Source organism: Elaeis guineensis, chromosome 1 (genome assembly GCF_000442705.2).
Source record: "Elaeis guineensis isolate ETL-2024a chromosome 1, EG11, whole genome shotgun sequence".
Lineage (NCBI taxonomy): Eukaryota > Viridiplantae > Streptophyta > Magnoliopsida > Arecales > Arecaceae > Elaeis > Elaeis guineensis.
In genome coordinates this window covers 157,101,834-157,173,922 of record NC_025993.2, presented here as the reverse complement: position 1 = coordinate 157,173,922, position 72,089 = coordinate 157,101,834, and the positions used below count along the sequence as shown (strand labels likewise).

The window sequence follows — 72,089 nt, the reverse complement described above, 5'->3', positions numbered from 1 at the left end:
GAATCTATGCAGATTTCGAAGTCTCTCCTTGGGATCGATCTTTAACTTGATTGTCCTCAATTAGTGTGCACTCAACGGTAAAGTCGATGAGTATATGAGCCTTCATCGAAGATCGTGGGATATAAGAAAGGTCGAACTCGATGAGTTCAACCGCCCACTTGGTCATTCTCCTCGAGGTGTTTAGTCTTGGAGTAGAGCCCTTAGGAGGAGATCAGTCAGGATTTTAATGAATGGGCCTGAAAGTAGGGTCGTAGCCGTCGAATAGTCGTAATGATTATGAAAATAACTTTTTTGATCTGGGAATACCTTATTTCATTCTTGCACAGTACCCGACGTATGTAGTAGATGAGTTTCTACACCTTATCATCTTTCCGAACCAGTACCAAGCTGACGACTTCAGGAGTCACAGCCAAGTACAAGAGTAGCTCATCATCAATGTTTGGCTTCGTCGGAAGTGGAGGAGAGCTCAGGTATTGCTTCAAGTCGTTGAAAGCCTTCTGGTACTCTTCGTCCAAGTGAAATCTTTCATCCGTCTGAGAATCTTGAAAAAAAGGAGGTATTGTTCCGCAGACTTGAAGATAAATTGGTTTAAAGATGCCACGCGTCCCACCAATTTTTGAATATCCCGCTAAGAAGTTGGAGGCTTCATATCGAGACCCACTTTGATCTTCTTGGGATTGGGCCCTGCCTCGTCGCTATAAAATCGAGAAATTTTTTCAATGTGACGCCAAAGACGCACTTTATCGGATTCAATTTCATTTGGTGTCTTCTCAAAATGTCAAAAACTTCGATCAGATTGTCGATATGGAAAGTAGCTTTCTTGCTCTTCACAAGCATATCGTCGACGTAGATCTCTATGTTTCAATCGATCTGATTTTTGAAGACTTTGTTGACTAGTCTTTGATACGTAGCTTCGATATTTTTTAGACCGAAGGACATGACCTTATAGCAATACAAGCTTTTATTGGTAATAAACGCTGTCTTCTTCTTGTCTTCGAATCTTATCTGGATCTGATTATAGCCAAAGAAGACATCCATGAAGCTGAATAACTGATGATTTGATGTAGTATTAACTAGTTGATCAACCCATTGAAGTAGAAAGTGATAAGTGGTATATTTTTATATTTATTAAACATATTTTTGATAATTTATGGTGCTAACATCTTCTTAAAAACCTTAATTTCATAAATTTATTAAATTTTCTTAAAAATAAGTGATTTTAAAAAAAATATGAAATTAGATATATTTATAAAAAAATAGATGTTAATTTAATTGAGCAATTTAAGTATCAAAATGAAATTTTTTTTTTGAGAAATTTAATGCATATTTTTTTTTCAATTTTTCAGATGAAAATCAGAGCAAAAATGGAGCTAAAATATTCTGAAAAATAAAAAAAAAGGTCTTCAATGTACGGTGGACCGACCGCTCGGTCCACAGAGCCAGGGTGCGATCCACGAGAATAGTTACGCACCCCACGAGAATAGTTACGCGGTTCACAAGCGCGGTTCACAGTAAGAGAAAGATCCTGGACGTGATCCAACGACTGAGATTTAATCCGACTTAGATCCAATGGCAGCTGTTCATTATCGGTTTATAAGAAGATTCTTTTGTGTGATTCGACAGCCCAGAAGCAATCCATCACGCGATCCAACGACTGTTATCACTCTTGATTTTGAATAGAATTTTTTTGTGCGATCCGATGGCCTAAGACCAATCTCAAGCACGATCGGACAGCTGTGGTTCGATCCGACTTTGATAAAAATTAAAATGGCTAATTTTTTATCAAATCTGAGTTGTTCAAGCTCCATCCGATGGCCAGAAATATTTTTAAGAGGATTAATATGAATTCTAAGGGTTTTAGGACTCTTTTTCTTATCAAAAAATTATAAAAAATTCATTTGTAAATAGGAAGTCCAAAAATAAGTTTTGAGAGTAAAAAAATTGAGTAAAAAATATAAAAAAAAAATAAAAAAAAATTAAATAACTTTAGAGACCCAAGAAAAGAAGGAGAGAAGTCGGTTCGCTCTACGGAGTACGACGAAAGAGGAGAGATCATCAACCATCTTTTCGACGAGACTTGGCTGATCAACCTCAGATCTTTGTTATAGTTTTATTTTTATTTTATTTTATTATTTCTTTTAAAATTTTTGTACTTGAATTTTAATTTCAATTAATATAAAATTTATTTTTTTACACTTTAAATTCTTATCTTTTATTTTTTGCACGTAAATGCTATGATCTAATTAGTAGATCTTAGTACCTAAATTATTTTTATATTTTTTAAATTTTTATTATTTATTTTTATTGTAAGTAGATATTAGGATCTAGTTAGTAGATCTTAGTATCTAATTTATTTTTCATATTTTAAATTTTTATTTTTTGACTTAAATTGCTTTCTCCAATTTTTTTTTTTTTGTAAAATCAAAAATTTCAAGTCAAAATTCTACCTTCTCTGTGGATTCGATCCGACTCACTACTTTCCATATATTTTTAATTTTTATTGAAGTTGAAATTTAATTGATAATCACGGTGTCCTAATGACAGCATCGCGATCGTATCAATTTTTGACGTCGTTGTCGGAGAAGGTACCAATTTTAATGTTTGATTTCTTTAATTTTCTTGTGACTATTGCTTACTAACTTTTTTTTATCTTTTTACAGAAAAAATTCAAAAATTCAAAAAAAAAGAGAGATAGAAAGCTTTCAAGTTGGTGAGATCAATTCCAACCCTAGCCTTAACTATTTTTTTAATATTAATTATTTTTTTTAATTAACCTAAAATTCATCCACATAAATCTAATAAAAATTGCATGACAAGAGTAGAAACTTAATTTTTAGGAGCATTCATCATTGTAAATTTATTTTTGGTGATTGTTGGAGACAAGATAAGCTTTCAAGTTTTATTAGTTTCATGCATCTAATTTAGTTGCATAGAATCTCTTGTTTGAAATTGGTTGTGCATATTCATCTCAAATCAATTTAAAGACAACATCCATTATAAGATAAGGTGAGGATTTCATCACCCTCTCTTGGCCCAAAAATAACTAACTAGCATCCCACATTAACCCTAGCCTAACAAAAAATCAAGTAGACATTGACCCTTAGTATTAATCGAGTTTAATTCTGAGTATTATGGTCAAGTCAAGTGCAAAGTAAGTCCGGACTCACTCCTGAAACTGGTGTCTAAGGCTAGAGGTTATAAAAGCTCAGCCTAAGTAGATTTGTGGTTATTTAATTGGTTCCGTTAGTTTACTTGACCAATTCAATTGGTGTCTAAGGCAAGCAACGGAGGGACCCCCACGATCCCACCTCTTACCAACTAGTTGAAGGAAGTGAGAATAAATCCTTAGAATTTAAAAAAAAATTGATGTACAGATCAGAGAGTTTGTGAGATATTGAGGGATTAAGTATTAAGAAAACTCAATAAAGAGTTAAGTTTAGAACTTAAATAATTTTCTTTGAGTATTTTTAAATTTTTCTACCAGCATCAAAAAAGAGTTTACTTCTTATGGGCTTGTGTAAAGTAACTATACATTTCTTCATATATTAAAAAAAAAAATTTCAAGTACTTTATGCTGAGTAACCGGGCCTCTTTGCCTAAGCAAGCATTGAGTTTCACGTCAAAAAGTATGAAGGGCAAAGAAGCTCTGTTGTAAAGTTAGTTTTAACTCGTAGCCTGTTTGATTCAAGCAAGTAGGTTCGAGGGATATTTTATATCTAGTACCCTAAAGTTATCTGGTTTGGGAGTCATTGACTGAAAACTTACTATATGGGTCAAACAGAAAGCTTAAGGAGTTAAAATACTCAATAGCAGTACAATATTTAAAAAAAAAATTAATCAATAAATGAAGGACGGAAGTAACAATATACTTATCCATGTGAAGATGAATGATTTGGAGATAAAGGTAGCGATAATTTAAAAAAATTCAAAAAAAATTTAGTATTCTTAGTTTAACTCTCATATTGACTACTATTAATACCCCAATGACATACCTCATTTACACTCTACTGAACATTAGTGGCCCTTTTGAAAATTTATTTGGTGAAATTTGAGATTTTAAGTTAAACGATACTTGATTCTAAATTCTTTTTTTACTCGAGGACGAACAAAGTTCAAGTTGGGGAGTGTGATAAGTGATAAATTTTTACATTTATTGAAGGTATTTTTGATAATTTATGGTACTAATATCTTCTTAAAAATTCTAATTTCACGAATTTATTGAATTTTCTTAAAAAATAAGTGATTTTGAAAAAAATATGAAATTAGATATATTTATAAAAAAATAGATGTTAATTTAATTGAGCGATTTGAGCACCAAAATGAAGAAAAAATTTTAAAAAATTTAATGCATATATTTTTTTTAATTTTTTAGATGAAAAACAGAGCGAAAATGAAGCTAAAATATCCTAAAAAATAAAGAAAATAGCCTTCGATGTACGGTGGACCAGTCGCTCAATCCACAGAGCCAGGGCGCAGTCCATGGGAATAGTTATGCGGTCCACGGGCACGGTTTACAGTGAGAAAAAGATCCTGGATGCGATCCAACGACTGAGATTTAATCTAACTTAGATCCAACAATAGTTGTTCAATGCCGATTTATAAGAGGACTCTTTTGCACGATCTGACAGCCCAGAAGCAATCCATCACGTGATCCAACGGTTGTTATCACTCTCGATTTTGAATAGAACTCTTTTGCACGATCTGACGGTCCAGAACCAATCTCAAGCGCGATCGGATGGCTGTGGTTCAGTCCAACTTTGATAAGGATTAAAATGGCTGATTTTTTATCAAATCTGAGCTGTTCAAGCTCCATCCGATGGCCAAAAATATTTCTAAGGAGATTAATATGATTTTTAATGATTTTAGAATTTTTTTTCCTACCAAAAAATTATGAAAAATTTATCTATAAATAGGAGGTCTGGGAATAAGCTTTGAGAGTAGAAAAATTGAGTAGAAAATATAAAAAAAAATAAAAAAAAATTAAATAACTTTAGGGACCCAAGAAAAAGAAGGAGAGAAGTTGGTTTGTTTTACGGAGTACGATGAAAGATGGAGAGATCATCAACTATCTTCTCGACGAGGCTTGACTGATCAACTTCAGATCCTTATTACAGTTTTATTTTTATTTTATTTTATTATTTTTTTAAAATTTTTTGTACTTAAATTTTAATTTTAATTAATGTAAAATTTATTTTTTTACACTTCAAATTTCTGTCTTTTATTTTTTGTACGTAGATGCTAGGATCTAATTAGTAGATCTTAGTATCCGATTTATTTTTATATTTTTTAAATTTTTATTATTTATTTTTATTGTAAGTAAATGATAGGATCTAGTTAGTAGATCTTAGTATCTGATTTATTTTTTATATTTTTAATTTTTATTTTTCAACTTAAATTGCTTTCTCCAAATTTTTTTTTTGTAAAATCAAAGATTTCAAGTCAAAATTCTGTCTTCTCCATGGATTCGACCCGACTCACTACTTTCTATATATTTTTAATTTTTATTGAAATCGAAATTTGATTGATAATCACGGTGTCCTAACGACAGCATCGTGATCGTATCAGAAAGCTATCTTTGGGGTAGACTTTATTCAAGTCGGTGTAGTCGATGTATATCCGTCATTTATCATTAGCTTTTTTAACCATCACGATATTTGCAAGCCAATCTGGATATGTCACTTTGCAAATGAAGTCAGTTGTCAGCAATTTATCAACCTCTTTGTTGATGGCCTTCTATCACTCAGAGTGAAACTTCTTTTCCTTTATCTCACCGGCTTATGGTTGATGTCGACATTCAGTTGGTAGACAATCACCTCGGAAGGAATGCCTAACATGTCCGAGGCAGATCAGATGAAGACATTAGCATTCTTTCTCAGAAAGTCAATCAGTTTCTCCCACAGCTCGTCGCTTAATAAAGATCCGAGTTGAATAATTTTAGTTGGGTCTTCATCGTTGAGGGGCACTGAGACGAATTGCACTATGGGTTCTCCCTGATTTTTTTTCTCTCTGTTCCAATCCGTCATCGATGGGAAGAGCTTCAGTTGGCCTCTTTCATTTGATTATGGTTAAGTAATATTATCGGGTCAGCTGTTAATCTCTCCTCATCTCACCAGTTTCTTTTCTCATTGGAAAGCACACGAGCAAGTGATATGTTAAGACAATTGCTCGGAGCATGTTCAACCCTGATCGCCTCAAAATAATGTCGTAGGCGGAAGGGACTCAGACCATGAGGAAGTTGAGGCATACTGTCGATTGCCGAGGTGGTTGCTCGATAGTGATAGGGAGTTCTATCTTTCCTTTCACCTTGATTGGGTCATCGGTGAACCCGACTAGAGAAATGTTAACTGGTTTCAGTTGATCGATAGATAGTCGCATTCGACAAAAACAATCGTAGAAAATCATATCGATGGAACATTTATTATCGACAAGATATCATTTTATATCATAATTGGCTATTGTCATTGATACAACAACAACATCATTGTGAGGAGTCTAGACTCCTCGCAGATCTTTCTCGAAGAAAATGATGTCGTCGCTCGCCCGCTGTCGCTTGGAGGAGTCCTCTGAATCGTCCGCCCCCCGAAGTCTCGATCCCGTTGAAACCATATTGATCACGCCCACTGTTGGCTAGATGTGATCTTCTTCCTCAAGATGCGGTTGTGAAGGAGGATTAGAAGGTAGCTACATAGGTTGCTCCCTCACATATTTCCCGAGGTAGCCCCATCTTTATCAGGTCTTCTATCTCATTCTTCGTCTCGATGCACTATTTAGTATCATGATCGTGGTCACGATGGAACTGACAATAGTATTTTTGATTACGGAGCATGGGCTTGAACTTCATAGGTTGAGGTCGATGGAGGCATCTCTCCCTCTTTATTTTCATAAGAATCTGTGCACGAGGAGTAGTCATAGGGGTGTAAGAGTTGTACCTATTGCCAGAATTTTTGGGCTTAGAATTTGGTCGGGAAGGTGGAGCCTCCTTCTCAGTGCGGGTTTCGACTGGGTCCCATAGAGGTTCCTTCCTTCTTCATTTTTTTCTTATGATCTTTGCCCTCGGATTGGTGCTGGTCAGTCGCATCTTCCTCGATGTGGATGTACTTCTGTGCATGCTTGAGAAGTTCGACGTAGGTCTGAGGAAGCATCTTGTTCAGGGAGTTGGTGAACCTGAAGCTGCGCAGTCTTCATTTCATGGTGGTGATGGCTGTCGGCTCGTTGAGGTCCCGAATTTCAAGATGGCGGCGTTAAAACATGCCACGAAGTTTCACAAAGATTCTCTATCCTATTGTCTAACAGAGAAAAGACCATCAGAGGTCCGTGACACTCTTTGGTTGGTGCTAAAGTGCGCCACAAAAAATAACTCAAATTGCTGAACGAATGAATGCTCTCCGATTAAAGTCCAGAGTACCACATCCAGATAGTTTTTCGGAAGGTAACCAGAAAAGCGATGTAGAGGAGGACGTCGGATGCCCTTTGGAGAAGCATGAGAGCTCTGTAGCTCTCAAGATAGTCGAGTGGATCGGTGAAGCCATCGTATGGCTCCATCTGCGGCATCTTGAACTGACTGATAATCGACTTATCGAGGATCCATCGGGAGAAGGGCAGACACGTGCTGATGCCAAGCTCGTCGGTGGAATCTCGCTTATTCGTCTAGAGCTGGTCCAGGCAGTGATCGAGCTCTCTCAATTTTTGATCGTACTCATCCAACCATCGTTGGAATTCATCGAGGTACTTAGAACACCTTGGAGTAGAGCCTTCCCCAAAAGAAGAACTAGATAGAGACTGTGGTCTCTTCCTCTTGTGTGGAGCCCGTCAAGAGAGAGGAGACAGGTGATCGTTGGAGTTGGCATGCGGAGTGTGCTGGGAATTTGAAGGTGACGACCGTCGGATGGGTCGTGGCCTCATCTAGCGAGAACATCGAGTCGAGTGGTGGGTCAAAGAATGGGGCCAGCAGCTGTGTTGGGAAGGCATGTCTTGCGGTGTCAGCTCCTTTGATCGTCGTTGCTGCTGTTGCTGCTGGAGCTGGAGGCCATAGATGACCTCCGTCAAAGTTTTCACTTGCTGCACAAGGGCAGCAAGTTGCAGGTGGTCCGCTGTTACTGTCAGTCGTGAAGCGCTCGGCTCTCCGAGGGTCGTCGAAGGTATGCCTCACTATGATGAGCATCGAGCAGAGCTTGTGGAAGAATTTTGCACTTTCATCTTGGCCATTGCGATTGTTGGAGAAATATTCCTCTCCCTACTTGGTGCACCAAGCTATTGCGACCTGTCTCCGATGGGGTAGTTGGTCTGGAGTTGAGTCGCTGCACTTGATCATTGTACGGCAGAAAGTCGAGGAAGAGAGCTCACCCACTGGAGAGAGGGCACAGCAGAAATGATCAAGGGCAAGAGCGAGAACTTATGATGTGTATTGACAATGATCTCTGCCTGACGTCGAAGCGATCGGGGTTTAGTGAAGCACTGGGCCATCAAGGGTGTGAGACCTACAAGGGAAGTTCTGCTGGAGGTTGCTCTGGTGAGGACCCTCCGACGTTCAAGTCCGAGATGGAACTTAATAGAAGGAGAAATAGGTCTCAGCGTTGGAGCAAGCATCGCACGTACCTGGAGGGATCTCCGCTTACCTCTATTTATAGAGGGATTAAGGTCAATGGAGAGAGAGGAAGCCCATTCTCAGTTCCTTGCTCGTACAGCGTAGTATAGGCCACCCCATCGACTCTGGCAACGGGCATGCCTTTCGTTCGGCATGCAAGTGGCTGCGGCGGCGTCCCTTATCGTACGTCGGGCGTAATTAATGACCTCATGGGTGTGATTAATGACTTTGTAGTTTTTTATCATGGCACGCTGTTGGCGGCGTAGGATATGACTCCTGGATGATGGGATTTGATGTGATCTGATGAGATAGCGTGGCGATCATGCTTGATATTCAGTCATTCGGCTGACATCGTGCTCTTGGATTCAGTAGTAGGCCGAATGAGTCTGTTGAGTGGTGTTATCTAGTCGTCGATTATATCAATCGGTAGGTCACCGAATATATAGTCGATCATGTGCTGAATACCATTAGCTAACACGTAGGCTGTGCGTAGGCTGCATGTCGAACCAAATCAGTAGAGTACCGACTCGGCTGAGTCACTTCCCTCAATCAGCCAGATATCGTCGATCTTAACCGATAGAGAGCCGGTTAGGACAAGGCTGATTGATCGAAGTCGAGCTGAACTAGAGTAGCTTAGCCGGCGAAGTATACTTAGTCGGTGGGGAGATGAAAAAATAGACTAGTCGGGCAATTGACGAGGATCTACCCCAATATAAAGTTACGTCATTCTCATCCTTCTATGCTTTATAAAAGACTAATATATTGCATGCACTACAAATGTAATATGATAATTAAACTCTAGATCAAGCAAAGATTTAAATATTAAATTGAAAAATAACATCACAATTGAATATGTACAGGCGAATGTTTTTACATTAGACTTTTCTTAAGTCAACGTATAGAATTTCTTAGTATATGTATTCATTTTCTCTTGACAATTAAGCTTTCAAAAGAATTAAAAATGATGTATTTATATAACAAAGAGCCTGCTTACTGGTTCGTGAAAAATGATGTAGAACTTCACACCCGGGCTTAGACTCACAATATTAGAATAAAAGGATTTTAGATAAACTAATGGAGGGCCTTTGGTGGAATTCTATTGGCAAAAGATTGTTGAAATATAAAATTCATTTACCAATTTCAAGAGAAGCGGATAATTATACAAAAGATGTTGCCTAGCTTTGAGGATGATAAAAAAATAAATTATTTATTTTTTCATAAAACCATATTCCATCATTTTTATGTATCAAAAATAAATATTGTTAATCTTCAAATCATACTTCTAATTCACCATAAGTAAAATAAATAAATAAATAAAAAATAATAAATAATGAAAGATTAGAATGTCACCTACGCTTTACAGCGGATGAGATGTGGCCGGTGAAGCCGTAGGGGTGGGGGCGAGGTGCGGCCGACAGAGCCGCGAGGGGAGATGAGATGCGGCCAGCAGAGCCGTGAGAGGGGAGAGGCACGGCCGGCAGAGCCGTAGGGGCGCGAGCAGCGATCGATAGAGCTATGGGGGAGGAAGGAGGTGGGGGGCAAAGGGAGCCACGCCTGGTGGAGGGGGTGGGTTTTTTTTTTTTTGTGGACCGCATGGTCTCCACTGGCCGTGCCTCTCCTACCTCCCGTGTGGTCCATGAAAAAAAAAAATCCCACGGCTCGCGTCCCACCCCCACTCCCTTCACTCCCGTATCTCTGCGGGCTGCGCCTCATCTACTGTGCAAGGGATCTGGAAGGGTTTCAAGAAAAAAAAAATCACTTTATGGGAGATTGAAAGAGGAAATCTGATGTTGGTGAGGATTGGGAGGAGAGTGATGGTAAAGATTGAGGGAGAGAAGGAAGGATATTGATCTCTTTTTTTGGAGATACATGGGAAGAAAATCATTATATATTATGAAGAAGATTATGAAAAAAATTAAAAGGGATAATTAATATCGATGACGATGGAGAGAAAGATGACAGTGAAGAACGATGGTAGACTGCTGCGAGAGATCTGTGAAAAGAAAAATACCCGTAGGAGAGATCCAAAGTGCGTCGAATAAAAGAAAAATAATATTTAGCCCTTCATGTGTGACGTGTGTGCACAGCCAGTTTTGGCGTGTTACATACCAGATGGCACGAAGAAAGAGTAAAGGCATGTGCTCTAATGTATAGGATAGATTTTAGGTTGTACAATCCATGTTTAAAGTGGAGATGGAAAACCCTTTTATCACCAGCTCTTCTATATATAACAAGATCTGGTTGTTTATTTCAAAGGAGGGCGTTATATGAAATGTGTTTCTCGGCTCTCATTTGTTTTTTGCGTGTGAGCCATGTATAGTGACCTAAGTTGTTTTGGTAGACCCAGTATTCAACTCTGTTATTTCAAAAACATGCGACCATATGCTAACTATATGCCAGGCATCCAATAAGAATAACTAATTACAAATGATGGATACGAGGAAAAAACCAATAAAGGCAAAATCCATTGTGCTTAGATCATTTATTTTAACATATTTTTATAGGTTTAGATATTTTATATAACTAATAAGCGTTCATTTACTAAGAAAAATCGAACTTTCCAACTCAAATTCCAGTTGCTAGTTTTGAAACCTTATATATAACTTTTAATTTTACAAAAACTTGCATAAACACTTGGCTCAAACTTGTAATTTTGGCAAAGTTTTGGACCAAGCTATTTTGATAAGATTGGCTTTCTGCTTGCTTTTCTTGAAAGGGAATAAATTTTATATTCTGCTTTTTATTTTATTATTATCATTTTTTAAGGGCTTAGCAACCGTTTTATGGCAATTTATTTATATCACTCACAACCTTTTTTTATTGTCATTCAAGCAAAGAAAAATGCGGTCAGTTTAGCTTAAGATGTCCCGCGGAGCAGCTGACCGATCCCCGTCCACGCTTCGGGTATTAAATTACGAGAAAGTACGGGTATGGGAACTACCATCACGCTTGGCGTACAGGTAGCGAACCTAGACGCGAAAAGCCGAGAGGAGGTTCTCCTCACAGCTCTTGCGACAAGATATAGGGTTAGGGTTCCGTCGCCATGGCCGGCGCTGGCATGCACCCCTACCACCAGCAGTGGGTGCCACCGCCACAGCCGCCACCGCCGGCAGCCCCTTCTATCCCCGTCGAAAACCCTAATCGCACCACTGCCGACGAGGTACCTTTATTGCCCCTCTCCTTCTTGGCGCTAACTTAGGCTATAAATCACCGACGGTTTCTTGATTTTCTTTCCTCTCGAAGGTTCGGACGATCTTTATCTCGGGTCTTCCGGGAGACGTAAAGGAGAGGGAGCTTCATAACCTCTTGAGGTGGTTGCCGGGGTTTGAGGCGTCTCAGATCAACTTCAAAGCGGAGCAGCCCATGGGGTTCGCCCTCTTCTCCACCCCCCAGCACGCCATGGCGGCCAAGAACGCGCTTCAGGTGATCGCCCCTCTCTTTTTATCGCTTATGTTTCTCTTTTGTCTTGGATCTTTGGACGTTGATCGGTTTGACAGATCTAATGCTGGTTCTGGTCTTCAGGACTTGGTGTTCGATGCTGAGACAAAGTCTGTCTTGCACACAGAGATGGCAAAGAAGAATCTTTTTGTCAAGAGAGGTGCGTGGTCCTGTTTCCTAGGGTTTCTTATTCTGATTATGAGTTTTCTGAGAGATCAAGTAAACCAATTTGATTTAAATTTTTTTGATTATAACAGTGCCTATTCAGCGGCTAATTTATCTAGTATGTGTGCACCAATTCTTTACTTGATTATTAAGGAGCTGCTTATCGGAAACCCACTTCTGTGTTCGAAAATCAAATTGGTACTTTTAAACAAGCAAAAATGCTGTGGAATGGTGACCAAGATGCTATCCATGATGAGAAAAATTCAAAGGGCAATGTTGATATGTGGATAGTTGGTCAGTAGATACAAAATAGTGTGAAATTGTGCCATGCGACTGTGAAGGTAGATTGGTTGACATATTATGTAATTTTATGGATGCTCTTGTACAGCTGAGATGCAGTTGCACTTCTGGAAGAAAATTGGTCGTTGGAGTAACGATTCTATGGTAAAAAGGGATGAAATTCTGGTGGTTCAGAAACATTTTCCTGGTCAGCGAAGGAGTGATTTATAAGATGATTCTGACAGGCATCCTTCTGATGGTCTGTTGGCTGTTGTATCTTAGCATCATTAGATGTTTATAACTTTGATGGATTATACTCGTATTTCTTAATGAGGTTGCTGCTGGCTATTTTTCGTTCTCTTATGCCAATAATAGAAAAAGGTAGAGCAGACAATGGTTGACGAGTTTTTTTAATGGTAGCAACGACAAGTGATACAAATCAGAATTATGGTGTTCCTCATATTATGAGAAATTCATTGCATGCTTGGTTGATTACGCTACATCATTGTTCTTCATTAGATAGTCATTTAGTCTTGGTTTGTATGCTTCAATGCACATGAACATTATTGTGCATATGGTTCAATGACTGATTTGAAGGTGCGTACAATCACGTAAACTACGATGTTTTATTAAAGGATTTATATATGTCAAGCTGTAAATCTAACAAGAAATAGCTGGCACTCTGTCTCGTTATCCAACATTTTCTATTTTTAAATAAATTACAGTAGTTATGATGCTCAGTTTATTTTATTTTATTTTATTTTATTTTTGTTGGGGGTCATATTTATAATGATGCAAAAAAGTTAGATAGAACTAAAAAAAAGGAATGCACATTTAATGCACTTAGAACCGATAGAAGAAGCATAGGAATGGCACATTGTGGCAGGGAACTGAATAAAATGGTATGAGCATAGTTGATAAAGTTCTAAGAAGGTCACTATTTGGATGGTGGTTTGGACTTTTATGGGGGAGTAGGGAAGGAGTATGGAAGACCTGATGGAGATGGAGTTGTGTAAAAGGATTTGGTAGAGTTGGTAGTAGTAAAGGATGTTGTATTCATTTAGAGATTAATGATGAAGAATGATTTGTTAACCAGACCTTGAATAATTAAAACAATGCTTGTGGTCATGTCATGGTTATATTTGTAACTAGCATATAACTTGCACAATGTGCAGGATGGATTTATATTCTTCCTTTTTAACTACTTTGAAGCCAATGGTTGTTTATTATCCATGATTTATTTTTTTTTTAAAAAAGAAAAAGCAAAAAAGATCTTATGGATATTCTTATCACATATGGCAATATCATAGAATTTTTTGTCCATTGTGCCGTGATCAACATTCCCATCAAAGCAAAATAAATAGTGCTCCAACCAACATTCAAATGAAATTAAAATAAAAGGAGATATTCACATGACTTGGTAGGAGGTAATGAATGATGGCAACCAGATATGCCAAATGCCCTATCTAGTCATGCTATATTAGGATACCTAAAGAAAAAATTCCATGATAATCCTATAAATTAAATATAAGGCATGTTGATCTATTTTTAACCAATTAATGACTACAATTTATAAATTTCTTAATGATGACATCTTAAGTGAGAGAGAAAGATGGAAATTCTAGAGTATTATGGAATGGTTGTAATGCATCATCTTTTGATAAGAGGTTGCAACGCATCATTAGTGCATTGATTTTGCAAAAACTGGGTTGCAACAATGCCTTGGACTGCGTATATAATTAAATTTTTGAATAATTATTTGCCTTACTTTTAAATGGGTTCTAATTAAGCACATGATATTTTTAGGAATAATTATCTATATAGATGGCGAAAGTATAATCTGGACAGATGACAAAAGAAGAGCGCTGCTGGTAGATTCTTGCATGCTTCATCTGGTCATCTTATACTTCCATTTTTGATATCATAATTGAACAGATCAGTGTGCAGGAGCATAACACCAATGTGCTGCTGTCTGTGTGCGTGGATAAACTCATGAGCGTATTTGTCTACATACTTAATAAGCAGGCTCAATGCCAAAATCAAGATGATCATTTATGTCAAGCAGTCAATTATTTGTGCCTGTTTTTATTATCTAGCAATTTCATTTAGTATCATATGGTTTCTGGATGCAACTTCCAATTGGATGGCATCTTTTTGCTTGGTTATGATGGTGAAATTCTTACTTTTTGCACTTTAGTCTTTTTATTTGACAGATAGCAAGCTGTAACATCATCAGAAAATTTAAAGGCTATATATGCCTGCTTGTGAACATTTAAATTTAGTTATGCATGCCTTTTATCTGTTTTTTCGTCCTTTTTTTTGTTGAGTTATGTAACATGTATGTGCCCTAACATTTTCTAATTTTTAGGTGTCGTGGCTGACTCGAACTCTATTGACCAAAGTAAACGCCTGCGAACTGGTGGGGACTATACTCATGGAGGCTATCCTCCACCTTTTCACCCTCCACCACCACCTCCAGTGTGGGGGAACCCAGGGTAAATAATAAAACTTATGGATCATATTGCACCCATTTGTATCTTTCTTTTTATTTATTATTATTATTATTATTATTATTATTTTATTTTTTTTGGGGGTGGGGTGCTGGTTGCTTTGAAATTTAGATATATGGCTCCACCTGCTCCGTATGACCCATATGGAGGTTATCCAGTACCTCAAGTGTCCATGCCTACCCCTGCTCCTGTGCCGGCACCCAGTGGCTATGCTCCTGTTCAGGTAATTGCCACATGCAAACTTTTCTAATATTTAGTTGTTATTCCTAAAAGTTTGTCCTTCTCTTTTTCCAACTTGTTAATATATTGAATAGAAATGGTCTTAGATTAGTCATTATTGTTATGTCAAACATTTATTCTCAAAATTCCTTTATAGCGGTGAATCAACATTTGCATTTTTTGTGCTAATATATTGTTTGGCTACATGCAATTTTTAGTTCAGAACTTGGATTTCATTCCACAACATTCTTTTAGCTTGTCCAATATAATCTTTATTGTTGTCTTCTCTTATTCATGTAACCTGCTATTTAACTATCTTATGTGGACAGTGAACTGTTTGTTGCAAATGCTGAATGGCTTAAAGACCATGATTACCATCCCACAGAAAATAACCTGATGCTTCTTATCGTGAAAACATTTTGTTTTGTCATGGGATTGAAAATCGAAAACAAGATCAAGTCTCTAAACCTTAGGCACAACTTTGGTTTACTCCCTAGTTGTGTTGTCCATATCAGTTTACTCCCTAGTTGTAAGGTTAGACGTTGTTGTTGTTGTTGTTTCAAAGCTTGCTTCTGTTAAATCCATATCATTGAAAATGACAGAGAAACAACCCGAATCGTGGAACTTATTTTGTTTCGTCGCTGACAGGTAACCTCACATTGTCACAGTGATACTAGAATATAATTCAATGAATAAACTCCTTTGATGTTCAGACATATCTTATAGGGTTTCGTGACACTGCATTATATATATATATTCATCTTTAGTATGTTATGTAGACTCTTAGTGCTTCTTTGGTTAAAGAGTTATCGATTCTGCCCTTGATACGGAAAACATCTCAAGTTAAACTACACAATGTTTTTGTGAAAACAATATTCACACCCACCAAATTTAGAACAAATACTACATGAAGGGAACTTTGTGGTTTTTAACAAGCTAGATAACCACAATGAACTTAAATTGATGCAGGAAATAGTCTTCTTCTGTCGAAGTCTGCATATGAAAGACTGGAAAATAACATGAGAAAAATAGATAATCTAGCAATCCAATGTTAAATATGCGAATTGCATGGGTGGAAATATGGTATTATTGAAGAATAAAATCGAGACAAACTATGTTACTTAAACCGTATGAAAGACTCAAAAGTAGATGGACATACCATATAGTCATCGCAATTAATTGATCATCCAACCATTTGATTTAGGATCAACACAAACCTTTTTGTTTGCCAAAATAGGAGCCTGACCTCAAATATCAGAATGAATTATCTTAGATGGGGCAGTAGAGTTGCAGTGTCACTAGACTGAAACGGGAGGGCCAAGTGTTTTGCCAACTTGCAGCCCATACATGAAGACACATCAAAAATGAGTCAGAGGACTGAACTAAAATCACCTAAACACCCTAACTTTGCAAGATGACAAAAATGGGGGATACTAGATGCACCATATAGTCATCACAATCAACTGATGATCCAACCATCTGATTTAGGATTATGAAGTATTGGGTTGTTGATGGCCATCCTGGAAGGTTCTCAATTGCTGGATATAGGTGATTGAGTTATTTGTCATATGTATCTTTTGCTTCCATTGGAGTAGTCTTATATAACGTTTTGTCTAAGGGCCTGTTTGGTTGTACAAGTGGATTGGAGGTGACTTTTAGGCACTTTATGAAAGTGACATTTTTGGAAAGTGCTCTTCCTGAAAGTGAGTACTTTTGCTGTTTGGTTTGTTAGGAAAGTAAGGATTGTTAAATTGCACCTTTCATAGATGTAGGTGTTTTATTGTGTCGTATGGTAAGTTGCTTCAAATCACTTTGGATGTTTGGTTGGTTTGAAAGTGGGGAGATATGGTCACTGAAGGCATATTAGCATGGTGTACTCCTATTCGAATTGGAGTTTAAAACCAAACCCAGCCTCTAGAGGATAGATGGGGCAATTTAGGTGAGATCCAATATAGATCTAACCTTATATTCATTTGTGGGATCCGGACGGTTCCCGCCGGGGTTGGGGGGGGGGTGTGGGGGGGCTGCCCCCTTTTAGGGAATTGGTTTATAATGTGTAATATCTTCTTTTTTTGATAAAACGAATAAGATATATGTTGTAGAGCACTTATTGATAGATTAAAACATTATTATTATATTATCAATTATTTTTGTAATATTCAAGTGATATTATATGTTTCTTAATGTACCTAATATTATGGGCATGTGTCAAACAAATCAATTATTGTTGTCATATTATTTTTATTATGTCAATTTTAAAAAACATAGCATATATAATGTGAACCTTACCATGTTCTGTTTGTTAAAATAATAATATTTGAATATTTTGTAGAAATAATTATGTTTCTATTAAAAATAATTTTTTTATTATTAATTCAATTTTTACCTTTTAACTAATGGCGTATATTGGTTTTCAATATCCATAACACTAGTCATCCTCAATAACACCCAAAACTATTTTCTTTACCAAATTTAATATCAATTATTGAATAAGAATGACTTTGGTAGTAATTATGTTTATATATTTTCTACTTTTTCTAGTTTGGTGTCCATGGAGTCGTGAGCAAACTTTTTAATAGTCCATGTTACATAGGAAGGGGGGAGGGTGGGGGGGCCTCCAGACTATGCCTCCAAAATCCCATGTTCAATATATGGCCATTTCACAAATTTAGACACCAAAAGCCCATACATAATAGTAAAAGTGATTGGCAAAACATATTAGGTATATTGTTTATTGCTTCATAGCATAGCAACCATAATCCTTTGTCTCTCATCTCTCGTGCAAAGCTAAAATTGAACAAAAATAAAAGACAAGAAGTAAGTTATGTGAAATAAAAAACAAGTGGTAAGATATGGGGGATCATATGGATTGGATGGTCTCAAACTACGAGTGCTTCTCATCATTGATACTGATGACAAAAAATCTGACTTCCTCCCATCAATTATCTCCAAGCCACTCTATGCATCATAGTCCCATGGATGGTGATTGCAACGGTTGCCACGTGGCATCTAGGTTCCTCCTTTCAGTTATCTCCAAGCCATTCTGTGCACCATTACCCTATAGATGGTGATTGCAACGGTTGCCACACGTGGCCATCCAAGTGGCAACCATGCAAGGGTGGATGACAAAGAAGAAGGCATTGAACATCATATAAAATTGACATGTGAAATGGCAAAGGCGAACCATATCAAAACCATATGATGCATCAAAGGTAAAATCAACATAGCAACATTTTGAGGAACCTGTGAACAAGCATGATAAAGTCAAGACATGCACAAATCTCACAAGGAACCAGGGAACAAGTGTGATTAAATCAAGATATATAGAAAACTTGTAGGGATCTTGTGAAAAAAATGATGTCATCAAGGTACATGGTGCAATGGTTGCCGTATATGTGGTCCTCCAAGTTGCAACCACCTAGGGGTGATTGACAAACTTGTGAAGAAGGCATTGAAAATGATGCAACAATTGTCATAGTAACTTGTGAACAAACAGAAAACTGAACCATATCCAAACTATGTAATCCATCATTAAAAAAGATCATGATGCCAATCATACAGTGAACCTTGGAACAACTGTAATAGCTAAACAATGACCACCAAGACAAGATATAAAATCCACCATAGAGGGAAAAAATATAAGTTTTTGTAAAAAATACTAAATTATTGCTAGGGAAAAATTTTGCTATGCAATGTGGATATGTTCATCAAAGTCATTTCTTAGGTTTTCGTTTCTTAGTTTGCCATATCATGTTAAAGCTCATTAACATGATGCAAAAAGCCACTTTATGTTTTTCATAGTCAACTTCTAATAAACTATAGTTGATTATACTTAATTCTCATCATTGAAAAGTTACTTTTTTGCAAGAAAAGGTAGGACCTATGTGCTTCATTTTGATTTTCCCATTCACAATTTGCAAGAAAGCAGCTTATAGTGTCCTCTCTTAACATAATCCAAGCAAGTGGTAGACATGCATGGACAAAAGATAAAAGATTTTCTGACCTGTAAAATGTCAAGATAGTGATAATGCAATGACATGTTTCATGGAAAACTATTCCATGATGTTTGCAAGACTTTCCAAGACCTTCCCATTGCACTAACCATATTCTCCCCTTTCTTCAAACCTCTCCAAGAACCTTTGCTAGCCACTTCAAACCACTTCCATTCTCCCCTTTCTTCAAACCTCTCCAGATCCAACCAGATAGGCCTTAAAGTCATCTATAAAGCAAGTTCAAATGATAATGTTGGAAAAAATAAGAGGCAAAGTCCTAGAGCAATATGGATTTTTTAAAGTCACATTTGGCCTCATCCTAGGAAGGTTAACTAGGTAGCTACGTTTTCTTTTCAATTGCGGAAATATTTAGTGAGGAGGAAGAAAGTAGAAATAATTTTATTGATAGGGAAGACATTTATAATAGGCTATCATGAGTTTTCAAGATGTTGTTTACGATTCCAAGTGGCTGTAGTCTAGCTGATTGATATTCCTTTTTATAAAATCAGATGTCCATGGTTTAAACTCTGTTGGTGGTATCCCTGCTCTATTTTTTTTTTGAAAAAAGGACCATGCTTAGACAAAAATGCAAGAGTAAGAATGCGGACATATATTTTATAGAAATGTTGGGTTTTTTTGGTAGTTGCAGGCTTTGAAACAATTCAACAATTAGTGATCAGCTTTTAATGCTAGTTTGCTTACATCCATTGGGAGTCCTTATGCTTTGTGGCTTAGATACAATGTTTGTTGATGTTACTTTTGCCAAAGAAAATCTTGAACATATCATCAAAGAGCTATAAATTAGCAGATAAAGTGAAGAACATATCTAAACCCTTAAAATGTTCAAGATCCAATCAAGCCAAGTTGCATGATTTTGAGCTAAACAATTATTTCTAGCCAATCTATGAATAGTGGTCAAATTTTCCAATTGAAAACCAAAGTTGAAGCAATATGAACATATGCAAGAGATTCTTAAAAGTTAAGCATGTGGTTCTTCTTACCAAAAGCTTTCTTGCAATCACTAAGGTATCTATCTAATGCAATAGGATAAAGGGGCAAGTATTATCTCCATCAATCGGTTATGCAACATTATGTTTATCTTGAAAAATGAAATGTGATATGCAGCATATGCTGCCATTTAGACCTTAAGGGAAAATTTTACAATGCAAAAGTTTAACCATTTTTCTTGTAATGACCAAAATATAGGCCAGGAGGATGCCAAGGAGCATAAGGTTATGGCAACAAAGATGAAAACATATGTAAATTCTTAGTTGCCAAAATCAAGTGCGATTGTGGTCCAGGAAGTGGATATTTCAGAAACACTTTTAGCAAGGAAGCAGGTATGGATTGGATTCAAGACCCCGGAAGATTTTGAAGTAGGTGCATTACCTTGTAGAGAAGGTTCTGTCTACTATGGGCAAAACTAGAAGCATATACCCATATATGAGTTTACTAGATGAAGTTTTAGAGTATCAATGACAGAGGATGAAACAAGTGCAAACTTTTGAGATGACTTGGGTGTGCACTATGAGCAGAGGGCGGCCACTAAAAACAATAAGTTTTGCATATTTGTTGAAAGATTGAAAAAGAGGATGATGTGATTGGAAAAAATTGGACAGGGGCATTCATTAATTATTCATATAGACCATCTTTAGCAGTGATGTAGGATCTGTATAGCTGACCCTGCACATACATGATGCATCTTGTTTTTGTGTATTTTTATGTTAATATACATCAAGTCTATAATATATTTTCTTTACTTTCAGTTATTTTCCATCTGTTATCTTAATCATCCCTCTTGCTATGTTAAATTGGTATAAGTGCAGAAGTTTTAGAAGTATGTACTTGCTGGAAGGTAAGTACATATTGAGTCTTGAGATTGATGTCATGAAACTAGGAAAATTATGACTCTGGGGATGATTTACCAGGCCTAAATAGATGATGGAACTGATGATAGAAGTGCTGGAAATATTTCAAGACCCTTTTCCAACGAAAAATTTGCTAGCTATCTGTTTCCCTGACAGATCTGAAGCCCTGCTCAACAAAAGGAGCTATTTATTGCCAACTGATCATCACGGTACATGGAAAGTATGGAAGGACAATGGGAACCCCGATGAGTTCTTAAGCATTGATGTTGTCCTAAAGATACAAATACTTGCTATCTGTGTCTGTGTGATCATAGCATGGGTCCTTGTGGTTGGTGTAATAGTTATATACGAAGACATAGGGTAATGCTGGGGGAAACCATGGGATCTAAGTCTAGGGGTGATAGTTGACCCATCATGCTACTGGTTCAAATTTTCTGGAACAACATATGGGACATAACAGGCAAACATGTAAATTTTGATCTGTCATAGAAATCAAGCATTATTTAGGAAAAAAAAATAATCGATACTTTCGAGTCCTTTAATATAGGAACAAATATGGAGTTTAGGACTTTTATGAGTTTGGTTAATCTCTTAAGCCTATGTTAGACATGTCAATGTATTGATAAATGTGCATAGAACAATATGACTTGTTAAGATGGTAGCTGTGAATAACATTTAAAATGTTATGTGAGTACAGAACCTGTGCGATGTAAAGTCAATATATAAATATCATACCAATGCATTTAGCAGTACATTAGTTTTTCACATCCACTGGTAGGAATTGCTTATGCTTTCTTAGTTATTAAAGCCTCATAATATTAATTCTGAATTTGGAGCTTGATTGAGCATATTTTAATAGCTTAGGTTTTGTTTGGTTACGGGTTAAAGGGGGGTTAAATGGAAAAGGGCCCCTTTACTCGATCTATTCTACTTTGACCTGGCAAATGTCATTGACCAATTAATTCTGAGGGTAAAGTCGGCATTTTGAAAAGCTGGTAGAGTTGCTGGTAGAGTTACTTTTTTCACCAAAGTGAAGGAGCAAATTAAACTAATTATCCAGGTTAACTGATTTCACAACCAAACACAGCCATTTGTCGTTACACTAAAGTTGCATTTTATTTTGGTTACCTTCTATTTTCATTTGGCAAGCATATCACCAGATAATGCTTCAATCATCACATTTACGCTAATGTTACTGCTTTGTCTTTGTTTTGCAGAATACAAAAGACAATCCTCCATGCAATACTCTTTTTATTGGCAATCTGGGCGAGAATGTAAATGAGGAAGAACTTAGGGGCCTTTTTAGTGTGTATGAATCTTGACCTTGACTCTACACACACTCACAAAAATGATGGCTGTTTATTGTTAAGACCAAGAATGATATCTTTTCCATATGTATTAAGTTTAATTCCCTGTTTTATTGGGCATTGCTTGCTCACAAAATCATTCTTTTAGATTTTTTTTTTTGTTTACTCTGCCTTATTTCATGCAGGCAACCTGGTTACAAACAAATGAAGATCTTGCATCAGGAGAGAAATACTGTTTGCTTCATTGAGTTTGAGGTGAGTAGTATAAAAAATTTGCATTCCTTGATCTCACATTTTAATCAAGTATAATGCTTTGAGCATGATTGTGGTGTTTATATTTAATTCATTTAAAAATTGAACTATCCATGCAGGATGTGAACAGTGCCACAACTGTTCACCAGAATCTGCAGGGTGCTGTTCTTCCTAGCTCTGGTCGTGGTGGCATGCGAATACAATATCCTTTTCCATAGTTAGATATGTTTCCTGTGAATATACAGGCCTCCTGGTGATCTTTGAACTAAATTTGTCCCTTTGATGGTCATAAAATATAAATTATTAGATATGCCCTATTTTTGCACACTTAATGAGCTCCTATGTATCAAAGAGAGCAATTTTGCTCTACAGGTAATTAGGGATTAGGCCTCTTGCCATTATCTTGTGTTTTTTCTTTCATACTGCATTTTGGCTATATCTTTTGTGGGGCTTTATATATTTTCAGTAGGATAATTTTCTATATATCCGACTATAGATCTGGTGTTGGTTAGGAAAGGTTTTACACTGTTAAGATTTAAGGTAGTGCTTAAAATCAGTTTTAAGGGCTTCCGTATCAGGTTCTTTAAATATGCAAATTCTGTTCTTATGATGTCTTATATATGTTCCATGAGGGAAGGCTTGAAAATGTCATCAAATCTTATTTTGATTCTTTCCCTGTTTTAGGGAGAAAGCCTAGTTGTTTTCAAATCTTGGTAGCAGTAATGTTCAATTTAGGGTGGAAGATTGCTTCTGAATCTCCTCAGAAACTTGTCCCTTACTCGAATCTTAAGTGTTTTCTTGTAGAACTTTTTAAGAGACCCGAATTTCTGGTAACTAAGGTCCTAATAAATGGTGGGCTATTTAGTAGCCTTTCAATTGAGAAGAGGAGGGTGCAATTAGGATGAATAATGGATGCTGCTTCTCTTTCTAATCTGTCTCTAGCTCTTTCATTTTCTATTTGGGCTTGAGGATTGGGCCTGCAATTGCAGATGATCACCTTTGGGAGCTTCACTTTGCTCCTCTCACCAATTTTCCTGTGACAGCCTGACTTATGTAATTTCATTGTTTTTTATCTATGTATAAATTTTAGACTCCACAATATTGTTGATTTACTCAATCCTGATCAGATCCACATCACTTGAAGGGCCTGCATTTAACACCTTGTATCCAATTTTGCTTTGGTTTAAAGTCTGAGTTGGTATTGCTGATTTATAAGTCGATTATTAGTGTTCACATTACTATAGAGAAAATTTTGCATTTCATTTTGTTCTTTGGTTTCCATTTGATGTCAAATTAAAAGTTTGAATTATTAATATTTACATTGCTATAGAGAAAGAGTTTGCATCTCATTTTGTTCTCTGAGATGCTGCTTGACATCATAGTTTTATATAATGGTGTTTTAACTGTGATAATGGTTTTATAACAGGTTTGGCCAACCCCTTTAAGATGGGGAAGGATAATGGCTGTTATTTTCTGTTATAACAGACCATTATAACATAAGTAATGACCAGTACTTTCAGTTGTACCTTCTTAAATAATATTGTTTTCAAAATTCAAATATTCTTTTCTCAAAATTCCCTCCAAAAATTATTTTATGGTCCAATAAATATTACTATTTTATCTAATAAGAATGAAGGAAAAAATAGTGCCATTATTTTTTACATTATTTCCCCTTTTAAGGCCATTATAATGGCCATTATTTTAGTGATTATTTTAATATTACAACTTTGAAATTTTCTTTTGAGGCAAATAATGGCTGTTATAATAACCATTATAACAGTCAATGATCGGATAAAATGTTATTCCAAACTTGGCTTGACATCCAAGAAAGATTTATTTAAGCTGTTGTACCCTCTTGTAGTGGTATGAAACAGTATATGCAGTATACAAGTGAACAGCATCAGCATTTCTTCTGATGGGAATGGTCGTAGCAGCTTTGGCAATGACTTCTGTTTCAAGAAGTCGAGGGGCATGTGGTGGGGAAGGGTAAAATTATGAAACACAACAAGGCAGGTATCAGGTTTTGTGGCTCTCGACTCATCTTAGGTGTCCAATCTGATTACGTGCCTCTGGCAGCTGTAAACATGGCAGCTGCATGGGCATCTACCCATAGATTGAGCCACCTATATTGGTACAGACCACCCAAGCCATAGGCAAGGACCTGGATTGCTGCTCTGCCTAAGGTGGGATGCTTTGGCTGTTGTCCCAGGTGCTCTTCAAAACAGTGCCCACATGCGCTATTGATTGGTCTTATACGGTTAGCTTGATTACTTACGAAGCCACCGGATCCAAAAGTTTAAGTTTAAGCAGGACCAAGCAACTTTGGCCCTTTCAGTTGGTCATGTTGGGTGAACCCAACCAATTGCACCTGTAAAATGTTTCTTGTAAGACATGCTAGAATATTCAGAAGTGTATCAGCCACATTATATCCCTCATTCTTGATTGTCATACTTATAACTTTATTACATCTGACACCTTTTTTGGTTAACTTCTGTTTCCTCGAGTTCATAGGACTTGTCATCTGACATTTTAAGGGTCACAATTCTGATTCTAGGATGTTGGCATTCATGGTCATGCCTTTTCTTATGTCTGTAGAAGTACATTGATGACCACCCTTCAACAAGTTGCGAAAATTCATTTTGTACGATTGCAGCACAATGCATTTTTACATCGCTTTTTACAATTTTGCTGTTGAATTATATAAGCCCTGATTGTTGAACTTCTAAATACGTTGTGCTTTTCTTGACTGTTCATACATTTTCAAAGAACCCTTTTGGACGGAGGAAGGATTCAGTTAATGGGTCTGCAGCTGAGCACAATGGAGCTCCTACTACCTACCAGCTGAAACTTGAAGGGATGTATCTTGCTTCTTAAGCTTCCCTCATGAAGATAACAAAATAGGAATGGATCCCATCATGGAAATTATGCTGTTTGCACTCACATCATAAGTCATCATCAGCATCCTTGACTGAATGCACCTGTTATAATGAGTGCCATTACCATCTTCCATGAGTTGAAGTCTCTTGGGGCATCATCTTCTGTTATGAAATGTGCATTGGCATCATCAGCATAATTAATTAGTGTTTGCTTAGCTTAATTAACTATTTGCACTTGAAGGGGGCAGATGTGCATGGACATCAGCGACATGGATTAATTAGTACCCTTTTAATTCTACTATAAATGCAGTTGAATGATGCAAATTTTGCTTGACTCATCATATATTATATGCTGGAAATTTATCATGCTTGCATCAGCCTTAGAACTTGATCTTCAAATGGCACCTTACCCTCTCAATACCATTACATCGGAGGATAACGCTCAAATTCATGTCATTTCATGGCATATTCTTAGCTCAAGAGCGTGGAGCATTATCATCAATTCATATTCTCCAGTTCATCCGTCCATGCTTCTGTTTAGCATGAAACTGATCAGTATGTTCTTACCTCCAGGCTAAGCATAAAGCCAAAATTGGAAAGATTTGCTGGTGTGATCTATATGCAGGATTTGTTTTACAGATGACGAAGCGCCATGCAAAATGGTAGTACCTGGGGGCAGTCAGAGCTTGCTGTTTATAATGCACTTATGTGCAACTTAAACATACATGCCCTCGGATGATGGAATTCTAGCTCAGGTATGGCTTCTTGCTTGGATGATAGATTTTAGCTCAGATTCCAAGGTGGTTTCAGAATTAGCAACAACCGAGCAACAAGAAACTAGCCAAAAGGTTCCTGTTCATTTCACGGATATCTAGTTGACTGCATGGTCAAAGCCGGTAACCTGGCCAGCGTTTGGAGAAATTGGTGTCATCCTCTGGTGCCTGGTAACTGTAGAACAATCTTAATTGATGTGTACATTACCTGATTATTAGGTGCAAATAACACATTGTTCACTATTCAGAATATTGAATTTTTAAAAGTAGTTCTGGAAGATGGTTGTATCATAGGTCATCTCATTAATTTCTTTTGAAGGGTTCTCGTTAACAGTAATATGTCTTGCTACCAAGCTTGGCGTACTTCGTTTCTGAGCCACCAGAATTAGATGCTTAGGGATTCCCATCCGCTACCAAAAATATGTGAGTCGAGACCCCCCCTCTCTATCTCTCGCACTCAGATGAAAAACTTGCTCGGAAGTAAATACTTAATCATGCATATTGAGGGATGGAACTGTAGGAGGAAGGCCTTGGAGGAGGACTGCAGACGTTGCCAGGGGCTGTGGTTCTCGTATGCTGCAGAATTTGTATTCTACAGGAGATTGTGGACTCGACCTGGTCCTGCGTATTAAAATCATGGGCAAATAAAAGGCAACTCTGCAGTGTTAAACCACATGGTACGTGGTGTGGCTGGTGACCTGTGAGCCCATGTATCTAAGGTCGTGTGCTGTGGTAAATTTGCGTCTCGTAGATTTTTATAGACCTCGGATTTATGATTCTGCCTGTTGCGGGCGCAAAGACAGATCAAAAAAAAGTTTGTGATCGTCGTACTAGATTTCTCTTAAAGATGCTATCCTGCCTAGAGCTGACAACGTTTGATGTTTATTGTTTGTTTGTTTTTTTTTTTTTTAAACATGAAATTTGTTCCCTTGTGTGGTGCATGAAGTTCAAACTCGCCTTATAGCTGCAAACACAGGCAAAGCGAACTAATTGTCCCCCTTTTTTTTTTTGGTTTTCTTTTCCAATAGTTGGGCAAAGATAGGTTGTAGATAGGGGTGCGGTGACAGGCTACGTCAAAACCGATCTGATGGTAACCGGCTCTCAATTTTTGAAAATATAATGGAAAAAATCAAGGGTGGAAACAGACTAAACCCAACCCAATCAACATTAGGCTGGTTTATGTCGATTCTCCGGTTATTATTTTTTTTAAATGACAAATAAATTATTGATTTTGTGGAAGAACAATATCTTACCTTGAGCCTCCTCCCTCTCTCACGTTTGAAGCCACCTCCACGTCCTCCCACCGTCTCTCTCTCCATCTCTCTCTCTCTCTCTCTCATGTCAGGTCTAAGATTTAATGGGGGTTGCATCGAGTTGGGCCTGGACCTTTTTATCTGTGTCGTTTCGTCAGGCTTGAGTTTGGTGTTACTCTGAATAGTGAAATTCTTTGTATACCGATGACGGCATAGAAAATCCAACATGGAGTGCACCATATTATTTGATTGATCTGCCTTCATTGCATAACATGATGGATATCATTTCGCACTGAACCGGACATCTGAAGGCACAAAAAAAATAGAGATAGTGTGTTGTTCCATCATCAAATATATTTAATGCACGCCATAATTTATTTTTCTAATTAAACATGATGAAAATACCCTTTCTTTCTAAAATGAAGTAGTACTATTTTGAAGTCTGATTAGACAATATAAATGCTGTTCTTCTTTCTCTCTTTTTCCTCATTTTGTTGTAAAATTTATTCTGCAGCAAAAATTATGCGTCCGAACTTGTTGGCTAGTATTTAAATAATATTATCTGTCCAAGCAACATGTCCCACCCATCAGGAAGTAAAATACCGTCTGTAGATCCTCTATTACAGCAGTTTCTTTTGTAGTTAAACAAAGTTAATACATTCGGTAGGTTTAAATTGAGTACTTTTTTCAGTTTTGAATATATTATGTCATATAAATTTTTTCGAAAAGTCATATAATAAGTTAGGATGTCATGATTTCTACGCAGGATAGATTTTGATAATATATTGATATCCAAGATCAAAATTTTATCATTATAGGTTCATATTATGATATTGTAGATTAAAATTATCATATTTTATATGTAAAATATCTTTCGATGGTAATTTCGACAATATTATGACATCCTAGATCAAAATTATAATATCATAGATTAATATTATGATATCCTGTAAGTAAAATACTTCGCAAAATATATTTTTTGATATTTTTATAATATTTTGGATCAAAATTATGATATTTTATATTAAAATTATGATATCTTATATGTAAAATATCTTCCGAAGATAGTTTTGACAATATTATTATATTTTAGATCATAATTATAACATTATAAGTTAATATTATACTATCCTATAGGTCAAACATCTTCCAAATATATTTTTTGATATTTTTATGATATCTTAACTCAAAATTATGATATTTTATGTTAAAATTATTACATGTTGTACGTAAAAGGCATTTCAAAGATAGTTTTGACAATATTATGATATTTTAAATCAAAATTATGATATTTTAAATTAATATTATGATATCCTATAAGTAAGATACTTTTCAAGTATACTTTTTGATAATTTTATGATATCTTTAATTAAAATTATGATATTCTAAGTTAAAATTATGACATTCTATAGGCAAAAAATATCTCTGAATGCAGCTTATAATATTTTGAATCAAAATTATAATATTGTAGGTTGAAATTATGATATTGTAAGTTAAAATTATAATATTCTATGATATATCTTTAAAGAATCTTATATTTATATTTTTCATATTTTTTTTTGATTTCAAAGAACCTTCTATACACCTTCTATAGAGATTTATGCAAATGATCAGTTGGATGAGGCTTCATGTAATGGTTGTCTTAAAAATTTATCTTTTTTTAGTACACTGAATGTAGATAATAAGTTGGTGGAGTGCGAGAAGAAAGGAAGGTTGGGATGTCACTCTTCGTCACCACTGCAGGGCTGTTGACGGATCAAAAGATCTTGTTCTTAATTTGTAGGAGCAATGATGTATGATAAGAAGAGGAGGGTAGGAGGAACAAGGGAGGAGAGGGCCAAGGATAAAAATAACATATTATAAATTTCTTGCTGGATGTCATAATTTGTAAATCGGATGTTTTAATTGCATCAAAATATGAAATATACTATAACAGATGGTTTGAAAACCTGTTACTTTAATAATATATGATCTTAAATTTGAAATATATTGTACGGACTGATCATAATTACTTAATACTTTTTGCTTCAAAAAGTTTTTTATGCATAATTTCATAATTTTGATATAGAATGTCATATTTTTGTAAGTATTATATTTAAGGATATTTTCTGTAGCAGGATATTATGGTTTTAACCTATAATATCAAAATTTTGATCTTAGATATTATAAATCTGCGTTCAGAAATATTTTCTATGCTAGGATGTTATAATTTTGATCTAGGATATCATAATTCTGCATTCAAAGACGTTGGTTATATGGGATGTTATAATTTTAATCTATAATATCATAATTTTGATCCAGAATATTATAATTCTGTATTCGACGATATTTTTTATATTAGGATATTATAATTTTAATCTATACTATCATAATTTTAATCCAGAATGTCATAATTCTACGTTCGAAGATATTTTCTGTATCAGAAAGTTATAATTTTAACCTACAATATCATAATTTCGATCTATTATGTCATAATTTTGCATTCGAAAATATTTTTTATATCAGATGTTATAATTTTAACCTATAATATCATAATTTTGATCTATTATATCATAATTCTACATTCAACAATATTTTCTATATCATGATGTCATAATTTTAATATACAATGTCATAATTTTAATCTAGGATATCATAATTATATATTCGAAGATATTTTCTATGCCAGGATGTCATAATTTTAACCTATAATATCATAATTTAGTTCAAGATATCATAATTCTATATTTGGAGATATTTATTATGCTAGATGTCATAATTTTAATTTAAAATATCATAATTCAGCATTCGATGATATTTTCTATATCAAAATGTCATAATTTTAACCTACAATATCATAATTTTGATCCAGGATGTTATAATTCTATATTTGATGATATTTTCTGCATCAGAATATCATAATTTTAATTTATAATATTATAATTTTGATTCAAAATTCAAAATTTTATTTTCGGAGACTTTTTCTGTGCTAGTATGTTATAATTTTAATCTATAATATTATAATTTTGATCTAGAATATTATAATTCTATATTTTGTTGATTAAAATTATGATATTCTGATATAAAAATATCTTCGAAAGTAGAATTATAATATCTTGGATCAAAATTATAATATTATAGATTAAAATTATGACATTCGGTATAAAATATATCTTCAAATATTGAATTATGATATCCTGATTCAAAATTATGATGTTGTAGGTTAAAATTATGATATTTTGATATCGGTGAATACAAAATTACAATATCTTGGATCAAAAGTATAATATTGTACGTTAAAATTATCACATTCAGCATAAGAAACATCTCCAAATATAGAATTATGACATCTTGTATCAAAATTATGACAGGTTAAAATTATGACATTCTACTATGAAAAAATTTTTGAACATAGAATTATAAATCTTAGATCAAAATTATGATATTGTAGCTTAAAATTATAATATTTTAGTACAGAAAATATCGTTGAATGTAAAATTATGACATCTTAGATCAAAATTATTACATTATAGTTAAAGTTATGACATGTGGCATAATAAACATCTCTGAATACAGAATTATGATATCGTAGATTAAAATTATGATATTATATGTTAAAATTATAACATCCTAGTACAGAAAATATCTTTGAATGCATAATTATGACATGATAGGTCAAAATTATGATATTGTAGGTTAAAATTATGACATTCTGGTATAAGAAATATCTTTAAATGCAGTACTTACAGAAATATGATATTTTGTATCAAATTATGAAATCATGTATAGAAATTTTTTTTGAAGTAGAAAGCATTACATAATTACGATCAGCCTAGGCAATATATTTCAAATTTAAGATCGTATTTTATTAAAGTAATAGATTTTTCAAACCATGTATCACAGTATATTTTATATTTTGATAAAATTAAAATATCTGATTTACAAATTATGATGTCTAACAAAAAATTTATGATATGTTGTTTTCATCTTTCATTCTGTCCTCCCTTGTTCCTCATGCGCTCTTTTTCTTACTATAAACTATTGCTCCTGTTAGCTAGAAATAATGCTGTTTGGTCCACTGATGGTTCTGTAGTGATGATGAAGAATGACATCCTGACTTTTCTTTCTCTTCGTACTCCACCAACTTATTATCTGTATTTGATATACTAGAAGAAGATGGATTCTCAAGACAACCATCATACTAAGCCTCATCCAACTGTCATTTATAGAAATTTCTGTAGAAGGTGTATAGAAGTTCTTTAAAATCAAAAAATACATATGAAAGATTTTTTGAAGAGATATCATACAATATTATAATTTTAGTCTAAAATATCATAATTTCAATCTAAAATATCATAATTATGATATCTTTTATTTCTGAAGCTATTTTAATTGTAGGATATAATTTCAAACTAGAATATTATAATTTCAATCTATAATATCATAATTTTGATCCAAGATATCATAATCTGTATTTAAAAATATTTTTTATTTATAAAATATCATAATTTTAATCTATAATATCATAATTTTGATCCAAGATATCATAAAATTATTAAAAAGTATACTTACGAGATGTTTTACCAATAAGATGTCATAATATTAAATAAAATATCATAATTTTGAATTAAAATATTATAATATTATCAAAATTATTTTTGAAAGATATTTTACTTATAGAATATTATAATTTTAATATAGAATGTCATAATTTTAATTTAAGATGTCATAAAAATATCAAAAACTATATTTAAAAAATATTTTACCTATAGAATGATATAATATTAATTTATAATATCATAATTATGATTTATGATATCATAATATTATCAAAATTATCTTCGAAAGGTATTTTACATATAGAATATCATAATTTTAATATAGAATATCATAATTTTGATCTAAAATATCATAAAAATATCAAAAAATATACTTGCAATATATTTTACCTATGGAATATTATAATATTAATCTATAATGTCATGATTTTGATCCAGAATATCATAATATTGTCAAAACTATCTTCAAAAGGTATTTTACGTATAGGATGTCATAATTTTAGCATGCTATGTCATAATATAAATCTATAATGATATAATTTTGATCTTAGATGTCAATATATTGTCTACAACTATCCTGGATAGAAATCATAATATTCTGACTTATTATATATATATTTTTAAAAAATTATATGATATGCTGTATTCAAAACTAAAAAAGAACTCCATTTGAATCTATTAAATGCATTAACTTCATTTAACTATGAAAGAAATTACTGTAATAAAGGAGCTAAAAAAAATTATAATAAAAGATTTATAGACGATATGTTATTTCCTTATAGATAGGACATATTGGGATAAACCGACCAACCCTGACTTTGATCTTCATAACTCTGATTATGCATCGATCGAATAGACAGTTCCGATTCTTCATTGACCGATTGAACTAATTGCGTCGACCTATTGTTGGCTGGCCGATTAAGATCGATCGACCGACTAATATTTGACTACTGATTACCGACCAACGACAGACGACTTGACCGTCAGTATAACAAAACTAATAGCTAACGGTCGCTCACAGATTCTACCGACATATGACCAGCTAGTCAACTCAGATATACCATAACCGTCACGAACGGTTATCGACCGTATATCACGGTGCAATCAGTAAAAATTAATGATTCACTACGTGATTATGGTCCGATGATTTAGTACCATAAAATATGGGACCACGTCCGACGATTACGAGAACCTCATCTATAAAAGGAGGTAAGAAAAATAGGGATGATAAGCGAACCTTGGGCCAAAACTCTGCTATTTCTTATATTCAACTCCTGTTTACCAACTTCTCTCTCTGACTTAGGCATCGGAGGATCTCCGTCGGACATAAATCTGGTCTGTGTGGATGCTGTTTTGCAGGTGTTCGTTTCCGACGACAGGCGATGAGGAGTTGGTCGCAATAGATTGGTACGTCAGGTAGGAAAAGAAATCATATTCACTATGATAAAAATTAGAGCCCAGTATTCTGCTACAATCGGGTTGGCGAGACACTCTTTCCATCGGAAAGTGGTTCCTTCTCCTCCTCCAGTAGCAGAGCCTAGTTCCTCACGTCCTGTGATCACCACGGACGTTCAGATTGTTGCACTTGTGCAACAGATGAATATCCTCACGGAGGCGTCAAAAGCCTCTAACAGCAACAAACCTAGCAGTAACAACCACCGATGGAGCAATCGATGGTACAGTCGGTGCCATCCAGGCACAGCCGCCGTCATCCGCGACGATCACCGTCTCCTTCTTCGGAGCGACCGTCTCAGTTTTTCTGTCCAGATGAACAGCGATATTCTCGGCACTCTCAGCGTGCCACTCATCATTCCCGGTGTTTCCCCTCTCTTTCCCATCTCAATAGTATTATTAAGGGGAAACGACCGCGAACGCCCTCTGTGTCTCCTTCAAACTCGTCGGGTGGTTCTACCTCCATAGTTTTCCAACGGCTATTCGATGATTATGAACGTAAATTCTAAGAGATCAATTGCCAACTTGCTCAGCTTTAAGTGGAAGGTCGGAAGTCCTCCAATGACTACGACTTTTATACCACCCAGTCACTTTCTCGACACATCTTGGACCAACCGATCCCATCTCGGTTCAAGATGCCTTAAGTGGAGCCATACGACAGATCCACCGACCCAATCGACCATCTTAAGAGCTACAAGACTTTCATAACGATTCAGGAGGCGACCGGCGCCCTCTTATGCATCGACTTCCTGGCAACTCTTCGGAAAGCTGTTCGAGCCTGGTACTCCGGACTTCAATCGGAAAGTATATATTCTTTCAGACAGCTAGAACATTCTTTCGTGGCTCACTTCAGCACCAACTGAAGGCCGCCACGAACTTCTGATAGTCTCTTCTCGATGAAGCAAGGAGAGACTGAAATACTTTAGGATTTCATGGCTCGTTTTAATGCAGCCACGCTTGAGGTCAAAGACCTTAATGAAATCATGGCTATCTCGACCATGAAAAGAGGTCTAAGAAGATCTCGATTCACATATTCTTTGGACAAGACTCTCTCCTCAACTTATGCTGAACTTCTGAAGCATGCATATAAATATATGCATGCAGACGAAGAAGCTTCTGACCGATGCCAGATAGAAGGCACAAGTCAAAAGAAGAAGAAATAGAAGAAGGGAGGAGCTCTGGCCGAATCAAGTCGGTCACCATCCAATAAGTGAGCTTCACCTCAACGACAGAGTCCAAGATTGGGTTACGATAGGTATAACTCCTATACTTCTCTTTTCGCTCCTCGTGTGCAGATCCTTGTGGAGATCGAAGGAGTGGAATATCTATGACACCCCCCACTGATGAAAGCATTGTCGAGGAACCGCGATCGGAGGAAGTATTGTCGGTTCCGTCATGATCATGAGCATGATATCGAACAATGCATCCAGCTTAAGGATGAGATAGAAGTCCTGATTCGATGAGGCTACCTCTAGAAATATCGGAGAGATCTATCAACTCAATCTCCTGCTGATCGACGATCTCAACTGCAAACTGAGAAAGCTGTAAATAATCAATCGACTGTAAGGGTGATCAATATGATCTCCGAACGACTGAATAGGGAGTAACTTTTGAAGAAAAGTCGGCAAAATGATGATGACTCGATAATGTAATAACTTTTTTGGAAGAAGATGTTCGAAAAATTCAGACCCCCCACGATGATGTTGTTATTTCAGCAACAATAGCAAACTATGATGTAAAAAGAATCCTTATTGATAATGAAAGTTCAACTGATATTTTATTTTATTTGATTTTCTTTCGAAAATGACTACCGACTGACCGACTCAGAAGAGTCTCGACGCCACTGGTCGGCTTCACAAGAGATGTTGTCACAGTGGATGGAGAAATTTTTCTCTCCTTAACCACTGGGACCGAACCACAACAAAGAACTGTTTTCATAATTTTCATGGTGGTTTGAGTAACTTCGGCTTATAATGCCATACTCGGACGATCTGGACTTAACGCTCTGAGAGCAGTGGTTTCGATATACTATTTGTTAGTTTGATTTTCAACAAGATATGGAGTCGGAGAGGTGTGTGGAGATCAACAACTTATCCGACTTGCTTCCTTGTCTCCATCTAGAATAATAAACCTGAAGACTCTCTGTCTGTTGATAAATTAGACCAAAAAAAGAATCAGGAGAGGGGTGAACTTGCTGAACAACTGATTTCTATCATGATTAAAGAAGAGGAGCCCAAGAAAACGATCTGAATTGGATCACAATTATCTGACTCAGAGCGACAACAATTAATAAAATTACTCAGAGCCAATACCGATATTTTGCTTAGTCGGCCACCGACATACCCGAGATTCCTTCAAAAATAATAACTTACTGACTTAACATCAACCCAAATGTTAAGCCGGTGAGACAGAAGAAGCGACCTTTTGTTCCTGAAAAATAAAAGGTCATTGATGAAGAAGTCGACAAACTCCTCGCAGCAGGCTTCATCAGAGAAGCTATATATTCCGACTGGCTAACCAATGTGGTAATGATCAGAAAAGCCAATAAAAAATAGAGGATCTGCATCGACTATACCGATCTGAATGTAGCTTGTCCGAAGGACAGCTTTTCATTACCAAAGATTGACCAATTGGTTGATGTGACTTCTGACCACCGACTTTTGAGTTTCATGGATGCCTTCGCTGGATATAATCAAATCCGCATGGCACCAGAAGATGAAGAGTACACGGCTTTTGTGACTGACAAAGACATATACTGGTACAAAGTAATGCCTTTCGGTCTAAAAAATATCGATGCTATCTATCAATGGCTCGTCAACAAGATCTTCAAGACACAGATCAGACGAAACATGAAAGTATATGTGGACGACATGTTGGTGAAGAATCCCCAGACTTTAGATCATGTTTGGGACTTGGAGGAAGCTTTCGACACACTCCGACGGTATTGGATAAAATTAAACCCGACTAAGTGTACATTTGGGATAACCTCCGAAAAATTCTTCAAATTTTTTGTTTCACAATGAGGAATCGAAGCTAATCCCAAAAAGATCAAAGTTGTTATCGACATGAAGCATCCAAGTTCAAAGAAAGAGATACAGCAACTCAATGGAAGGATTGCCACGCTCAGCCGATTTATTTCTAGGTCGGTCGAGAGATGCTTGCCATTCTTTAAAACTTTACAATAGATGGACTTCTCGTGGTCAGATGAATACCGACAATCCTTTGAAGATTTGAAAAAATACTTAGCTTCTCTACCTTTGCTCACAAAACCAAGGGTCGAAAAGACATTGTATCTTTACTTGGCGACTTCAGCAGAAGTAGTTAGTTCGGTGCTTGTCCAGGAGGATGAGAACCGAATCCATCGACTAATCTACTACACCAGCAAAGTACTTCAAAATGTCAAAATCCAATACTCAAGGGTGGAGAAAATGATCTACGCCCTAATCATATCGGCACAATGATTTTGTCCGTACTTTCAAGTCCATCCGATTGTAGTTCTGACAGATCAGCCGCTGAAGGCAATCTTACATCAACCTGACATATCAGGTCTGATGACAAAGTGGACAGTAAAGCTTGACGAGTTTGACATTCAATATCGCCCATGATTGTCCATGAAGGTGCAAGTCCTAGCCGATTTTATCGCCGAATATACTATATCCGACAATAAATAAGAAGATACAGATGATAATACAATAAAAGAGGCTACGACTCCCGACCCCGATCTAAGGTCGACCTGGGTGCTGCATATTGACGGAGCATCTAATGCACAAGGTAGTGGAGCCGGCCTTATACTTATAAATTTCGAAGGGGTAGTCATTGAATACGTCTTTCGGTTCAACTTTAAAGCCTTAAATAATCAAGCCAAATATGAAGTACTTTTAGCAGGCTTGAAGATAGCCAAGGAGTTTGAGATCGACAGTTTGAAGGTCTTCACTGACTCACAACTGATTGCTGGATAGGTCAAAGGTGAATTTGAGGCCTGCGATCTCATTATGATGTACCTTCAGAAGGTGAAAGATTTTACGACAAGCTTGAAATATTTTAAGATTTTTCATATTTCAAGAACTGAAAATGCTCAGGCTGACATACTTTCACGACTGGCTACTACCGCTTTCAACTTGCTGGGTCAGACATTTGTTGAATGCCTTGAACAGCCGAGTATCGATAAAGTCGAGGAAGTATTGCAGCTCACTATCAAACCAAGCTGGATGGATTCGATCGTTCAATACCTGACTGATGGGACCCTTCCTACAGACTCCTTAGAGGCTAAACGACTCTGATGGACGGCCTCTCAATATGTAATAATGAATGGTTATTTTTACAAAAGGTCGTTCTCTCTCTCCTTACTGAAGTGTTTGAGACCCACAGATGCCGACTATGCACTCAGAGAAGTACAAGAAAAGATTTGCAAAAATTACTTGGCGGGTAAGTCTCTGGCTTATAAAATTTTGTGACAAGAATATTATTGGCCCACCATGAAAAAAGACGTAGCTGAACTCGTCCGAAGGTGTGAACCACGTCAAAAGTATGCAAATATATAACATCAACCGGCTAGTTAGCTGACATCGATTGTAGCACTATGGCCCTTCGTATAATGAGGGATTGACATACTTGATCATTTTTTCCCGGCATCTGGTAAAAAAAAATTCATAGTGATCGTCATCGACTACTTTACCAAATGGATAGAAGTCGAACCTCTGGTGTAAATCATCGAAAGCAAGATAGAAGACTTCATTCAAAAATTCATCATTTATAGATTTAGTTTGCCACACACCATCATCACCGATAATGGTAGAAAATTTGACAATCAAAATTTCAGAGAGTTTTATGCGAAGTCTTATATTACGCACAAACTCACGTCGGTCGGCCATTCATAGTTAAATAGCGAGGTGGAAGTAACCAACCGGACAATCCTGCACGAGCTGAAAATCCGACTGAGTAAAGCTAAAGGCCTCCGGGTGGAAGAACTATATCCAATCTTATGGGTGTATCGAACGACTCCCTGCATACTGACTGAAAAATCTCTCTTCAATTTAGCTTATGGGACAGAAGCAATGATACCGCTCGAGATCAGATTGCCATCAACAAGGGTCGAACAATATAGTGAATCGAGCAACTTCGAATGTCAGAGAGCCAACTTAAATCTCCTTCCAGAACTCTAACAGCAAGCTCAAGTTTGGATGGCTGTATATCGACAAAGGATAGCCCGGTATTATAATGCAAGGGTCAAGCCGAAAGTCTTCCGATCAAGAGATTTAGTCTTAAAAAAGCAGAAGTTCCAAAACCCTTGGATCAAGAAAAACTATCCATAAACTAAGAAGGACCTTACAGAATATCTGAAACTCTTAGATCAGATGCATATCGGCTAGAAACCCTCGAAGGATCGGCAATTCTCCGAACATGAAATATCGATAATCTAAAGATGTATTATCAATAAAGTCGTCAATATTTACATTATTTGAAATACAATCAGAATTTCAGAATCACAAGTCTTTGATAAGTCTTATCAACTACTGGCTATATGTCGGCTTTCATTGCCAAAGCCGAGCTATCTGCTATACTATGACACGAAGTTTATCTCAGTCTCCACTATAAAAGCCGAAGAATCAATTGCTTTGATGACGACTGTATTTCAATTTTTCTACAAAAATCGGCATGCCGACTACAATCTCAACCGATATCGACTACAGGCTTTCGCTACAAAAGTCGAACTGCCGATTATACTTCGATTCTCAATGTCGGCTCTCCATTGTAAAAATTGACTATAGTCGAAAGACTAATATGCCGACTTAGTCCCAACTAAGTGAAACAGAAATGCCAAAATGATCAAAAGTTGAATTGAAATTATACCGACATGGCTATAGCTGATCGAAGGATATTCGGCTTACCATCGATTATCAAATGATTCGACGTACAAACTCAATCAAGTGTTGGGTATTAGATATTTGACTTACCATCAAAATACATTGAGGACTACGCGACCAACTGATATTCTATGAGTCTTATCGAATGATCGGATTATCGATCAATATTTGGTGGTTATTTTACATTGCAGACATTGCAGACATTCCAAAAAATAAGAGTTCAAATTTAGAAATATTTTCATTTATTGTCAACAAAAAGTTATAAAATTGGACCAAAATCCGACTACAAGTATTAGACTATAAAAAAAAAGAAGGACAAAATACACCGACTCAGCTTCATCACCATTCTTGTTCTTTTGTTCAGGGGTAGCATCGTCGACTTGAATGATTTCGAGCCTGATCGGTGCTTCTTCTTATGTCAGAGCGGCTTCTTCTTCAGCAACTCCATCTTTCGATCCTGGAGGGACGATGCTGCTCAAGTCGAGGCTCGGGTATAATTTTCTGACCGCATCTCGACCATCTTTATACCTGATGCAATACGAGGTGAAGTCACTTTTGAGGATCTCTTCCTTGAATTCTTTCGAATCTGAAAAATTCTCGACTGCCCGACTCAGTGCTTCCCTTGCCGACTCCGCTTCCGTCTTTGTCAAATCAGCATTGGCTCGAGCAGAGGACAATTCTTCTTCGGCTAGTGTCAACCTTTCCAGACTGGTCCTATGATGTCCACGTTCAGCTTCGAGTTCTTCGATGCATTCCTCTTGCTCTCGTCGAGGTCGGTGGATAGAGTGTTTCTTACTCTTGACCTGTGGCTCAAGAGCCGAAATAGTCTCATGAGTCGACTTAAGTTCGGCCTCCAAGGATGCCAAGTCATCAGTTAGTTGGAAAATCTCTTTCTGAAGTTTGGCTTTCCGCTCCGCTACCGACTTGAGTTGTTCAAGCGCAGCCGCTTTTTTAGCTTTGGCGGCTGCCACTTTATTCTTCCACGCACTACGGATATCGACGAACTTCATGTAGCCGACCTCCAGATCAGATATGTCGTGGATCAACTGCAGATAGAAGATAAGTCGGGTTAAAATATATAAAAAAAAACTTACCCCGATGATTGTCGGATAAAAAGCCAAAAATATTTCGACCACCGACCGTTTCCTCTGACGCTCCCAATCAGCCGGAAGAAGAGTAGCCTGGCACAGTCGCTTGGCCAGTATAGAATTAACCAAGGCCGATTCATGAACAGGCACTTGATGGTCAAAATGAACCGTATGGCCCTTCGATGCAACTTCTTCCATCGACATCATCGGAGCTTTCCTCCGGTTTGTTGTCGGCGGCCCCATGTTTGAAAGCGAGGGAAAGCTTGAGCTTGACTGCGCCCCAACTGAAGGAGCAACTGGCACAGCCGTAGATTGTTCGGGCTCTCTTGCTTCAGCCTGAACCTCCTCAGGTGGTGGGACTACCGATGTCGTTTCGGTAGTTCTCCTTGTCGCCCTTTCCTCGGACGACACAGCAGGGAGACTATCGGCTTCGATAGTGCCAGGACTGGTTCAGGAACCGATGTCGATGGGGCATCGGGTTCCACAGCCGACGTTGAAATGTCAACGGGAGCTGGTGCTTGATGCCTCTTCGACGGTCGCAAAGGCTCAGCCTCAGATGCTGCCCTCTTCTTGGCAGCATGCTGACAAATATCGGCATTTAACAGTCGCACCTTTTGCTGCATGGCTACAATTACAACGAAAGTCAGTACAATTCAACAAGTAAAAGAAAAGTCAGAAATAACCGACCAACTATACTATACCTAGATGAGGAACCGAACTAAGGCTGGCGTCATAAAGAGCCTGTTCGGTTACAAGCCTTACTATTTCGGCACCAACATGTCTTTCAGCCAGTGAAAGTCCTCTTGGTCATCGACCTCACTCGGCTGTTGTCGTTGGGATCGATTTTTGGATCGCCCCAATGAGAAGAAAAATCCCAAGGAAAGGAAGAAGAAGCAAAGAAGAACTAGTTCTTCCATCCATGAATGGACGATGGAAGACCAGTAATAAAGGATAGATCTTTTTGAGGGTTGAAAAACCACCACCCTCGGACCTTTAGATGAGGTCAGAGGACAACGAAGGCTTAGAAAAGAGAAGGACGAGGCATGATCGACAACATCCGACACAGCAAAGTAAAACTAATTATTAGCCGGACCGAGTTCGGTGCCAGCTGAGCCGGGCAAAGTCCGTAATAATCCAAAATATTTCGGATAAATTTTCAGATAAAAAATCGAAGATCCGTCCGATGATCTTTGACATAGAAGGCCACCTGGTCCGAAGGAGGGTTATTCACCCGACCATCGGCTCCAGGGGCAAAAAGTTGAAACTGCTCTGGGATACAAAACTGCTCTCGGAGCCACTCAACATTCGGTCCCAAAAGTGAAGAGGCCTCCACATCCGGACTCGACTGGGATTCATCAGTCGGATTCTCCGATCGATCTTCCCGAGAAGGAGAAGCTCTAACCATGAGAACGACTTTGAAGAAGAGAAAGACCTTAGAAGAAATGACTCAAAAGAAAGACAAAGTTAACCTGAAAGTTGGGAGCGATAACCTTGGACGTTGAGGCAACAATCTGGCAGAGTCCCAGCACCAAAAACAGTGAAAAGTAAAAATTTGGTTGAGAGCGACTCTATATATAGGATCCCTCAATGGTCGAGATGAAGGCAGTCAAATCGAAGATCTACCAGATAACGATACGTGGCAACATCTGGACCGACCATTGATCGGATGGTTTGAGCACCTGCCTCAGATTGAGCCACATCACCCCTATCTGCATGAATAATTCCGACCTAATAACATTCGGAGACGTGGAATAAATCTACTTATCAGAATCATATCATCCGATGCCGAATCGACTTTCCGAAATGACGCCTGATACTGACAACTGATACCGAATCATCCGATCAGTGTGACGGACTTGCCAACACAACAAAATAACCGATCATCCGTATCTCAGAGAAAATGGCATCAAAATCAGGGCTCGATGTGACAGAACTCTCTTTGTCCAACGTGATAAACCACATGACAATTTATATGTTGGATCACTTTAGACTTGAGAGTGGAGGGCAACTGTTGGGGTAAACCGACCAACCCCAATTTTGATCTTCATGACTCCGACTGTGCATCGGCCGAACAGACAGTTCTAATTCTTCATTGACTGACCGAACTAATTACACCGACCTATTGTCGGCTGGCTGATTAAGATCGGTCGATCGATTAATATTCGACTACCGATTACCGATCAATGACAGACGATTTGACCGTCGGCATAATAAAACTAATAATCGACGGTCGCTCACAAATTCTACCGACATATTACCGGTTAGTCAACTCAAACATACCATAACCGTCACGAACGGTTACCGACCGCATATCACAGTGCAATCAGTGAGAATTAATGGTTCACTACGCGATTATGGCCCAATGATTTAGCACCATAAAATATGGAACCACGTCCGATGGTTACGAGAACCTCATCTATAAAATGGGATAAGAGAAACAGGGTTGGTAAGCGAATTTTGGGCCAAAACTTTATTATTTCTTACATTCAACTCCTGTTCACCAACTTTTCTCTCTGATTTAGGCATTGGAGAATCTCCGTCGGATATAAATCTGATATGTGTAGATGCTGTTTTGCAGATGTTCGTTCCCGATGATAGACGATGGAAAGTTGATCACAACAGAACATATTACTTGTATAGATAATATTATCTAGATATTAGCAAACGACATCAGTTGCGTAATTTTTGCTGTAAATTAAACTTTAGATATTCAGACATTCAGGTAAAAATTTTATAAAATAAAAAATAATATTTATGATATCTAATTAAATTTTAAAATAATAAAAATATATTATTTTTAATAAAAAAATTTTATCATATGCCTAGTCTAATACGAAATGATATCCGTCGCGTCGAACGTTACGTGGATCAATTAGATAGCACCGCGGCCTGGTATACAAATAATTTCGCCTCTGAATATTGTACTCCTCTGGCTGATGCTCGACTTTGCTATGCGCACCCAAACGTCCGACTTCCGTAGCGGACTGGTGACTGCATGCTTACCTGAATCCGTTGCAGCCGTCGATCGGCTGCAGTCCGAGCAGGCCCACGTCCTCATCGGCCCCCAGATCGGAGCGGCTCCAGGAGTTCGAGAGGCGGTGGAAGAGGAGATCCGTCTTGGGGAATCCCGATTCGGACGTCGCCGAGGCCAGCGCCTACGATCTCTGGGCGTACGATGCGGTGCCTGCGGTGTCGATGGCGGCGGTGGGAATCTCGACCGCCGGGTCGGCGCTGCTGGACTCGATCTCGAGGAGAGGGGGGGTTGCTGTGTGCTGTAGGTGTTCGAGGTGGCGGTAGACGAGCTGGCGTTCGTGTACGTGCCGTACGTGAAGGCCGACGGGCGGAGCGCCGGGGATTACAGCCTTCAGTCGGTTTTATTACAGTGACCCAACCTTCAGTATCACTATTATTATTATTAAATTTAAATATTTTGACTCTCTCAGCTGGTGTCCGATTGGAATGCGTAGATATAAAAATTTCAGAAAATATCAATTGGTCCTTAGAGATTCTAGTTATTTTATTGTGTGAATACTTCAGGTGGTGATGAGAAACAACTGGAACCCACCAAAAACAATAATGAAGAGAATGATTAGGTCTTATGAACTCTTTTGCTGTTCTTATTTGGGCCCAAAAGATGATCAAGGAGTGTTGCAGTTGATCAAGTAGTGCTGCAGTTAAGAATCTGATTACTCTGGAGCAGCTGGTTATATGAAACAACTGGAACACAGCAAAAGGAATGATGAAGAGAACGACTAGTCTTATAAAACACTTTTGCTGCTCTTCTTGAGCCCAAAAGATGATCAAAGAGTTTTGCAGATAAGAATCTGATTACTCTTCTCCTGCAAACTTTATTTCGTAAATGAAACATGAGAAATTTTAGGACACAAATGGAAAACTCAAGAAGCAAAGTGTCACAATAATCATTTGGCCATCCATACAGTGCAGATCTTTGAACTGGATTAATATTAGATGCCTTGTAATATTTAAACAGGACCATGCGGTATCTTTTAAGAATTTAATTGCACTTAAATGGGTAAGCATCATTAGTTAATAACAAAATAAACAAAAGGATATATAAAAATCTCTTTTGAAACATAAGTATGGATGATGGAGTCCCTTTTTAAAAAAAAAAAAAAAATTTTTGGCCTCAGCTTCATGAGTTGTCTTATGTCATTTTATCCTAACACTGTTCAAGTACAGGAAAACACTTTGAACAACTGACATCTGTATGAAAAGTGTAAAGTCCTTGATTTAGAATCATGAAGATTTGATGAGACAGCAATTGACAAGCAAACAGAAGATATATTAATATATTAATTACAAAATTTTCTTTGGTTACATTATTATTTTTCTATTTTGCAAGAACCACTTTACAATATTCAACACGGTACGTACTGCTTGAGACATTGTTTCAAATTCTGAAAGGTCACTGGCTTAGATACAAATGAATCCATACCATTGGCAAGGCAATCAGCAGCACTCTCAGCTAGTGAATTTGCCGTCATCTGCAGCACAACAATAGATATCAGACATGACACTTGTTCATTTTTCCTTTTACAGTTCATGTTTGTCTAGTTTGGTCCATTCGAAGATGCGGCTTTATAGAAGACACTTGTAATCAAGGTCTGCCATACTGACCCGTATTGTATGTAGTGATCAAATTGTATTATACCAGTATGGTACCTAGGTTTAGTTTCCAGACTGGTCTAAACTGAATAGAGCTGCCCCATACTGTCTAGTACCATCCAAAATTGGGGTATATACCATGCCGTACCGACCAATTTTGGATGGTATCATGATAAAAAGAGAGAAAAAAAGGGTCAGAAGCTATCTCAATATGGGGTGCGTACCATATTACAATGACCTTACCATACCAAACTGGTATACGGACATGGTGCGCCATATCGAGATTGCAGACCTTGCTTATAATGACTGAATAATATGACTAGCAATGTCTATGTCCATATTTCTAAAGCAGACAAGGAATCCTACTTTTCAATCTTTCTATCACAGAATACCTTAACACAGGATAATGTGCTATGTATGCTAATTTGAAGGAAGCATAACATGGCATATAAAAGGATGTTAATTGAAAAGCAATGTACTTAAAAATATCTATCTTCTTGATAGTAACAAGATAATAACATGTGAGAATTGTGATTAAAAGTGATGGGCCTATTTTGTTAGAAAACTTACTGCGATGATAGGAATTCTTTTTCTGCATTGTCCTGCAGTTGGACCATCTATTAGTGTATCTGAGCCAGTCATGGCGTGATCATCTCCATTTGTTACAGAAGCATCCCAGAAACCATTTTCTTCAAATGAGCGAATTAATCTGGTGGCTTGCATGCCATCCATTACTGGCATGCAAACATCCTGCAAAGTACCATGGAGATCATTATTACTGATTCGTAAGGTTTATACAGTGAGCTGCAATTATGTAATGTATACTTATTGTGCTGTTTTGTTTCTAGTTGATCTGTTCCAATGCTAAGCAACATTCACCAACATTTCATGTAACAAAATATTGTAGAACTAATCTCTCCACTGCCTGTCATTAAGGAAGACTCTTTTCTTTTTTTTTTTTTTTCATGTCATGCTTCATATTCGTTGATTGAAAATGCTCTTATGCTTACTAGTTCTGCATACAGATGTTATGCTTCCTAATGACTGATCATAGCTCATGTCTCATGTAGTTTAATATAAATTCAAACAAGAACTTGACTTGCAAAAATAGTTCCTGCATGACCTGAGCTTACTACATTTAGAATTCATGTTATCTTTCCAATTTTGTGCTAATAATGTGCTGATGTGTGCTTTTTGTGGCACTTAATGTCATTCAGACAATAGCATTCCATCCACTGGCCCAACAAGCAAATCATCAAAATGGATAATTTCTGATTGTATTTCAAATGAGAGGGACAACAATTATTCCTTGGCATCAGCAATTCTAAAGCACGAGTTTCATCGAGAGAGTTTGGAATTTATTGTAAAAGTCCTTCCATTATCAATGACTGCAACAAACAGTTATTATATGTTCATGAGACATGCATGGGGATTGGAGGCCTAGGAATGGTTTTTAACAAATTTACTAGAACTTTCGAATACTTTGATTATGAATAAGCTAATATCAGATAGACATTTCTTCTGACTGTTTAAATAAGACGGACAATTGGATTGGGTTATTAGCTCATAAAAGAGTTTCCATAGCACTTTTAATTTCTAAAAGGCAAGAATTTGTGCCAACATTATGAAAAAATGCATGCTATTGCTACTACTATTTTCTACTGTCTTTTCAAAACTGATTACTGCTACTTAGAGGAAACAAGATTACATGACAGACATATATGAGACTTGAATGATTGCAAGTGGTTATTTCAAACATCTTCAGGAGTTCTAAAACAATGTTTCAATGGAATAATAACTTAATACATATTGATTAATTTACTTGGAGCTATAAGCAAATTGTTAGAAAGAAAGAAACTATGCATTTCAATACTCATGATACTTCGTAGACAATGATCTCTGCCATAATCATCTTAAAGAAAGTATGTCCTAGGATCGATTCGAATATTATTTATCACTACAAATATTCTGAGATTAACCTTTCACCTAGGTTGAGATCAAATTGTGAAAATATTAATTCATGATAGAATTAAGATGTAATGAAAATGCAAGCAAATATACAATATAACTGCCATCTAAATCAAATAGGCTCTGAACAAATCTCTAAATATTTTATCACACTTGAAATTTGGAAATGGAAAAAATTAATGCGAGAGTATTACCATAAAAATAAGATCATAATGAGAACGCTGCACTGCATGTATGGCTTCTAACCCATTATTCACAACATCTATTCTATGACCCAACTGCTTCATCATTGACTGTGCCACCATTACATTGATCTTGTTATCTTCTACAAGAAGAATCTTGAATGAATTTCTATCTGATATGCTGTTATCTTCTTTCTCACACGTCGGGCTTTGACAAGTTTGTAGGCTCTTGCCACTTTCAGCCATATCAGCTCTATCTGATGATGCCATCTTGCCTTGCTGCAAACCTGTAATCCTCTGGGTTCTACTGGAATCCATAATAGATCTGTCAAATTTATGCATTACAAAGCCATTTCTAGAATCTTGACATCCTTCATCTCTTCTGTTTATCCCCTCAAAATCATTAACATCATTCCCTAGGCTTTGCTGTGCAGGCCCCTTAGGTTCAGCCTGTGTCTTTTTTGCGTCAGAAATTGAAGAGACCTTATCAAAAGAAGCCCTCTTCCTTGATGTGCAATCATTAGAGGAGAATGAGTCAGACTCTGACAAACCATTTGAAATATGTAAGGCATTAAGTGCGCTACTGCCAAAGAGTTTTGTCTCACGAACCCTGGATCCGTCAGATGAGAATAAAGTACCCCGTGTTAGAGGCTTAAAAATAAACGACCCATTAATTTCATCACTATTGGAATCAGCTGTAATTTCAGAATCAGAAATGTCTTCATTTTCATCATGATCATCTGAATGTTCCCTCTTTGAAGGAACTTTACAGGGCAACACAAAGGTAAATGTCGATCCACAATGCTCTTTGCTGGTCACAGTAAGATTTCCACCCATCAGCTCCACCTATCTCAGATGCATTTCACAAAGTTAGTGCAAGAACCATGTTTTTTTTTTATAAGTCAAAGGGAAAAAAGAACAATATTCTATTGTGTCATTCACAATATCAACACCAAAACAATGTAAATTCCAAAATCTTCTAAAATGTACACAGTGCAGAATTCTAATGTAGATATCCGGGATTCCACAGAACCAAGATGGTTTTCACCTTTAAAGTTGTGTACTAGGAAGTTCAGCTTGATGATTCTGAAAAATAACAAATAGCATTACACTTGCATATCTATAAATGAGTATGCTCATAACAACATTAACCAGTATCGGTATCACAATAATAGCCTGAACTGGTACTAAGATTGAGGAACAAGCAAGCTGAACTTCCTAACACCTGGAGGAAGCAGAATTCTGGTAAAATAAAAGGATATGTACATACTATAAGCTGACAAAAGTATTTGGCACTGTTGTTTATTCTATTAATTCATTCACAATATCAACACCAAATCAATGTAAGTTCCAAAATCTTTGAAAATGTACGCAGTGCAGAATTCTAATGTAGATATCTGGGATTCCACATGACCATGATGGTTTTCACCTTTAAAGTTGTGTTACTTGTGTACCAGGAAGATCAGTTTGATGATTCTAAAACATAACAAATAGCATTACACTTGGACATATTTATAAATGAGTATGCTCATAACAATATTAACCAGTATCGGTATAACAATAATAGCCTGAATTGGTTCTAAGATTGAGGAACAAACAAGCTGAACTTCCTAAAACCTTGAGGAAACAGAATTCCGGTAAAATAAAAGGATATGTACATACTATAAGCTGACAAAAGTATTTACTGTTTTTTATTTATCTTTCAAGATCATTTTAACAAATTATTTCAGCTTAAAAAAACTACAGATTTATGCTAAAAACAAAGATTCTCAAGGAATCCAAGATGTATGCCCAGGCCACCTGGCTAAAGATGTTTAGGAAGAGAAAAGCAAAAGCAAAGAGGCTAAGTTTGGAATACTTGATGCCCCAGAAAAAGAAAGAGAGATAAAGCAAAGAGGCTAAGTTTGGAATACTTGATGCCCAGAAAAAGAAACAGAGATAACAAACTCCCAAGTCCAGCTAAAATGAGAGAAATGTAGGCCAAGGATTGATAACATAAACCTTTTCTAAGGTTTAGCAAACAGTGTCTGCAAAATTTGAACTTGAAGCTTGAGAACCGTGATCCTCGAAGTAAAAGTTGTGAGATCCAAAAAGTGAGGAGTGGAAATTAAAAGAATGAGTCGTGTTAAAGCAGGATTTCGATCAAAATTGGAGCTGATGCTCAGTTGGAATCTAGATGATCAAGATATTAATAAAACCAAAGCTTTATAATGTGGGAACAAAGAACTAACAAAAAATGTTAAAGATAACTCAAAATAAGATTCACAATGGTTTAGACCATTTGGTGCTAGAGAAAACACAAGATTGCCATCCAACATTATTCACCAACATAAATAATTGTAGCCATGTATATGATTGCACTATGCCAACTACTACAAGCTTTGTTCAAACTTTTATTGCCTTGAATGGCTGCAGGAATGTGGAAGTCAGAATCCTTACTATTCGAAGAGGTGCTTGGTACAGTCACACTGTTACCTACCATTGTCCATACAAACTATGGGCAAATCTGCAACCTCTAGGATGCAGCATGAGAGAATAGCTACTTAAGAGGTTGAAAGACTGCTGTCCGACATCAAATACAAAATTTGAACAAGCCAAGGAATTTGAATGGAAAAGAATGCTTATGAAACAAGCTAATGTGTCTCACCAATTGTTTGCAGATTGCGAGGCCAAGCCCTGTTCCACCATACTTCCGAGCATGATCTGCACTAGCTTGCATATACTTCTTGAACAATGAAGGTAATGCCTTTTCTGTTGACAGAAACAATCATGTGCCGGTAAATAATCCAACAACAGAGTAAAAGAATTTTAAAGTGCATATTTTCAGACAAAGGAAAATAACTAAATTCTATACAAACATTTGTTTGATGAATAAGTTTTATACAAACATTTTTTTGATGAATAAATTCTATACAAACATTAATGAGTATGGACGGGTTTACAGAGTCTGAAGTGAGAGTTGAAACGAACCTGGTATTCCAATACCAGTGTCGTATACTTCACAGCGTAGCCACACTATTTTTTCATACTGTTGATTGTGCTTCTCGGTATCTTCATTAGTCAAATGATGCTTCTTGGTACTGTTTTGGTCAAGATCTTTTTGACAAGTTGAACAATGTGAACTTTCTTGATCGATATAACTTTGAGTTTCTGAAGAATTCTCTTTTGCTAGTCTTGTTGATTGTAAAGCAGCTGTTAGACCTTGCTTGCATCGTTCTCGACATCCAGGACATTGCTCGGACACGGCATGAAGGTTTATCCCAACTTTCCCTTCATGTGTAAACTTGATTGCATTGCTGCAAAATTAGTTGGCTGATTAGTTCAAGACATTCAGCATAGGTGATTATCAAACACAAGAGAAACATAAACAAAAGCACTCGTTCTATCTATTTAATAAGCACACAGAAAAGATGCATGATGTTTCCATCACTAACAGACAAATTGCAAGATTGTTGCATGGCACATCGTAAATCTTCCCCCACCCAGGGTCAAAACAAACGCTGTCACCTGTCAGGTTTTCCAAGTATTTGTGTATTCAGCTGGAGTAATAGTGAAAAGTCCTTTAGCTTTACAAGAGAATTGATTTAGGTAAAAGATATTGATTACACTTTATCTTTGAAAACTATTCAAGGAATGATTCCTTATATGTTACATAAGCAAGAGAAGGACTAAACTGCTTGTTGCTACTCCTTGATATTTATTTAGTGCCTGATATATGTATATGGGTACTAAAACTATTTAATATGAACATTAACTACTATCCGTTGGAAATTGCAGTCACTTGATACCAAAGAAACATGTATTCATGCGTGTATGTAATTTGACACTGCATGATTCATACATCTCTAGTGTTCCCCTGTAAGTAGTTCTATGGCATAATTGTTATTGCCCAAACAAACGTTGGTTTCTTACTTGGATGTCATATTTATGTTTTCCTGTTTTCCTCCATGTTCGAGGGTTTTAATATCCTTTTCTCCATCATGATAACCAAGGCATCATCCAAGGTTTTAAACCTCGTGGGATAGGGCTGAACCGGTTGTTTCATGGAACGGGAGTGCTGCCATCCCACCTCATCTGGACACCTGGGATTAGAGGTGCTCAGGCCATGCCAATCAGCATGCTGGGATGAGGGCCTGACAGTCCTGTCCTAACACTCGGGACGGAATGCCATCCCAGCCTCCAGCGGGACATCCCACCAGGATTTGAAAACACGGTACCATCTTTAAATTCTAAGCTGCATTATCTAATTTGATGTGCATTTGGAGAATAGGAAGGGCAGATGACTTAAGCCAATGATGGGATAAGCGAAGGAAGTTTGTATCTTGTACTATGAGGCTCCACAGAGATGTAGGCAAAATCCAAGATTTCATTATCTTGATTTGGTACAGTAAACTTGAGTTGCAAGTGTTAATCAACAGCGGGTGTTCAAATTTCCCTTATGGAGCTAGGGAGTTTTTGTGAAGTCCTAAGAACAATTCCTCCCCTTTATAGACGTGAGGATAATGCTTTGGATAGATGTGAAGAGTGCATCCAATAGTCAGAAAAATCACCTAATAACTTATAGAAGAGTTTAACCTCATTAACACTCTATAATAGAATTAAAATTTCTGCGCATGCTACTCAATTTGTAGAACCAGTTTCCACAACAAGCAGAGGACTATTCCATTTTAAATAGTTTGTTGAGCTAGGAAGCACCAAGCAAGTTTCAGTTTTAACATTTACAAAGCCAGGAATAGAAGTCTTATTTCAATTCTTACCTAATCAAGTTGGTCAAAATTTGCCGAATTCTTAAAACATCGCCAAAAACCTGAAAGCATGTCAAATGGTCATAATTATAAGAATTACTAAAGGAAAAACCAGATTAGCCATATTATTGTTACAAAAGAAAACTGACATGTGACATACAGTTATTTTGTCTACGGTGCATCTTCTGTTTCAAGACACTACTTATGTTTGATTAGTTAGACATGTAAGAAAATATAAAAAATTATCAGTGAAAACAAGGGAACAACCGAGTCTAGTATGATGCATAAAATTATGCAAAATGACATACAAGTATCCAGCTTTATACATGATTAGGCATTTAAAGTTAGATGATCTTCCAGAGTACAAATTCATATAACTTGTTTCAGCAAAATAAAACTGCCATTCTCTGACTTGTTTAATGTTAGATGATCTTCCAGCTATATACATGATTATGAACCAAGTTTCCTAGAATTTTTAGAAGTTCTACCATTGTCTGACTTCGAGTTCCTGCGCAAGCTATCTGATTTATTTTCTTATTAGAAATATTTACATCATTTTCTGAATCCATGTTGATAATAAATATAACTGCCATTCTTTTGCAATTTCATTAAGTAGGAGGTTTCTGCAGAGAAGGTGGATGCTGTGATTCTGAGAAAGTCTTTCTCCTTGAACTGCAGGGAAGAACTGAAATATAAACATTCCATGAATGTAGAAAGTGTTTGCTAATTGAACTCCTACCTCGACAGGAACATCGTCAGCTACATGTCCTTCCAATGTCAGTTCCTTCTTCAAAGATGCAGCAGCAGTCTGGAGGACATGTCTAACTACCTCTCTTGGTCTAAATTTTGTATCCTCCAACTTCATAGCTCCTAACAGAAAGGGAAAGAGCAAAGTTAAAATTTCGTTACGCTGAACCGATATTCAATAATTACTGAGATTTCTTAAGTAATGAAAATGACTCCATCAAAGGTCATCACAATGCAATTCTCATTTATAACTAGGGAATGGATATACATTAACACAAATCTGATGGAAACTGTTCTAAAGTTGAGATATCAGAAAAAATTTGGAGAAGTCCAAGAAAACTGCGGATCTTCAGATACTTGTTATGATTTTTGTTTTTTATCTTTAGTGCATGGTTATGCAGGCCATAATTTTCTGCAACAGTTTAATATATACTGAAGTCTGTCAAGTCCAAATATCAATATAAATTTCCTTAGTCAGGTGAATACTTTTTATTTGCATAGATTACTTTCAAGGTATGCGAAACCTCTTTTAACATATATAATCAGTATGAAGCACATGGACCAAGTTGACCATCACGTTGAAAAGCAACTGTCTCATAATGAAATCAACAGTCACCTATTTCATTCCCTCATGAGTGGGGCACTTCTTTTCTTACTCCATTTCTAAATATTTCTTCATCAATCCAAACTCCTTCATAAACTCTGAATGACCACTTGAGCCATCATGGTTAATTTAATATCAAAAGGCAATGCTAACAAAAATTACGAGTTCTATGAATCAATTGATGGCAGATGTATGTATGCATATTCCTTCAGTTTCCAGTGCAAGATCTGTCCAAGAAAAAACTGAAGGTTTACCTGATTCAACCTTGGAAAGGTCAAGTATATCATTTATAAGTTGGAGAACCAGATCTCCGGAAGAGAGCATCACATCCAGCAATTGACGTTGTTCTTTATCCAATTTAGTGGTCGCCAGAATCTCAGCCATACCGACAACCCCAGTAAGAGGAGATCTTATCTCATGAGACATGGTTGCTAGCATTTGCTTTGCCCGCATTGTTTCCTCTACAGGTATTGATACAGGATAAGTATTGCTCGTGGTTAACAAGTATTTTTTTCAGAAGGAGAAAAATGTAGCGTCTCAACAAATATGTCGATACCTGTAATATGAATTGTTTTATTAAGTTCTGTCTCTTTGGCCTTTTGGACAGCTATCTCCTCCCTTAGCTTAGCCATTCTCTCCCTTCTTGCCACCTGTTATGTAATCAAACTGGAATATAGTTTTCATCATCGTAGAAATCAAAAAAAGTAACAAAGAAAAGGCATTATATGTAATATAAATATATGTAACAGAGAAGGGACCATAGTTGTGTGCTTCCATCACGGCACCCACTTGCTATTTGAGATTGGTGTAACGCAACAAATCACAACATCTGATATATGTTGCTGAACAATTATAACAATTGTCAAGTGTGATGGATAACCATGAGATGAGTCTAATATGTCATGATCAATTTTAGTGAGGGATGCAACTTTTCAATGATCTATAGTACGCGTTGTCGGTTAATTTTGTGCAGTCCAGTATTTAATATCAAATAAATATATGTATCAAATAAATAAGTTTATATATATGGGGTGGCTTTTACATTAACTATTTCCGCTCTGGATGCATAGCTGGTTGGGTTGGGTTGGGTTGGGTTGGGTTGGGTTGGGCATCCAATGAGACTGAGTGAATTGTCATCTCTAAGATCGCGCATGACCCAAAGGTCAGTGCTAGTTAGCGTCTGCCTGGGCCCGTTCTTCAGGCCTATCTTCCAAGCCCAAACCTCATGCAGGCTTCAACAGAGGCCACGAAATTCATGACCTTTTTTTTTTATTTTTTTAAATAGTTATAAAATATTAAATATGAATGATCAAATATTGCTAATAAACTACTGCATGTCTATCATTTTATTAAGTTTACATATTAATCACAGTTGCTGGTTTAGCTTACAAATACATCAAATATAAATAAATAATACAGGAAAAATAAAAAATTCAAGCCAGAATGGGCTTGGGCTAGGCTTTAATCCTAAGGCTTCCAAGCCTGGCCCAGCTTGCCCGACCTATAACCTTTGGCCCGAGCCCGTCCAAAAACTTTGGGCTCAAGCAGGCTGGTGGACCGCCCCGCCCGTGAACAGCCCTAATTAAGAATCAACACACGATGCAACCTTAGGGTTCTCTTAACCATTCATAAAGAATCTTTCGGAAGCCTATTTTTCCATTTTTTTTCTACTTCAGTTTAGCATCAGCAACTCAGACTGAAAGCTTATATCTACTTAGGGACCGAGGTGCATAAAAAAAAAATGACTACAACATTGAAATATTAAATGAGTACCAATGCAGCATAGGAGAATTGGAGAAACCAAAAAAGAAAGAAAAATTTGATAGGTACCTGATCAGTAACATCCATTCCCATATAATTCACACCAATTGTATCTCCTGCCTTGCTGAAAACTGGTTCAACATATATCAGAAAGGTCTTTGATCCAAATAATGGGGTATCAAATGTTATTTCCCTCTTCGCAGGTGAACCTCGCTCCAAGACTTCCCTCTTGAAATCCTGAATCTCTTTTACACCAGCCCCGGAGAATATCTCTTCATCAGTTTTACCTATAATGTCCTGAAAAATCGGTTACAGTAGCATCAAAGGTTGAGATAGCTTGAAAGTGAACAGTCAAAACATTGTGCACTTCTTCTTAAAAAAGAAGAAATAAAATTGAAAGAACAGATTCACTGTCACAAGGCATTTACTTATTTCGGTATACCAACAAATCTACCTACCCGTCAGAGAGAGAGAGAGAGAGTCTTTTGGATGTAGGTGGTCAACAAGGCAATGAAAGGTATGATTTTTTTTTTTGAAAAAGGATTGTTTTAAATCCATGAAAATTTCACGGTTGGAAAAATCAAAGCATAACTGGATTTAAGACTCTTGAGGTCTGTCAATGAAAAGGGAAAAATATGTCAAAGGTTTTCTCATCAATAGTTCAATGGGACGGCCACAATAACCCATAAAACCAAAAGCACATGCCAAGCAAGTTGTATTTTCTGAAAAGAAGCTCACAAAGGGTTACTTCCTTCAGAAAAGCATGATATAGTTTTGGAAAGCTGCCTACAAAAGCTAACTTTTTGGCTGGAAGGTAGTGATTAGTGAAGTGATATAAAGACAAATGATGCAAATGGCAATTAGAGTGCTCTATAAAGGAATCACTTGATGGGTTTCCGATCTTCAGCAAGTCAATGAGTTAGCAGCAAACACCAGGAAGAAAGGTTGTAGACAGATTCAAATATCAAATTTGCCATTCAAAGTGAAGATCTTCTAACTGAAACAAGGAATATTTCACGATGCTCTCTGGAGCTAAACCTTCCAGCATTTTTTAGGAAGAGAATCCTTGAATGCTATTTATTATCACAAACACCATTTTGTTGAGATGTGATTATTGAAAAATCACATTATATTTTTTTCCTTTTGATTTTTCCCATGTAAATCTCCGTCACTTTTTCCCCATGACCTCTAACTACCACATCGTTCCATCTCTTCCATAATTTAGACTTTCTTTTAGCTGTTTACAAAACATTTAACAGACAATTCCTTATATGGATACAATCTGTGGCTAACATTTTGGACATGTAAAATCTGTAATATTTATGAATTGAGAGCTCCCCGGGCTGCCGCCATTTATGGATTTCAAGTTTGGTAGCCTTATTGACAGCTTTCACTACCATTCCTTCATTTTACTTTTATAAAAGCCTGAATCTTTGAAAATTTTATGTACCCCACTAGTTGTCAGACGAAAACTCAAGTAGTTAATGGAATCTAAATACCTCCTCTTCAAGCCTTGGAAAGTGATTGTAGATGAATCGATACCGCAACTCCTTGTCCTGAAACCAAAGAACATGAAAAGGTTATTCCTAAGAACTACCAAGAAATGACCAAAATAACCACCTTGGAAAAAAACAGGACTGACCATCAGCAGGATTGTTAATACAGCTATAAAAGATAGATATATGATCTGAATTTTCATAAGCATACCATCAGAAGGTACTTTTAGGACAACTGCACTTAGGTGGGCATGGTTCAGGTTTCCATGAGCATGATATTTAACATATTCATTATTTACTCAAGAGAAATACTTTTGAAGACTCCAGCATAGTTCTGTATAAAATCAAACTGGAATTTTGAAAACCAAGCAAGTTGCTTTTGTGGCCATAATGATGGACCAATATATGAGAGCAAAGTTTAGACATATAGTTTGGAACAGATTTTTTGCATAGTAAGTCAAATACCTGATGACCAATGACTACAGGTGCAGTCTGAAGAATAAAGTGTAAGAAATTATCAGCCCTTTTTAAGATCTGAGACAATTCCTCCACTGGCGATGACTGTGTTTCGAGGTTCTTAATGTTCTCCTGCAACTTTTGCATGAGAGCATCCTCTCTTTTAATAGTTTCCTCGAGCATTTTTTCTACTTGCAAAGCCCGCAGCTTCCAGTACATGGCAGTATCATACTCTGCATCTATGTCAAGTTTCCTGTTATAAGCAACACTATCACTTCTCTTCCTTGGGACTCTTCCCCATACGTCACAAGCTTCCTCCAAAATAGATACCGGACGTTTGGAACCAGCATGTTTGTCATCCTCAAAACGATGCTCCTCTAGGATCTCTAGTTTCTTGAGTTCAACTTCCTGTCTTTGTTTGCTTAGGATGTTGAGCTCTTCATTGAGAAGCCGAACAGCATTAGTGTGCCTATACTCCCAGTGTTTTACGAGGTATGTCAGCTGAGAGGAACCCTTCTCACTGTAATTGGTTAGTTCTAAGAGGCGTTTGAAATCCACAACAGAAGGTTCTTCTTTGATTGTAACATCTTCCAGCATATCCCGATCCGCCCCCGGCTGTTCCATGTTGAACTGCTTTCTGGCTCCATTCCCAATATCTTCAGGCCACATGGAAGGCAAGACTTCCATGTCTTCTTCTCCAGTGAACTCACCTCCCATCTTAAAGGCAGTGTAGAACAACTACAGAGTCACATCTCAGGTTCTTGCTTTAACAGTGTCGCTCGAAGCATCGAACAGTTCTAGGCCTCTCTTCTCACGAGCATCACCTATTACCACTGGAAGTAGAGTAAAATTTGTATTCAGAAAAATTTAGTTGCACTACAAGTGAACTTACAGCGAAGGACAGGAGAGCGGTGATATTTCAGCTGTAGCTTGCTCTTGACTCTTCTTAAAATGTACAGAAACAGGGCAAAAACCTACACAATAAACTGTTAGAACTGATATCAGTATGTTTCTGATACAACATGGAATCTGAAAAAAAAAAAAAAGAAAAAAAGGAGAAATGATTGGCATTTAAAGCAACAAAAGCAGAGAACCAAAATCAGGAAAGTTAATTGAACACAAGACTGCTTGTTACTAAAGTAACAGCAATTCCTATGACAATCACCATCACAACAGAACAAATGCAGAAGAACAGAAACAAGAAAACTGAGCACCTTTAGAACCATACATAAAAATCTAGTATAGATTGGGTTGCACCACCAAATATATAGCTCCGCTTCTATCTCGGAATACAATGGCGAGCAGTGATGCAGGAAACTATTTTTAAAAAAAATAAATTCTTTTTTAAACTCTTTTTTTGGAAGCATTTGCTTGGCCCAGCCTGTCTATCAGAAAAAATTCGGTTCTACAGTGTTGAGGTCACCACGCTGCGAATAGCTACATGAAGATAAAATCGACTAGAGAGAGCATTGTTATGACACATTTATTACGGCATAATTTCTATCTGCTTTGGATTGGAAAACATTTTAATGGGCGATGGAGCACCAAATGTATTCATAAAACAAATAACAACTACGAACCTATTCAATATTGTGCAATTTCAAACTAACGAGGGTCCATCTAAAAGGACCCACATTTCCTCCACTACAGATCCCAACACCATTTGTCTTGACACCAATCCCAATTTCTTGCAATCCTTGCATTTAAAACACTACCAAAATTGCTTCTGTAAAAGCTTTTCGCCTTTTACAAACTAGTCTGCCATTCCACAAGACTACAATCTAATAAAATCTCCAAAAGGCAATTTTAACTACTCTGAGAAAAACACATTCCAGAACGGAAGCAAAGCAATCAAATTGAAACCATCACAAAAACATTTGAAAAAGATCACCTTAAAAACTACATGTATTTTATACAAAATACCTGAAACGTAGATCCCGATTCCAGTGCACCCGATAAGAAAAAAGAAAGATATTGCCGTCGGAAAAATGCGTGAAAATCTCCCTTTTTCTAGCCCTGAGGGTGTTTTGGAGCTGCCGAGGAGGCGAGAAGGGAGGAGGAGGGGACCTAAGGACAGGGACGAGAAGACGACCATGTGAGGAAAATAATTTAAAATTGGAAGGTAAAAACGGATTAAAAGTTACAGAGGAAACCATGTGCCACGAGAAAACGGAAGGATATTTTTTTAGAATATATTTTGTGTGTGTGGGCTACAAGAAACGGCGTGGAGAGAAAAATAAAAATAAAAATAAAAAGACCTCGCTCTCCTTCCTTCGTCCCCGCGGATTTGGATCGGCGACGTTCCCGCCGTCTCACGGCGCGTTTCTTGAAAAGACTTTCTTTATTATTAATTTATTTATTGTAACCTTTTTGGGCAACCTCCAAACAAATCACGCCCGTAAACACCTGATCGAGCCTTTTCAACAAAAGAAGGGGTCAAAAAAAAAAAAAGAAAAGAAAAGAAAGAAAAGCCGATCCAACTTTATCTTGAGACAAGGTGGTAATTAATTTTGACGGCCTAGATTTACTGCCGGACGAAACGTGGGAGAGAATGGGGCCTGCATGAAAGCGTTGGGAATTAGTTCGGTGTTTGTCATGATGAGTTCTTTATTGCCCCGTCTTCTGCTTTTGTTCACTTAATAACTGATGATGATCCAGGTGTGTCCATCATGTCATATTATTTATTTATTTATTTTGGTATGTACTATTTAACATGCATGGATTTGATGGAGGCGTGTGATCCATTTGGTGATAAGAGGCATGTAGATAACAATTTAGAGTGAGACTTGGCTTTTGCTTTAAAATTAGATTATGATTGTATGAGCTGATGTTTAGATGGCTAGGAGAATTATGGGTAATGTGGTTAATTTTATCTTTTGCAATATTATAATTTATGCGAAAATGTCATGAATAGAATGAACAATCATTGACATATGCTGTTCCAGTGGAAGAACTAGGCTTATTCTTGTGGACAGCTTGTGTCCTCTAAATGTGAAGAAAATTAACTTCCCTTTAAACAAGTAATAAACTTAGATCAATGAAATGATGATACTATAAAACTTGATTCCGATGTTACTTGTACTTGGAATTGAAATGGTAGAAAGAAGTTTTGTTTAGCTGTCTGTAATTAAAAACTACAAATATGATTATAATCATTTCATTGATTGATATGAAAGAGATATGATTTTCATGAAATTGAGCTACTAAAGCTATCCTAAGAAGCAATGAACATATTATGTTTTCTAATATAATATAATATTTATGATATTATTTTTATAATTATAAGAAAAAAGTATATTGCTATTAGATCGTCATTGGGTTGCTATAAGAATAATTATAATACTATATATATTACTTATCGTATTTGTTGGTGCAAAAATCTGCTTGCGCCGGAGAAGCTGGAGTTGGGGAAGCCGCGGTCGCCGCCGGGACCTGCAAAGGAAGCCTAAACCGGAGGTGGAGTTGCTCCGGCAAGACCCTCCGACGCTCAAGTCAGTTCTCTGCCTCAACAAGAATGGAGTGCTCGAACGGAGAATTTAGCAGAGTTTTGAGATAAGAAATGAGCTTAGAGAATAACGTATCTGGGTCCCCCTTTTATAGACGGGGGAGATAACGGATTGATGGCGACGTTTGTAACTGCCAGGTGATGGGCCGCCCTTAGTCAGGAGGAATCTACTGCGAAGAGTAGTGGAGCGGAGCCGTGGCCATCACTGGGGCGTGCCACGTGGAATCTGCCGTGGGAAGTGGGATGCAGATGCTGCGGCGTCTTGCCAGCGGATGGGAGAATCGTGCGATATCTGCTGCAGGAGGTGGAGCAGGATCGCGGCCGTTTATCGTGGCCTGTCAGGCAGTAATGGAGCCGCGTGGGCGCGGGATCCGCCGCAGAGAGTGGAGCAGTGTTCGACCGTTACTGCGGCCTGTCAGGGAGTGATGGAGCTGCGCGGAGTTCGCCGCAGGAAGTGGAGCAGGATCGTGGCCGTGATTGTGGCCTGGGAGTGCAGATCTGCCGGCTGAAGCTCGGCAGCGGTTGAAGTTCGGCCCTCGTATGGATCCGGGCGGAGTCCTCCTTGCGATTAGAGTCGAAGGAGAGGTCCGGCTCCCGTAGGAGTCTGCTTGCAGTTGACGTTGTTGGCAGAGTCCGGCTCCTGTAGGAGTTCGGACGGAGGCTACTGGCAGCTGTTGGAGCTGAGGACAAAGCCCGACTCCCGTAGGAGTCCGGGCGGAGTCTTCCTGCAATTAAAGTCAAAGGCGAAGTCTGGCTCCCGTAGGAGTCCGGACGAGACTTACCAGCGGTCGACGCTGAGGACGGAGCCCGGCTCCCGTAGGAGTCCGGGCGGAGCTGTCCTGTAATCGATGTCGGTGGCGGAGCCCGGCTCCCGTAGGAGCCCGGGCGGAGCTGTCCTGTAGTCGATGTCGGCGGCGGAGCCTGGCTCCCGTAGGAGTCCGGGCGGTGCTGTCCTGTAGTCGATGTCGGCGGCGGAGCCCGACTCCCGTAGGAGCCCGAGCGGAGCTGTCCTGTAGTCGATGTCGGCGGCGGAGCCCGGCTCCCGTAGGAGTCCGGACGGAGCTGTCCTGTAGTCGATGTCGGCGGCGGAGCCCGGCTCCCGTAGGAGTCCGGGCGGAGCTGTCCTGTAGTCGATGTCGGCGGCGGAGCCCGGCTCCCGTAGGAGTCCGGGCGGAGCTGTCCTGTAGTCGATGTCGGCGGCGGAGCCCGGCTCCCGTAGGAGTCCGGGCGGAGCTGTCCTGTAGTCGATGTCGGCGGAGGAGCCCGGCTCCCGTAGGAGTCCGGACGGAGCTGTCCTGTAGTCGATGTCGGCGGCGGAGCCCGGCTTCCGTAGGAGTCCGGGCGGAGCTGTCCTGTAGTCGATGTCGGCGGCGGAGCCCGGCTCCCGTAGGAGTTCGGGCGGAGCTGGCCTGTAGTCGATGTCGGCGGCGGAGCCCGGCTCCCGTAGGAGTCCGAGCGGAGCTGTCTTGTAGTTGATGTCGGCGGTGGAGCCCGGCTCCCGTAGGAGTCCGGACGGAGCTGTCCTGTAGTCGATGTCGGCGGTGGAGCCCGGCTCCCGTAGGAGTCCGGGCGAAGCTGTCCTGTAGTCGATGTCGGCGGCGGAGCCCGGCTCCCGTAGGAGTCCGGGCGGAGCTGTCCTGTAGTCGATGTCGGCGGTGGAGCCCGGCTCCCGTAGGAGTCCGGGCGGAGCTGTCCTGTAGTCGATGTCGGCGGCGGAGTCCGGCTCCCGTAGGAGTCCGGACGGAGCTGTCCTGTAGTCGATGTCGGTGGCGGAGCCCGGCTCCCGTAGGAGTCCGGGCGGAGCTGTCTTGTAGTCGATGTCGGCGGCGGAGCCCGGCTCCCGTAGGAGTCCGGGCGGAGCTGTCTTGTAGTCGATGTCGGCGGCGGAGCCCGGCTCCCGTAGGAGTCCGGGCGGAGCTGTCCTGTTCGTAGTCGATTCCGCTGAGGATTTCGGCTGTGGGTATTTTATACCCAACACCAGTCCCCCTACTTCCGAGTTTGACTTTCAAACGAAGAAAGTACAAAGAGAGAGATGGGCAAGCCGAAACCATCCATTCGAATTCTGCGCACTGCCGCCTCTGGATATTTTGGCATTAAATGTGCGCGTGCCGGAGTCTTTTCGAATTGGATCGGTACGAGGGGACGCTTCGAAAATCCCGCAGGTACTCTGGCCTAGGTACGGCGCAATTATGATCCCTTCAACCATCAGCCGCTTTTAGCCGTCTGCCAGGGAGAGTGGGACACGTGTCGGATGCGGACTGGCCTGGGGGATTCGCGATCATTATGGCACCGGATCTCAGGGTCTATTTAAACCCGTCCTCCCTCCTTTAGGCGTCCTACTCCATTCCTGAGTTTTCGCTGGTGTCTGTCTTCTCTTCGAGAGCCCTGCTTTAGTGATCGTCTTCTCGAGCCGTAGGCGCCTCCCATTTCTCGTCCCCCAGGTCCCTTAGAGTAATATAGGTTAGTGCCAACCTTCCTCTCACCGCCTAGGGGCTTCTCCTCTCATCATTACTTTTGTGCGTCCCTCCGAGTTAGCCTTCGGCCTCTCGTTCCCCTTTCGGTCCGTCTTTTTAGGGTCCTTTAGATCCTCTCTTCGAAACTACTCAAAATGTCCTCTGGCTCTTCTGCTCCCGGCAGTTTCGAGAGTTCTTCTGCTTCAAACCCCCAGGTCCCTGTCTCTGTGGACGAACCCGCGTCCGGGGCTGGGCCTCGCCCGGTTTTCGCACCGGGCGTTATTCCATATTCGTCGACTTCGGAGGAACTCCTTCTGATAAGGGTTCAGTATGGGGTTCCTCCGGAGTACGACCTGGAGCTACCTGGCCCCTCTGACCGGGCCAGCACTCCTCCTCCCGGTCGCTTCTGTTTGTATCAGGAAGCGTTCTGTGCCGGACTCCGGCTTCCGCTTCCTGCCTTTGTCGCTGCCTTCTTCCGCTTCCTGCCTTTGTCGCTGCCTTCTTCCGCTTCTTGGACATTTCTCTCGCTTCCGTGGCCCCGAATTCCTTTAGGTTTTTGATAGGATTTCTCTCCCTCTGCCACATAGTCGAGGTTCAGCCGTCCCTCTTCTTGTTTAGGTATTTTTATACCTTCAAACGCCATCCTTCGGTGAAGGACTGGTGGTACTTCTCCCCCTAGTTTGGTAAGAAGGGGTTGCTGAAGGGCGCTCCTTCTTCGATTCACAATTGGAAGGGGAAATACCTCTTCGTCCACTGCCCGACCCTGGAACTGGGCCTGCCCCCTTGGGGTTCTCTGAGAGATTCCGTCCGCCGGGCTCCCAGCCTGGGGGAGGACGACCTCCAGGCCGCCCAGAAGCTTCTAACTTATCCCGCTCCTTCCCTTCCTAATCTTCTGAGGGAGCAGCTTCTTTTCAACATCGGCCTGAGCCCTCAGGATCCAGCGAGTATTCATCTTATCTTTTCTTTTCTTGCCTTCCTCTTCTTCTTCTCTTTACCTCTTTTTCCTTCCCACTCTCTTCTTTTTCTTTCTTTCTTTTTTTTCTTTCTTCTTTTTTTTTTTTTTTTTGACTCTTGATTGATCGGTGTTGCTTCTTTTTCCCTTTTTTCTCCTTCCTTCTCCTTTTTTCTTTTCTCATCATTTTTTTTTTTAGCAATGGACGCCGAAGCAGTGCGGATGCTCGCCAGGGGCATGAGAGCTCAGAAGAGAAAGGGCGCGGCGGCCTCCGGATCGGCGAAGAGGGCCAGGGCAGAGGAGACGAGCTTGGCTGCGCCCGTCCAGGCGGCCCCGGCCATCGACATTCCTTCAGATGCCGAGCCAGTGGCTCCCCGGGCCTCCTCGAGGAGCCCGCCGACTGGGGCCCCCGCTCCGGGGGTTCGCCCCACGGAGGCGCCCGCCGCGGGGAGGAGGAGGAAATCGGTGGCTCGCAAGGCGAGTAGCCACCGAGCTGCTGTAGACGAGTCCGTCTGCTCCGAGGAGGGATCGGAGAATCCCTTCAACGATAGGGACTTGATCAGGTGGCAGCTTGACGGCTGCATCCTGTCCGACGTCGTGGAGAGAATCGACCGCGCCGATCCTGAGCAGCGGGCTTGGGACTCTTTGGGGTCCTTCCTCGAGGTAAGCGGATATTTATTTACACGGTCACTCGACCTTTGTCGTAATTCTCTATCCGTCCTTGCAGATTGGGCACCAGCTCTTCGCCTATGTCGAGGCGACGAGCCGCATGAGGAGGGACCTCCTTCAAGCGGAGGAACGCTGTCAAACCGAGGTTGCTCGCCTCCAAGCGAAGATGGCCGAAGTAGTCGCCCTCCAGGAGGCCCTGGAAAGAGAGAGGCAAGCCCGGGAAGAGGAGAGACGGATCTTGGAGGAGTCGGCGAGGAAGGCGGAGGCCGAGGTCGCCCATTTGGTCGAGCAAACTCCGGTTCTGGTCTCGGAGGCCAGGGCCCTTGCGGTGGAGGAATTCAAGGCCTCCGCGGAGATGAGGGACCTGAATGTCCAGTTCGGCCAGGAGGCGTTCACCAAGGGGTTCGAGCTCTGCCAAGAGAAGGTGGCCAGCAAATTCCCCAAACTCGACCTCGGCTTTCTTGAGGAGTCTGAAGACGAGGCCGGCCCCTCGTCCGCCGCCACCGCGATCGCACCCCTCGCGCCGAGTTCTCCACCTCCCGCCCCTGAGGTCTGAGACCTCTGACCTTGTGCCCTTATTTTGTCACCATATTTTCTTTCTGTTTGTCTTCAAAATTATTCAATCAATAAAGTCGAATTTCTTGTTGTGGATGGCTTCTCCTTCCCCCTTCTCCTTCTTTCTGCTTTTCTCCTTGCAATGAGCCGTTCTTTGATGCTTTCACCTTCCGATGGCAGTGCCCTGCTGAAGCACTCCCCTTGCCCCTGGGGGTCCCGCTGAAATCGACAATCCAGCGGTTGAAAAAGGAGGTCCTTCACCTGACGAAGAAGTTAAAGAAGACGGAAGGCGAGCTCCGCAAATTAAGAGAAGGCCATTCTGAAGCCACCGCTGAGGCCGCCCACTTTCGGAGTCTCCATGTGAAGGCGATCATGGATTACAGCCGGAGGAAGGCGAACTTCACAAAGAAGCTCGAGGAATGCAAGAAGAGCACCAGCGACCGAATTTGGGCTCAAGAAGCCAGGATCAGCGCCCTTAAGGTGGAACTGTCAGCTGCGAAGAGGAAGATCGGCCAGCTGGAAGGAAACTCATCCCGGCTCTTGGCCCGGGTTGATGATGGACAGAAGTGGTCGCAGAAGGTCTCCGACCTTCAGAAGCAGCTTCAAGACGCCGAGATGAGCCACGACGTGCAGCGGGCCAGCTGGCGCCGGCAAGTGGAAGAGTATAAAGGGAGATTCCGGACGGCGGCTAACGAAGTCGTTCGTCTCCAGAGGCAGCTGACTAATAGGGCGCAGCTTACTTCCGCCCAAGATTTCGAAGAGCTCCAAGCCTTGAGAGGCACTATTGAAGGGATTTCTGTCTCCCTCGGGGAGAAGACAGTCGAGCTGCAACAAGTGAAGATCCAACTGGCACTTGAGCGACAGGCCGTCGCAGACGCGGAGGCGGAGTCCGAAGTTTTGCGGAAGAGGCGTCGAGAAGCGGAGGCTGAGAGCCAGCAACTTCGTCGGGCGCTCCAGGACGCACTGCGGAAGAGGGAAGAACTAGAAGAAGCAATAGAGAACCTGAGGCAGTCCTGGTTAAGGGACGGAACAGATAACTCTAGGCCGGAGGGAGCAGGGCTTCCTTAGAGTTCTTTTGTCTTTCTGTCTTACCATGTAGTTATTTCCTTTTTGTCGTTTTGCCCTTTTTTCCTTGGCCGTCCTGGCCTTGTAGTGTGCATATCGGAAATGAAATGAAAAGAGCATTTTGCGTTACCTCGTCCGCGCGCTGCACTAATATTGTTGTCTGTTGAACCTTTCTTGTCGTTTGACTTGTTTGATGTAGACGTCGTCGGGGGGTGGGGGCTTTTTTCCTTCATCCGATCTTGTTAGGCGGCCGGGTTTCGCCACCATTAACCCCCGCTGCGGAAGTCGTGGCTGGAGCCCGGCTCCCGTAGGAGTCCGGGCGAAGTCTTCCTTGTAGGCGGAACCCGGCTCCCGTGGGAGTCCGGGTGAAGTCTTCCTTGGCGTCGGAGCCCGGCTCCCGTAGGAGTCCGGGTGAAGTCTTCCTTGGCGTTGGAACCCGGCTCCCGTAGGAGTCCGGGTGAAGTCTTCTTTGGCGTTGGAACCCGGCTCCTGTAGGAGTCCGGGTGAAGTCTTCCTCGACGTCGGAATCTGGCTCCCGTAGGAGTCCGGGTGAAGTCTTCCTTGGCGTTGGAACCCGGCTCCCGTAGGAGTCCGGGTGAAGTCTTCCTTGGCGTCGGAACCCGGCTCCCGTAGGAGTCCGGGTGAAGTCTTCCTCGGCGTTGTGGACGGAACCCGGCTCTCGTAGGAGCCCGGGCCTTCCACTTTGCTCGAGCCGGCGTGAGGTTCTCCTCTTGTTACCAGCCTGGCTTGTGGGGGCGTGTTAGGGCGCTGTAAGGCCTCTCCCCCATCCGGTCTAAAAGAACTGGGCCTCCGACTTTGCTCATGTCAGGACGAGGTTCTCTTCCTGTTCCTGACATGGCTGTGGGGGCACATTAGGGCGTTGTAAGGCCTCTCCCCCCATCCGGTCTAAAAGAACCGGGCCTTTGGCTTTGCTCAAGTTAGGGCGAGATTTTTCTCCTGTCCCTAACAGGGCTGTGGGGACACATTAGGGCGTTGTAAGGCCTCTCCCCCCATCCGGTCTAAAAGAACCGGGCCTTTGACTTTGCTCAAGTTAGGGCGAGGTTCTCCTCCTGTCCCTAACAGGGCTGTGGGGGCACATTAGGGCGTTGTGAGGCCTCTCCCCCCATCCGGTCTAAAAGAACCGGGCCTTTGACTTTGCTCAAGTTAGGGCGAGGTTCTCCTCCTGTCCCTAACAGGGCTGTGGGGGCACATTAGGGCGTTGTAAGGCCTCTCCCCCCATCCGGTCTAAAAGAACCGGGCCTTTGACTTTGCTCATGTCAGGATGAGGTTCTCCTCCTGTTCCTGACATGGCTGTGGTTTTTGGAGGGGTCGTATCCAGTCGTAACAAATCCATGCCAGGTGGGAAGAGCACGTTAGGTAGAAAGAAAATTAGATTCAAGGCGAAATCGTAAGTGATACATTTACAGTTTTCCCGCTCCTCCTTGAGGCCCTCCAGTGATGGAGTCGATGGTCCCGATGGGAGGCCGGTCCCCGGGTTGCCCCTCCCTTTTCTGCGGTTCAGGCTGTGGGAGGGCTCTTGGCCGGTCTCCTCTACCCTCAGGCCTGCGGCGGATGAATCTGTCGAGTCGACCTCGCCGAATGAGCTCCTCGATCCCGTCCTGGAGCTGGATGCATTCTTCGGTGTCGTGGCCGTGATCGCGGTGGTAGAGGCAGAACTTGTTGGGATTGCGCTTCCCGGGATGTGTGTGCATCCTCTCCGGCCTAGGGAGCTGCTCCCTGACCTCCATTAATACCTGGGCCTTCGAGGCGTTGAGGGGGGCGTAGTTGCGAAATCTCCCTGGTGGGGAGCCCCGCCGAACCCCGTTGTCCGGGCTTCTCTGCCTGCATGCCCGGGGTGGAGTATGGGCGCGCTTATGTCCAGGAGGGGATCGGGAATGCGGCCGGGCTTCCTTTGGCCTTTTCTCAACTGCGGACTTACTCGAATCTCCCGCTTGATGCTCCCTTGCTGTCTCTTCGTCCTTCATTTTGAAGGCTTCTTCCGCTCGGGCGTATCCTTCAGCCCGAGCTAGTAAATCGGCAAAATCTCTGGGGTACTTCTTCTCCAGGGAGTACAAAAGATCATTCTTCTGAAGGCCACCTTTCAGGGCGGCCATGGCAACTAACTGGTCCAAGTTCCGGACCTCCAACGCCGCGATGTTAAAGCGGTTGACGTAGGCCCGTATGGACTTCCCTTCCCTCTGCTTGATGTTGATGAGGGACGCCGAACCCTTCCGGGGACGCCGGCTGCTGACAAAATGGGCCACAAATTAGTGGCTCATTTGATCGAAGAAAAAGATGGTACCCGGCTTCAAAGTCGAGTACCAGTTCCTCGCTACTCCCTTCAAAGTAGACGGGAAAGCCCGGCATAAGATGGCGTCAGGAGCGCCGTGAAGCAGCATCATCGTCCGGAAGGCCTCCAGATGATCAACCGGGTCCGAAGTCCTGTCGTAGCTTTCGAACTGGGGAAGCTTGAAGTTTGGCGGGATCGGTTCCTGCATGATCATTTGGGAGAAGGGAGGGTCAGTGCAAATATCCTCACCATAAGCGGGGGGCGCGTGGCGGAGTTCTTCAATCCGCCGGTTCATCTCCTGGAGCCTCCGGTCCAGGAAATCCTCTCGACTTCGAGTCTCGAGGGTCCTTTGGTAGAACGGGGGCAGGGATCTTCCAGGGGTGGAGTCGTGATCCGATTGAGGGCTCTCTACCCTCGGATTTGTTTTTCCGGGAAAGATGGGGCGGCTGGCCCAGGTGGCCCGCCCCGCCGTCGGGTTCTGGCATTCCGGAGATGCCCCTTCCGGATGCGCCGACGCCTGTGGTTGCTGCTGCTGCATTGCTTGTACGGCTTCGACGAGGCCTCTGACCTGCTGTGCCAGCAAGTCAAATTGCTCCGCGCCGACCGCCGCCGCCGGAGGGGGAAGAGGAGGCTGAGAAACTGGAGGGGAGGCCGGAGCCTGAGATCTGGCCGCGGAGGCCGTGGACCGCCGGGTGGACGCCTTGCGCGGAGGCATCGAGTGTCGATCTCGCGGGGGAAGATTAGGAGTGGGTGACGGAGAGATGGTCGGAGACGGCTCCGTTGAACACTCCTTTAAGAATAAGGGTGCTGCGAAGACACAGGGCCCTTCTTCTAGCGCCAATCCTGTTGGTGCAAAAATCTGCTTGCGTCGGAGAAGCTGGAGTCGGGGAAGCCACGGTCGCCGTCGGGACCTGCAAAGGAAGTCTAAACCGGAGGTGGGGTTGCTCCGGCAAGACCCTCCGACGCTCAAGTCAGTTCTCTGCCTCAACAAGAATGGAGTGCTCGAACGGAGAATTTAGCAGAGTTTTGAGATAAGAAATGAGCTTAGAGAATAACGTATCTGGGTCCCCCTTTTATAGGCGGGGGAGGTAACGGATTGATGGCGACGTTTGTAACCGCCAAGTAGTGGGCCGCCCTTAGTCAGGAGGAATCTTCTACGAAGAGTAGTGGAGCGGAGCCGTGGCCATCACTGGGGCGTGCCACGTGGAATCTGCCGTGGGAAGTGGGATGCAGATGCTGCGGCGTCTTGCCAGCGGATGAGAGAATCGTGCGATATCTGCTGCAGGAGGTGGAGCAGGATCGCGGCCATTTATCGTGGCCTGTCAGGCAGTAATGGAGCCGCGTGGGCGCGGGATCCGCCGTAGAGAGTGGAGCAGTGTTGCGACCGTTACTGCGGCCTGTCAAGGAGTGATGGAGCTGCGCGGAGTTCGCCGCAGGAAGTGGAGCAGGATCGTGGCCGTGATTGTGGCCTGGGAGTGCAGATCTGCCGGCTGAAGCTCGGCAGCGGTTGGAGTTCGGCCCTCATATGGATCCGGGTGGAGTCCTCCTTGCGATTAGAGTCGAAGGAGAGGTCCGGCTCCCGTAGGAGTCCGCTTGCAGTTGACGTTGTTGGCAGAGTCCGGCTCCTGTAGGAGTCCGGACGGAGGCTACTGGCAGCTGTTGGAGCTGTGGACAAAGCCCGACTCCCGTAGGAGTCCGGGCGGAGTCTTCCTGCAATTAAAGTCAAAGGCGAAGTCTGGCTCCCGTAGGAGTCCGGACGAGACTTACCAGCGGTCGACGCTGAGGACGGAGCCCAGCTCCCGTAGGAGTCCGGGCGGAGCTGTCCTGTAATCGATGTCGGCGGCGGAGCCCGGGCGGAGCTGTCCTGTAGTCGATGTCGGCGGCGGAGCCCGGCTCCCGTAGGAGCCCGGGCGGAGCTGTCCTGTAGTCGATGTCGGCGGCGGAGCCCGGCTCTCGTAGGAGTCCGGGAGAAGCTGTCCTGTAGTCGATGTCGGCGGCGGAGCCCGGCTCCCGTAGGAGTCCGAGCGGAGCTGTCCTGTAGTCGATGTCGGCGGCGGAGCCCGGCTCCCGTAGGAGTCCGGGCGGAGCTGTCCTGTAGTCGATGTCGACGGCGGAGCCCGGCTCCCGTAGGAGTCCGGACGGAGCTGTCCTGTAGTCGATGTCGGCGGCGGAGCCCGGCTCCCGTAGGAGTCCGGGCGGAGCTGTCCCGGGAGCCGGGCGGAGCTGGCCTGTAGTCGATGTCGGCGGCGGAGCCCGGCTCCCGTAGGAGTCCGGGCGGAGCTGTCTTGTAGTCGATGTCGGCGGCGGAGCCCGACTCCCGTAGGAGTCCGGACGGAGCTGTCCTGTAGTCGATGTCGGTGGCGGAGCCCGGCTCCCGTAGGAGTCCGGGCGAAGCTGTCCTGTAGTCGATGTCGGCGGCGGAGCCCGGCTCCCGAGCTGTCCTGTAGTCGATGTCGGCGGCGAAGCCCGGCTCCCGTAGTAGTCCGGGTGGAGCTGTCTTGTAGTCGATGTCGGCGGTGGAGCCCGGCTCCCGTAGGAGTCCGGACGGAGCTGTCCTGTAGTCGATGTCGGCGGCGGAGCCCGGCTCCCGTAGGAGTCCGGGCGGAGCTGTCTTGTAGTCGATGTCGGCGGCGGAGCCCGGCTCCCGTAGGAGTCCGGGCAGAGCTGTCCTGTTCGTAGTCGATTCCGCTGAGAATTTCGGCTGTGGGTATTTTATACCCTATAGTATTATTACCATAATAATGTTGTAATAAATTTTAATATTCTAGCATGAATAGTATTATTATAATATATAAATAATATGTATATAATATTTTATTATTGTTGTATTAATAAAGTACTTTATAATAATATTATTATATTATAAAATAATAAAAATATATTATAATATAACAGCAATATATTGCAATATTAGAGTATAATGCTATGATAATATAAAACTATATCACAAATAATAAAAATGGTATAATACGATAATACTAGTATTAATATGATATCACTATTATAATAATATAGTGCTAAAAATATAATAACATTATACTATCATAAATAATACTATAATATTATTATATTATTACTATTTTTAATAATAATAATATAATAGAATAATATCAATTTAGTGATGATGTTATAATAATAGTACTTCAATTATAATTACAGATGTTGCAGTAATGGGTCAAGAGGTCGGATCTCCGCATACGTGAGATATTGTCCGCTTTGGCTCATGACCATCTTTGGGCTTCAGTGAGCCCTAGGCTTCAGTGGGCCTTGGTCATTTAGAGCCTCACAGTTTTGTCCTTTAAAAGGTGCCTCACGTGGGAGAGAAGATTTTAACTTATATAAGTCATACTCTCTCTTGATTCTAACCGATGTAAAACTAAAGAAGCCCTCTCTACACTACAACACAACCCCCCAGTCAAGAGGGAGTATGTGTGGATAGGAGCGTTCCCACAGACGGCGCCAATGTTGCGGTTATGGGTCAAGGAGTCGGATCTCCGCATACGTGAGGTATTGTCCGCTTTGTCTCATGACCATCTTTGGGCTTCAGTGGGCCCTAG

The 72,089-nt window shown here is 40.1% G+C and overlaps 2 protein-coding genes and 1 long non-coding RNA gene across 8 annotated transcripts; 2 read left to right on the top strand and 1 right to left on the bottom strand.

Annotated features, from left to right (window-relative positions):
* The first annotated feature begins 11,502 nt into the window (after positions 1 to 11,502).
* Positions 11,503 to 26,554, top strand: LOC105039239 (uncharacterized). Of its 2 annotated transcripts, XR_012135211.1 has the most exons (10): positions 11,503 to 11,744; positions 11,828 to 12,007; positions 12,107 to 12,182; positions 14,835 to 14,961; positions 15,088 to 15,199; positions 22,273 to 22,364; positions 22,548 to 22,617; positions 22,734 to 22,818; positions 25,373 to 26,045; positions 26,130 to 26,554. XR_012135211.1 is itself a non-coding variant. In XM_073245235.1 (9 exons), the coding sequence occupies exons 1-9, from the start codon at positions 11,628 to 11,630 to the stop codon at positions 25,486 to 25,488; spliced, it is 975 nt and encodes a 324-aa protein (XP_073101336.1). In that variant the 5' UTR covers positions 11,503 to 11,627; the 3' UTR covers positions 25,489 to 26,554. The 2 variants fall into 2 exon arrangements, 1 of the variants encoding a protein (XP_073101336.1); XM_073245235.1 differs by having other exon boundaries at positions 25,373 to 26,554.
* An 18,268-nt stretch (positions 26,555 to 44,822) lies between these two features.
* Positions 44,823 to 59,194, bottom strand: LOC105039238 (histidine kinase 5). 5 transcript variants are annotated; one of them, XM_073245231.1, is made up of 14 exons: positions 58,967 to 59,194; positions 57,936 to 58,029; positions 57,053 to 57,876; positions 56,591 to 56,647; positions 55,161 to 55,388; positions 53,887 to 53,980; positions 53,585 to 53,791; positions 52,719 to 52,849; positions 51,992 to 52,041; positions 50,205 to 50,530; positions 49,882 to 49,985; positions 47,247 to 48,080; positions 45,655 to 45,834; positions 44,823 to 44,963 (listed from the first exon to the last, which is right to left on the bottom strand). In XM_073245231.1, exons 3-14 carry the CDS (start codon positions 57,758 to 57,760, stop codon positions 44,838 to 44,840), a joined length of 3,045 nt encoding a protein of 1,014 aa, XP_073101332.1. In that variant the 5' UTR covers positions 57,761 to 57,876; positions 57,936 to 58,029; positions 58,967 to 59,194; the 3' UTR covers positions 44,823 to 44,837. The 5 variants fall into 5 exon arrangements, with proteins under 5 accessions (XP_073101332.1, XP_073101334.1, XP_010913618.1 ...); XM_073245233.1 differs by having other exon boundaries at positions 57,053 to 57,867; XM_010915316.4 differs by having other exon boundaries at positions 57,936 to 58,017.
* Positions 45,829 to 52,901, top strand: LOC105039237 (uncharacterized). Its single transcript, XR_012135207.1, has 5 exons — positions 45,829 to 46,447; positions 49,650 to 49,784; positions 49,895 to 49,973; positions 51,227 to 51,447; positions 52,658 to 52,901. It is a non-coding gene; the product is annotated as an uncharacterized lncRNA (long non-coding RNA).
* Positions 59,195 to 72,089: the final 12,895 nt, after the last annotated feature.

Coding starts and splice junctions, on each gene's coding strand:
- LOC105039238 (XM_073245231.1), bottom strand. CDS start 57,760: ATGGGAGGTGAGTTCACTGGAGAAGAAGACATGGAAGTCTTGCCTTCC. Junction 56,648..57,052: donor CTGTAGTCATTGGTCATCAG/GTATTTGACTTA, acceptor CTTTGGTTTCAG/GACAAGGAGTTGCGGTATCG. Junction 49,986..50,204: donor CACTGGTATTGGAATACCAG/GTTCGTTTCAAC, acceptor TTCTGTCAACAG/AAAAGGCATTACCTTCATTG.
- LOC105039239 (XM_073245235.1), top strand. CDS start 11,628: ATGGCCGGCGCTGGCATGCACCCCTACCACCAGCAGTGGGTGCCACCG. Junction 11,745..11,827: donor ATCGCACCACTGCCGACGAG/GTACCTTTATTG, acceptor TTCCTCTCGAAG/GTTCGGACGATCTTTATCTC. Junction 12,183..14,834: donor GAATCTTTTTGTCAAGAGAG/GTGCGTGGTCCT, acceptor TCTAATTTTTAG/GTGTCGTGGCTGACTCGAAC.